At 39.1% G+C, this 72089-nt stretch overlaps 2 protein-coding genes, 1 long non-coding RNA gene and 2 pseudogenes across 4 annotated transcripts; 2 read left to right on the top strand and 3 right to left on the bottom strand.

Moving 5' to 3' along the window:
• Positions 1-8110: 8110 nt before the first annotated feature.
• LOC113330611 (26S proteasome non-ATPase regulatory subunit 12 homolog A-like) lies at positions 8111-12724 on the top strand. Of its 2 annotated transcripts, none has more exons than XM_026577425.1 (12): positions 8111-8244; positions 8320-8514; positions 9669-9776; positions 9896-10000; positions 10113-10169; positions 10285-10481; positions 10804-10903; positions 10976-11088; positions 11238-11391; positions 11485-11562; positions 12049-12287; positions 12408-12724. In XM_026577425.1, exons 1-11 carry the CDS (start codon positions 8242-8244, stop codon positions 12265-12267), a joined length of 1329 nt encoding a protein of 442 aa, XP_026433210.1. In that variant the 5' UTR covers positions 8111-8241; the 3' UTR covers positions 12268-12287; positions 12408-12724. The 2 variants fall into 2 exon arrangements, with proteins under 2 accessions (XP_026433210.1, XP_026433211.1); XM_026577426.1 differs by having other exon boundaries at positions 12049-12298.
• A 3871-nt stretch (positions 12725-16595) lies between these two features.
• LOC113330503 (ethylene-responsive transcription factor ABR1-like) lies at positions 16596-18467 on the top strand. The gene is made up of 2 exons (XM_026577306.1): positions 16596-17295; positions 17659-18467. Exons 1-2 carry the CDS (start codon positions 16728-16730, stop codon positions 18465-18467), a joined length of 1377 nt encoding a protein of 458 aa, XP_026433091.1. The 5' UTR covers positions 16596-16727.
• A 190-nt stretch (positions 18468-18657) lies between these two features.
• Positions 18658-25461, bottom strand: LOC113330361 (annotated as a pseudogene).
• LOC113330362 lies at positions 22916-23308 on the bottom strand. The gene is made up of 3 exons (XR_003350200.1): positions 23265-23308; positions 23080-23172; positions 22916-22997 (listed from the first exon to the last, which is right to left on the bottom strand). It is a non-coding gene; the product is annotated as an uncharacterized LOC113330362 (long non-coding RNA).
• A 20079-nt stretch (positions 25462-45540) lies between the features above and the next one.
• On the bottom strand, positions 45541-45640 carry LOC113330754 (annotated as a pseudogene).
• Between the last annotated feature and the right edge of the window lie 26449 nt (positions 45641-72089).

The raw sequence follows: 72089 nt of genomic DNA, 5'->3' as shown, positions 1-72089 counted from the left end.
AATACTCCCCCTAAGGAAGATAGGTAGATATTCAATCTGCACGTCTTTGTTATAGCAATTCATATGACATGTTATTCCCTCTTAGTCTGTGCTTTCATTCTTTCGTTTAGATAAAACGTTTAAGCACCAATGTTCTTTTCCTTAGCGATACCAATCAATATAAAATAAATGTCAGTATCACTTGTTTACTCCATATATTTCTCCCTCTTTTTGTCACAAATTGACAAAGAAACGAAAAAAATAAAGGACAACACGAAAAGAATCTTACAAATCTCAAAATAGACTTGCAATCTGTAGAGTTAGGCGCGAGAGTTCCACACATCATGTTCTGATAACCAATATCAAAACCGAAACTACAAGTAGTTTTATTTTGATATGTTACCAAGGAAACAATTGTACGAAACAATTTTTCCAATTTAGTTTAGAAAAACAAAAGTCAACTAAGCACCTTAGTCCCTTCGCTAAACCGATTGTTCAAAAACAACTGCTTAATTCGATAAGACTGAAATAAAGATAACTCTATTTTTCTCATCAAGTTCTAATTATCCACAAACTTAGACCTTTCAATTTTAAACAAGACAAGTACTAGGTTAGTTAACTAGTATTTCTTGTTAAGGCATTCGATTAGACTTGAATAACCGAAACCTCACTTCGATAAGTCTAACTAAGATCGGAATTAACTTAGTTTCTCTTATCCGGAATCGAATTGGACTAAACAACTCATCTCGTACACTTTTATTTCGTTAAGCCATAAATAATTCATACAAACCAACATAAATCAACTTGCATAATAATTCACCTCAACCGGAAGCAACTGAAACAACATAGACATTAAAAGCACCGCAATTGCACCGAAGTTTTGTAATCCTAAACAATTGATACCACACAATAAAGCAAGATAACAATAGTTTTTCTTAACCGGAACCGATTGAATCACACACATCCACACACACATCATGGAATAAACATCAAATGAACTGAAATTTTGTTAAGCAAAAGCAATAAATATATATGAAATAAACTCGTGCTTTTATTAAACAGGAAAACAATTAACTAACAAGATTGTTACCTCAAATTTCGCATCCACTTCTCCAATATGATTGCATCTTCGTCCAGGGAGAATTGATATCGAAATATCATCATGTTGTCATCCTTATGTAAAAATAAAAGAATACAACAACCAACCTTTACCAGAGAAAGTTTGAAAATCGGTTTTAACATTTGCAAGCAAAAGTTGAAAACCGTCGAAATACATATGCTTTTATGCTAAACCAAAACCGTTTCAACATATTTTTCACATATTGTTTCTACCAGAATCCCTAATGATTCTTTGATAAATCCTATCAACATGGGCTAGAACTTAATCTTGCTATACCAAAAAGTCACCCAAACCACAAGGGTTCACGATACTATGAGATCGAATATCAAGGTCATGAAACTGAAATCAAACATCTCATAAATTTGCAATACACCATAAATATTCAACATAAAATCAAGTATTGCAATTACCTCAATCTTGTAGAAAATTAAATTATGAAAACAACGCAAAAAGAATGAGGTTATTCCGAGTTCGGACGAAGAAGTTATGGACAAAACAGTTTTACACTTCTTCGTAAGGGGACCTCTCACTAGGATCGGTTCCCTCACCATGACATGGTACTAGGATCGGTTCCCTCACCATGACAGGGTACTAGGATCGGTTCCCAAGACTTACTTGTGACAGATCACAACACTAAACTGTTTTCGACATAACTTTTGCATACGATGTCCGAATTCAGTGATTTTTGGCTCGTTTTAACCGTAAAAACAAGAGATACACAAATATGATCAGTAGATATCAAAATAATAACTCAAAATTACCGTTTCTATAAAAATCTCAAATATATATAGATAAGGTATGAGTATATAAGAAAAGAAATCTCCCTAAAGATATTAATTAGTCATATAATAATCGAGAGATCATGTGCTCAGTTTTCTCGTGTGCTTCCTCACATTTCAAAAGATTGAGCACCAAGGTGAGCATGCACATATCAACACAACTAGGTTGTGTTGAGTTGATCCTTGTCTTGTTTGTCACGAGTGACTAACACAAAATCATCATTCTTGACCTCTTGTTTGGTTTGTTTTCTATTGTTCCATCTCTTGTTTTTCAACTTTGACTTTGTGATGAAGAGTGTCATTATCACAACGTCCACTAGTACAAGAGATTTCAGACATAAAGTCTTTCTTTAGCCTTTCAAGAAGACTTTTGTAATTATTGTTACCAACAATTAACAACTGAGAGTCATTCTTGTGACTAACTTTTGGTCCCTTATTAGCTATGGAGGACTTCGGGACCCATTTAGAGTTGGGTTTCGCAGGAGCAGCTTTCTCCTTCATACCATTAGGATCATTGTCCTTTTGAATATTTTTTGAAACACCCTTTATCCAATTTGGAACATCAGATCTTGTTTTTGCATTTAAAACGTCATTTCTCTTTCTATAATTGGGTATTTTATGAGATGACCTTGTCGAGTGATATGCAAAATTTGAACTATTATTATAATAATTTTTTTGCCTAAGCTTAGGACAATATCGATCTCAGTTCTTATGAGGAGAAAACTTAGCCAATTCGTTTGATACAAAAGAAAGTTCATCTTGCATCTTACGAACTTTGCATCCCCATTGCAAGTGCACTTTATTACCACAATAATAACAATGATTAGTATAAATATACGAAGTATGAGTTTTAATGTTACCTTTTGTGGATCCTCTTTCATTGGAGCTCGACGAGTTTTCTTCTTCTTCTTCTTCTTCTTCTTATCTTTGTTCAACGTTGTTGCTTTCTTCGCATTAGTAGAAATGCTTTATTTGATTAATGCTGGTTGAACTCTATTCTTAGGCTTGACAGACTTTTCTTTTTTACGAGAAATATGAGCATCTTTGTCATCAGTGGAAGCCTCTGGTTGAGAAGAATTTGTAGCTTTAACAAATTTTACCTCTTTGCTAATATTTGAAGCATCTATTCCCTTATAGCCCAATCCTCGTGTATCATAATGAATTCTACTTGCTTTTAACATTGAGGTTCACTTGTTTGAGATTTCATTGGATTTTTTCAGTTCCAAATTTTCTTCTTCCAACATCTTGATTTTATCAAGAGCACTGGCTAGATCAGCCTCAATGCGTTTTTCCCGTGAGAGATATACACCTTCTTTCTCTTCAAAACTCTTTTGTTGAGAGTTAATCCTTGCATCAGATTCAACAAGTTTCTCTTCCAACAACTGAATTTTTTTCAAGAGCAGCGTCACGCTCCTTTTTTAATAGTTCTGCTTGAGAGAGACTAGCGTTTGCTTTTTCTTCAAGACCCTGAATTTGTTGAGAAGTATCTTCCCTCAATTTTTCGTAGTCTAGACGATGCCTTTCACATTCGGTAGTCTTTCATTGTAAAGTAACCAGAAGTTACTTTATTATCTCATTAGACTCAATTAAGAGAATTTCGTTAGACAAGAAGTGTTCACGAACCTCTTCCAACTTAGAGTTTGTAACCTCTGATTCTGAAGGTGGTTTAACTACCTTTTGCGATATGTTAACTGAGTCTTTCAATAATTTTCGCTTTCGCTTAATCTTACTTTGACTCATTTCTTATTGGTTGGATCGCACCAAACAAAGATTGTTAGATATTTTCGTGTTTGCCTGCTCTGATACCAATTGAAAAGGCGAGGGTACCCAAATATACCTCAAGCTAAAACTTTTCCTACTTATAAGTCTTTTCTCCAAAAGTGATTTTCTATGGGCCGAGTCGAGACAATACAACTAATCGGTTCACACTTTGTGTGATCGTCTATGGATACGAGATCGAGACAATACAACAACGAAGTATGTTACTTGATAAAAAGGTTCGGACTTAACCAAACACAGTAGCATTCACTTATCAAGTAAATATGAATTCACGTTCGTGTAATTTACTTTAGTTATAATAAAACAATTATAATGCGGAAATATAAAGTAAATGACACAGCAAGATTTTGTTAACGAGGAAACCGCAAATGCAGAAAAACCCCGGGACCTTGTACAGAATTGAATACTCTCAGGATTAAGCCGCTACACAAAATTACACCAACTTCGTATAGTTGAGACCAAACAACTAAACCTATAGTTCACCTAGTTCCGTCTGTATTCCCACGCCTCCAACTTATAAATAAGTCACGTACTTGGATCAATTCCTTTGGTTCGCATTCCAAACAGTAAAGGAACAACAAATCTGTTTGGTATCAACTCTATTCAACCAAGTGATATGAGTTAGACAAAGGCTCTTCTGTTTATCTTAACATAAACTCCTTCGTCGGGTCCTTAGATCTATCTTATGTTCAATTACTGAAGTAATCGTTTAAGATTAAGCCAACAACACCCTTAATCCAAAGAATTGTGTTGATGCCGATCTACTCAATTAATCAATCCAATCTATCACAAGGATAAACCGATTATTAATTGGATCCTCTTTTACCGAAACAAGTATTGTGCACACCAAAGATTATGAACCCACAAATCAGAAATCTTCAATATCTTCTTCGTCTTCAAATCTTCTTAGATCTTCAATATAAACCTGCACACAATCACTTGAATCTTTTGTGATCAATCATGCACAGAACGGAGTCTATTAACAATGGATTATCACAAGATCGTCTTTAGCACTAACAACAGTCTAAATATCCCTGTCGAAACTCTAAACTAGTTTGAGTGAATCTTATATCAGAAGAGAAGATTCTCAAGCATAAACAAACTAGGTGCAATCAGATTTCAACCACCGTTAGTCATTCAAATCAATGAAAACAAAAGATAAACCACAATATCTGGTTTCCCACTAACGGTACACGCTAGAGCTTCTCAACCCAAAGAATACTTTAAACTGCGCGGTCGTAAGAGATTTCACCTAATTAGGTTACTATCCTCTCCGAATAGGCGACTACACCAGTAACAACAATGAAGAGGAAGTCTGTTGTTACGAAGGATTAGTTTGATAGAAATGAAAACTTCAAGTATTTATAGACAAGGAAGTTTGGACACCAAGGAATTTCCAAAACCGAAAATATTCTCAAGATATTCATTAAAGCACAAATTCGGTTTCCATAATTCCTGGAAATGCTCTGTCCAAAAATAATGATCGAAATCTCTCGGAAAATATAATTAGTAAATGCACATTACCAATTCTTATATTTCCCTACAAAATGAAATTAATAACCTTAATTTAAAGATTCTTAACTTACTTATGTTTCGATCCCGGGATTTTCTTCCTTTAGCTATTAAGGAATAACTTTGAACAATTAAAGAAATAAACATTCACATCACGTGTTCAAAGTATGTCGACATCCTTACTTTGTAAGTTCTCTTTCACACTTACGACCTTTAAACCGATTTGCCACACTTCCAAACAAGTTTATAATTGGTCCATCCGACTTTCAAGAATTATGTGATTGATCCAACAAACATTGAATCACAATCATGGGTTTAATGGTTCTACCAAAACAAGTTTCGGTTCTACCTTCCATGTGAGTACTGTGCATAGTCACAATAGATTTCCAAAATTCGGTTGACTAGGTACTAGGATCGGTTACCCACATATATATGGTATCTAACTTATATGTGTTGCACATGTCCATAGGATCGGTTCCCATTTTCCTAAAAACGTGTTGCACATGTTCATAGGATCGGTTCCCCTTTATGTTATAAACCTTGTTGCACCCCATACAATGATCGGTTCCCCTTTTGTGATGTACCGCACCTCTTACAATGATCGATTCCCCTTTCCTTAATACCATGTCTATCTAGAGTTCAAATATGCTTCGCAGTTTTGTTTTCAATATGCACGACTTGAAAGATACGTCAAGGAATGAAACAGTTCAAGTCAAATATCACTAACCTCAAGTGGAAGGATGATTGTTGTCGTTGTAGCTCCCTGCTTCTTCACATCTTCAAGTCTTCGCAATACTTGTAATGTCTCGTATCCTAATACTTTCAAGCTAACCTATACGAAGTTGACTCTAGTACATAATCAAGCGACTCTTAACATGAGTTTTGATTCACTAAAAATATGACAACCAAACTTGACATACCAACGCTTGGTGGGTTCAACCGAGCTATGCTCTAACACATATCTCCTCGTTTGAATAGTAAGAGATTATAACGCCCGTGGGCATTGGTACCAGTAAATTTTTTCAAAGTATGCATACATTTGAGAACTATCTGGGATCGTAGTAAGCTATAAAATTTTGAATATTCATTAGATTTTGAAATAATAAATGATGGTGGTTGTGAACCCCGACCTTTGCAGAGAAATATCAACGTATATACGTGATTGGTTGACACACGATCCAAATTAGATTGGATTATTATAATTTCTCGATTATCACAATTTTGGATCCAAGGCTTAAAACCTTAAAATTTCCAAGCCTATTACTTATAGGTTTGTGTAGTCATAATGCGTTGTAGGAGAAATAAGTTCGTTGTATAAATGATTTGAAGGTTTGATTTTTTGCTCAGACCCTAGGATTGACCCAATAATTGTTCTCCTTATATGATACATTTGACGTGGTAGTCCTTGAAGGAATTGTATGTGATCGGCGAACGTATTGGAATTTGTAATCCTTAAAGGATTCAAATTATATTCAGATAGACACTTGACTCGACTATATATGTCAAGTTTAACAATTCTTCGCGTGTTTTTAAAAATTTGGTGCAAAACCAAGAACCCAGATTAGTTATTTGATGATATCAACTTTATAGGTCTCTTGAGGAGTCTTTAAAAACACAAGAATCCACGCTTTAGCAGCATAAATATTCATTTTGTTAAATCCGCAGTTTAAATATTATGCTTGCGTTTGTCTATGATATAGACTAGATTTATGATTTTGGTACTTGTTTTTTGTAATACTCATATGTTGAGTTAGCATACATAAATCGGCAATAGTTGTACCATTTTTCCTTTGTTTTAGGTTTTGTCCCATGTGGTTTCCCTGACAAGGTTTTAACGAGGAAACATCTTGTTCACATTTAATTTCTTTCAAAATGTTGATATTTGTGCTCATTTCCCTTCGTCCATATATTTTTTTCTCCTTGGGTTTTTACTGTGAAGGTTTTAGTAAGGCAATTAAATTCAACATGGTGGTCATTCAAGAGGGAGTTGTATCAATTTCAGTTATTTGGTGGATTCCCACCATTAACTAGGTCATTTTGTTAAACCACATCAACATAACCATCTCCTATGAATTTGGATATTATTCTAATCCATATAAGGTATGATCACAACTTTTTTTCACTTATGCAACTGTAACAACATATTGGCAATTTGTTACAAGAAATTATATCAACTACTTTTGCAAATCATCTTCGAGAAGCTAGCAATCCAAGAAGCAAGTCCTTAATGTATTTAAAGAAGCATGAAGACTCGAGAACACTACCATTAAAAGACTAACACAAAAGAAGACTTCATCAACTGGAAAATTTCCCATTAAAGCATTCTTATCTCCAGCATTCAATAAATTTGTTCATCGTAATTGTAAAATTATCGACTCGAAGATTTGCAAGCCAAGATTTAACTGAAGTAATTATCGGGGGGAGTATCAAATTAGAATGTATTTTACTAGAATATCACATTGTACTCTTGTTCCTTCGTCAAGGTTTTGTCCCACTGGGTTTTCCTTGCCAAGGTTTTAACGACACAACATATACATGTCCAGCTATGTTCTAAGTTTATTCATAATTGTACTTTTTTTCCTTCGATCATGTTTTGTCTATTTCGGGATTTCCTGACAAGATTTTAACGAGGCAGTTAGCTTAGACACAGTGTCATCAGGGGGAGTGTTATAAACTATTTTTTTTTACTAAGATGCCCTCGTGTCTAAGATTATGGTTTACGTATCTGAGAACCAAGTCTTCTATCTATATAAATAAAGGCTTAAGCCATTGTAATTTTAGCCACAGTAACATAATTTCTCCCTTCTTCTTCCCCTCTACTTTATATCTCTTGTTCTACGTCTTCTATTTCATAACAATCCTTTTTTTTGGTATGCTCAACTTGCCGAAGAAACAATGATAACACGACTGGTCAATACACGTTGACTATTTGACTCTTGTTTATAGCTGTGTTATTCCCTTTTCTTCTTAGCTTTCGAGACCACCTTGGATCTCTCTCACTCACACTTAGGGTTTTCGTATCTTCAATCTACAACTTCAAACAAGTTCAAGTTCAAGTTTCTTAATACTAAGATGGTAAGTTCACTGCAACTCCCTCAGATCCTTCGTTTCTACTCGATTTTGATTTCTAATTAGGGTTTTTATTTGCAGGAAGGAGGAAGTAATCTTGATTCTCAGATAGAATCACTATTGAATGTTGAGAAGCAAGCGAGACTTGAGGGAGATGTATCTTCTACCAAGAAAGCAGCTATGGATATTATACAACTCTGTTATCAAGCTAAAGCTTGGAAAACCCTAAACGATCAGATCCTTGTTTTGTCGAAGAGAAGAGGTCAATTGAAACAGGTAACTAAATATCCCTATCTCTTAACCCTAATTTTATACTTTCATGATTACGTAGCAATGAATTTTAGTTCTCTGAATGCGAAAATCATTGTTTGCATCAAACTAGGGTTTATATCATTGATCTTACTGTTGTTAGATGAGGTGTAAGATGTGGGTTATAACCCTATAGTGTTATAGAAACAGCGGAATAGAGAAATTGCTAATAGAGACTAAAGGTTAGACAATAAAATGCTTTTCTCACCTCTTAACAAGTACACTCCACTTCTGGATGTTGCTGTCTGACACAGTCTCCTTCCAACACTCGTGTACACTGCAATCGATACTTACACATAATAATGTTAAATATTGTAAGTTTATCTTGTGTGTACATAGATGTGTTTGAATGTAAGATATCGTTATCCTTATAATTTGACGATACCTTGTAAGATATCGTTATCCTTTTAATTTGACGATACCTGAATGCATATGCAACAGTTTTAGATTTATCAAAGAGATTATAAGTATCTAAATGAATAACATAGTTATGGACTTGAGTAAATTTGTATCTTCTAGCTCAGTGTGTCAAACGTCTAGTAACTGTGTTCGTCACTGACACACATACCTTATCATTGTTAGGTTGTATTTTTTAGAGCTTAAACTACTTGGTTATTAATCATATATATGGTAACTGTGCAACGACACCTTTGTCTTTTGGCCTCTATTGTCACATCTGCTTGTAGTCAAGTAAGTAGAAGGTAACACAATGTCATGTTCTCTCTTTGATTGCATTCTTCAGAAACTACGCCTTAAACTGGGTGGGAGTCTTATTGAGTACCACGGTTCTACTTTGACATACATTTCCTTGTCATTGCTAAATAGTATTTTCCAGTGCGGCACTTAGTAATCTTATTTTTGGCAACTGGGCGAATGTATCTTTATTTTCTTGTCCCTCAATTGGCGTATCTGCTTGCTATTCAGTCACATACATCTCTCTTTCATTGCATTGTATGGGTATGTCAGTTGTTGCATCACATTACGGTTTTGAATAGTGTGAACATCGCCTATTACATCACTTTATATATTCTTGTAATCTTGTTTATGTTGATGAGAGATATGCCAAACTTATGCAAGATATAATGTTATGAATTTGCTGCTCAATATTTGTTGTCACACAGGCAGTAACTGCTATTGTCCAACAAGCAATGCAATATATTGATGAGACACCAGATGTTGAAACTCGAATTGATCTAATCAAAACGCTAAACACTGTATCTGCTGGAAAGGTAATTCCTACTTGCATAAATCAGTACATGCTCTACCCTAATTGTTTTTTTCTTCTGTTAGTACTGTTTTAATTCAAATCATTTTGTGTTTTTGGTTAAATTACTGTGTCTGTTTGTAGATATATGTGGAAATAGAGAGGGCGAGACTTGTCAAAAAACTTGCAAAGATTAAGGAGGAGCAGGGTGAGATTGCTGAAGCGGCTGATTTGATGCAAGAAATTGCTGTAAGTGTTCTCAGAAAAGTAATATTGTGTAGTTAATCCCATTCTCAAGATATAATTAATGTGTTTGACTATGGTATGGGTAATATGTCTTCTTTTATTATGTGAATTACAGGTGGAAACTTTTGGAGCAATGGCAAAAACAGAAAAAATAGTGTTCATTCTCGAACAGGTATTTTTATAGCCTCATCATGATTGTGGCAGTTGGCAATTGCTAACGGGGGTTTTGGTATGGCTCGGTTGCTAAGTCAAATGTGATGTTTCCCTGTTAAATTCTATTTTTCTAGGTTCGTCTGTGTTTGGACCGTCAAGATTATGTGCGAGCTCAGATCCTATCAAGGAAGATTAGTCCACGAGTTTTTGACATTGATGCTTCAAAAGAAAAGAAAAAGCCTAAGGAGGGTGATAATGTTGTTGAAGAGGCTCCCGCTGATATACCTTCTCTCTTAGAGTTGAAGCGGATCTATTATGAACTAATGATACGGTATGTAGGAAACTTATGTGCCATGAAAGTTTTCGTTTGGATTGTGTTGCTACCTTTCTTTTTTCTTTTGTTCTTTGTGGGGAAGAGACTGTGACCAGGAGTGATGTATAATCTTCGGATGGGTTTTTACTGTCAAAATGTAGTCTTGTTCTCGTTATCCAGGACAATTACAATCAAATCCACGCAAGTGTACATCCCGTAATGGAGGCTGTGTGTGTGCCTTTTGATCTTTGGATTATTACCGGATAGACTGCAACTTCTAGGATCATAATTTTATAAAAAAATGTACAACCACCAATTTATTATCTGTCTTCTGTCATAGGTACTACTCCCACAATGATGATTACCTTGAAAAATGCCGTTGCTACAAATCAATATATGATATTCCATCTGTTAAAGAAGATCCGGCCCAAATGGTGCAGGTAATGTCTGTTCTTTAGGTCATTATTTCTCAGTTTCTTTTGAAACTTTGTTGACATTAATTTTCCGTGTAGGTATTAAGAAAGATCTGCTGGTTCATAATCTTGGCGAAACACGATCCAATGCAGTCAAGCCTCCTTAACTCCACTTTGGAAGATAAGAATCTCTCTGAGGTCCAGAATTTTCGGTAAGTATTTTTCTTTCTTGTTAATTATATACAGGAGCCTAAACCCGTGAATTGGTTATTGTCCCTTTCCTTTCATTTGGTTTAGACATTTAGTTGTTGTTGGTTTTTGTTTAATTGATTATCATGTGTTCCTTTCATACCATTTTCAGGGTCCTACTGAAGCAGATCGCCACAATGGAGGTCATCCAGTGGACATCTCTTTGGGAAGCATACAAAGCTGAGTTTGAGAACGAGAAGAATATGCTTGGAGGATCGTTGGGGGACAAAGCTGCAGAAGATCTGAAGCAGAGAATCATTGAACACGTAATTTCTTTATCCATAAAAAGTGATTTGCTCCTGGTCATGCTTGATCCTCCAATTGCTCAGCTGATATGAGTTTGTTTTATCCCTTTTCAGAATATCCTGGTTGTATCTAAATATTACTCAAGGATTACCATGAAGAGAGTCGCACAGCTGCTATGCCTTAGTCTCGAGGTTAGCCTTCATCTCTGACCATTCAGTGATATTATCGTCTTTCGCCCTTCTTATATCTACTTGGCTTGGTGAATATGTGTTTATTTCATGTGCCCCCTGTTATGTTCACTTTGAGATTCAACTTAGTTCTTCTTGTATAGGCAGGTCAGCTTCGCGAATTCTTCGATAATTTCTTGTTTATTCTCGAAAAACAGAAAATCTTAAAGAACCTCCTCAACTCCAAATGTTCTTCTACCCATCTATATGTTCTGCAAACCAGTTACATATTGAAGAGTTTCTAGTTATTTCCCGACGGCCTTCCCATACTCTGAAACCTGTTAGAGATTTGTAGTGGGCAAACATCTGCCCGGTTTAGTCTGACCTAGTTAACCAAACCAACTCTGCTTCATCCCCTTGAATACGACACATTTTCCTTCTGTGTTTCGTTTTTAATATTCTTCACCATTGATAACTCTGAAAAATACCATTCCTGTTTTGTTATTTCAGGAGGCCGAGAAACATCTGTCGGACATGGTTGTTTCTAAGGCCCTAGTGGCGAAGATTGACAGGCCAATGGGAATAGTATGCTTCCAAACAGCAAAGGACAGCAACGAGGTTCTCAATTCATGGGCAGTGAACTTGGAGAAGGTGCTTGATCTTGTTGAAAAGAGTTGCCACCAAATCCATAAGGAAACTATGGTCCACAAAGCTGCTCTTAAAGTCTAGTGTACCTTGTTTCACCAATGGTTAGTGCAATGTATGTTGTAACGTTTTTGCTATTTGGTCGTAAATATATATTCTGGGTATTTTAATCTTTTGGGTAACTTGAGAGATTGTAAAGCTTCTGTTCATCTTTATTTGTACAGGACGCAACTTCCTATTTTTTGGACAAACTGGGTCTAATCATCTACCAGCAAATCCTTGATATATTTCTGAACTGTGACCTGGTCGTGGAAGGTGTTTAGTCGGTAACATTCTTTCTTTTTTAGTATATGTGGACCACAAGATGCTTTTAGTTATGTTTGGAAGAGTTGTTAAGTACTTTCTTGAGATCGTTTAAGTTTGGAAGAGTTGTATACTATGGTTATAGAGTGCGAGTTCACAGAAACATCGTCTCCCACTAACAACCAACTGAACACATTTGTATTAGTAGTTGAAAGAAAATTAAGTTATTTGTTTTAAATGTTCTGGATTATGGAGGAGACTGGTGGTGGGAGGAAGCTGGAGCATCCCCCCCCCCCCCCCCCCCCCCCCCCCCCCCCCCCTAAGGCCTACATGTTTTTCTTTGGTATCATAAGGTTGTTGTGGCCTGTGCAATCTGGGTTTCTTAGAGGGTTTAAAAAATTTATGTTAACCTCGTAGACAAGAAATTTGGGTTCATAAATGGGATTGGGGTTCACTCTATCCCCATGAATTGAAAATGGATGAATAATCTTGAAAGAAGAACTCTTCTTTTCCAGTTGGAATGAGTCTTCTGCCACCGGCTGGCTAGTCAATATCGTCAATGTGGGAATAATTTGCCTGAATTTTGACTGGTGTCCTTGATGAATTGTTTCAGAAATGACAGCCAACTGTTGTTCATTTTGTTGATTGTTAATTATTATCATGGGAGACCTTTTCTTTTCTAAACAGTGGTACCTCATCCTTCTTCAATAAAGATGCAAGCAAATGTGAAAAACGAGTTCTTTTCCTCTTGAAGTACTATTGTTTAAGTTTTTGAGGATGGTATTAGGTGTAGTGTAGGTGTTAAGGGGTGGTTATTTACAAATAACAAATAAAATGACTTCTAATAAAGAAGTAGAAAATGCCTTATTTAATTTTTGTAAGGACGTCATCTGCACCACTGTCATCATGTATTCGTCACAAAATCTGTCAACAACTCCTTCCCCAGCTGCTTATAAGATACTCCTTCGAGAGATGCTCCTTTGAGACAGGAAAATGCTGTGAACGGGACGAGAGGTTTTTTGATAAATGTATGCATAAGACCTTGCCTGGCCCATACATGATACATAAGCCAAATAGTCCATGGAGAGCAAGTACCGCTTTGTGAAGCCACTAGGCCGAACCAGAGAGAGTTCCTGAGAACCCAAACAGAGCGGAGAAGCCATTAGCTTCAGCCTTGTTTAGGAGTGAGCAGGTCCATAAAACTTATGTCGTCCTTATTGTCGCCATCACTATTGCATCATGTACACGCACACCCTTGAGTGAACTTTGTTGATGGTTAGAAGGTAGAATCAGAATCCATTATTGATCTTTAAATAACAGGTCAGATCAGGACTCAGATGTCGGTTGAAGATCCAAGTTAAACATTGTCGACTAAGTCGCACGGGTTGTGGGCTACATTCATGATATTAAAGTATACTTTTAAAAGATAGTTGACCCAATGTAGTTAATATCGGATACCGGTTTGTCTCGGCCGAGGACCGGTACACTGGGACAACATTGTATCGGGCAGATTTCGGTTTCAAATATCGGTGTAATATCGGTTTTAAATTTATATATATAATTTATATTGTTTCACACAAAATTAGACAAAATAAAAATATATCAATTTTAGAAAAACAAAATTCATTCAAAACATAAGAGCCGATATGTGAAGTTCAAATTGGAAAAAGGGGAGAAACTTCACAACTTTAAAGTTCACCATCTAGAATGATAATTAAACAGTACATTACATTTTTAATCAAATTCCCCAACAGGAACTTGCTAAACCACCTCCAAGTGGGAACCCACCCCCACTGATTACAGTTCCCAATTACCTTCTCTCTCTTCGACTTACAAAAAAAAAAGAAAAAAAAATCTCTCTCTTCGAGTCTTTCCTCCTTGTTTATGTCGAAATTTTAAACCCTAGCCCCAATTTTTCACTCACTATATCCTTCTCCGTTTCCATCACTGTAATCTCCATGGATTTCAGATTTTGACCTGCAAATAGAAATGCTCTGTCTCCTCCGTATTACTTCCCTCCCAATTCCCGTAACAACAATTATTTCACAGAACAAGCAATGCGAGGTATGATTCACTAACTCAAAACAAAACCTTGATCTGATTTTCTTGATACTAATTTTTTTGCTTGTTTGTTTTTCAGATGGTTATTTCAGCAATGGAATCAAAAGAAGAGATTTCTTTAGTGATTCAGATCCTGTTAGAGAAGAAGCAATTCAAAGGGAAATTCAAAAAAGAAGAATTCGTGAAGAGATATTGCAGCTGAACTTATCCGTAGACGTGAATTAGAAGCTGAAGTTAAAAGAGAAATGGATATGGAGAGACAATTAGGGTTTCCATTACTTCCTAATTCGTTGCATAATAATCTTAATAATTAAGTGATTGAGGCTTCTTCTTCTAGGTTACAGGACAGATTTCCAATCTCATTACAACCTGAAGTTGAGAGCTTTGGAAGGCTACCATTTCAGCGGCATCCTGATGCGGTTAAAATCACTGAGGTTGGTAAGAGGAATTCGTTTTACAATTTACATTTAAAGTAAGATTTGATTGAATTTTTTTTCCCCTTCATTGTTTTGATTTTGATCTGATTAACTCTGATGTGTGTTAATGATTATGATGAATTGAATAGTAGGATTTTCCCAACTTGGGAATTGTAGAAAGCTAGAGCCAAACAAAAATTCTGAAACTGTCGCATATCGGAAAAACCGGACTATATCGTTTCGTGCATATCGGCCGATATTATCGACTAAATATCGGACCACGATATTTGTGTTTTCGTTTCGCTCTAACAACGGTACACGAAATTCCGCCGATATTTCGGCCGGTACGAGCGAAATTGACTACATTGAGTTGACCCCGTTTTGGTATATGACTTTATAGGGATGACTGTTCCTTTTAAATTTAATTACTTTAGTTCCTTCGATTCCCCATCATGACTCCATGCCCCGTCTCTTTAAATAAGCCCCAAAACGAGTAGGTAATCACCCCCTTTACCATGCCCAGGGTCGATAAGGACTTGGGGATGGGGCCATGTCACCTCTATGCGAAGTAGCTAGCAGCTTGTGTTTTGGCTAGCTCGGTTGCTATAATATCAACAAAATAAGAATTTAGAAAGACATCCAATAGATTACCACGGATAGGCGGATAGCTTGGCCTAACTCGCACACTCGGATAAGATTTTCTACTGTACCCTCCAAATTTTGTCAATTTCTTAACACCTCCACTCATGTTTCCATGAGAAAAACATTTCCTTTAAACTTACCGGGGAGTCCTCAGACAACAACAATAAGTCGCCAGTCCTAGGTTGAAAAACCCCTTGTTCAATTAGTCGGGCAGTTAATTGAGAGTCAATCCAAATCCAAATTCTCTTCCCTTTCCCTCTGTACATCCCTTATATCTCTGTGGATAGATGGCTAAATTATATTGTGACATCTTAGATACGTGCATGCTCACTCAGCATTATCATTCCGGCATGCATTTAACCTTTTCCGTCCAGAAAACTCAAAAAAATAAACAAAAAATAATAAATTATTTTGCTTTTATAATTAAATATATAAAAATGTAAATTAGGAAACCTCCACGCAAAAAAGCAATCTTCTTCTTCTCCAAATTCAATATTCCAATCAAATCTTCAACAACACCTACATGTTAACAATGTTATAATGAAAAAAAAAAAAAACTGATTCTTTGTAACCCTCTATCTATAATCATGTATAAGTTCCTTTTAGTAGTAATAACTAATAATAATGCACCGTACATGTTAGTAATAAATATATATTGCGGTGTGAACTTCAGCTTAATGTAGCCAAAGTCGGTTCATGTTCTTCGCATATATATCGATTAGTCTTACAAAACGTACTGCCAAAATATAAATAGTATAAGGATTAAGATTTAGAACAAGGCTTACACGATGAAATATATCTTTAAGCCTCTCATATAAAATAGTAAACCACCAACATATCACCACATGTAAAAATGCAATATATTATATGGAGTCATGACATACGCTCACACGCAAAAGAGCTACAGGTGGTGTCTTAGTTTTAAAGACTACTACAACTCATTTCAATCCTCATCATCTCTAATGGCGGCCATCTACCTCGCACCCGTCTAGAGGTTTCCTATATCCCCTTGCTATTCTATCTCTTTATCTGAAATTAATTTTGGTCACCATCATCACACAAAATATATATAGAGAGAAACAAATCCGTTCAACAAATCATTCCCCGGTTGTTGTCAAATCAATGAGGATTACTAATAAAACTGCTGCTCCAACTTATCAAGAAAACGAGGATACAAACAGTACAACTACAACTAATTATGGTGATGAACAAGCAGCGATTAATGTTAGAAATACTAATCAACCCGCGTCACCAACATCATCAGCTGCACAATCCTCCTCATCACAATCTCATATTCCAAGACAGCAGCAGCAGCAAGGACAAGGGTTTGTAACTTTGGATCATCGAAGTAGTAACGATATGTGGCAGAATAAAGAGATGTCGACGATGATTTCAGCTCTCATCCAGGTTGGATCTACTAGTCATCAGCAGGCTCATAATCAGCCTAACTTGTTGCCACCGCCACCTACTAATTATTACAACTATGGGTCATCATCATCCACCAGTGGTTATGTTAACCCAGCATCAACATCATCACCATGGCCTGTACAGATGATGGCTAGTGGGCAGAAGAGAGGACGTGATCAGGAAGAAGACAATCATCATGATTATCATCCTTCTCATATTAGGGCTTACAGATCAGGGTTTAATAATATCTCTACAACAGCATCTTCTTCTTCAAATATGGCAGGTATGTAAATGTGTGGAACCAAAAAGTACTTGCATTTGCTATACCTAGATTTTTTTACATGTGTTTATACTTGGATTTTGTAGTGGATTTTTTTTTTGTCCAAATGATAAAGCTTCTAATTGATAAGGATTCTTCTTCATTCTTTTTTTTTTTTTTGGTAATTTGATAACATACGTATCTATCTCAACTGCCCACATGTCGAGAACGCAACAAGTGTTTACATATATTAACTAGTCATGCATATGGAAGCTCATCTCTCTCTGGGAGTGGACTCATACCCTAAGAAAGGAATGTAACAAGTGTCAAAATGATAGCTCCATTGTGTTGCCAAGTTTCTTCTAATCAAGGGTTGCATGTGTGCAGTGACTGGTGGTGCAAACGTTACAACCACAACAACATTGACTACTACTCCATCCGTTGATGATAATCCCTATAAGATAACAACTGCAAGAAGATATAGAGGAGTAAGGCAGAGACCATGGGGGAAATGGGCAGCAGAGATAAGAGACCCTCAAAAAGCTGCTAGGGTTTGGTTAGGTACATTTGACACTGCAGAGGCAGCTGCAAGAGCTTATGATGAAGCTGCTCTCAAATTCAGAGGAAGCAAAGCTAAACTTAACTTTCCTGAAGATGTCACTAGTCTTCCCAGACCATCATCTACTACAGCTACGCAACCATCAATTTCTCCTGCAGCAGCAGCCACAACATCCCATCTTTTTCGTCCAGCGGTAGTAGTTCCTAATTCTTCATCATCACAGCCAAATACTCATTTTTTCTCTACACTACTCTCAGATCAAATTAACCACCAGCAGGAAGTCAATAGAAGAGTTTACAATATTCAACAGGATCAGTACTTATCTCGATTAGTAAATCATAACATGTTTAATCCTTCTTCAGCTCCGCCTTTTGCTACTTCTTATTCTTCGACAACTATGTCTTCCTCTGCCCCTGCTTCAGATCCTACCACATCTTCACTATTTATCCAAAATCAGCAGCAGCACCAACAAATGAGGGGTGGTTATGGCATGGTGAGACCATCCACATCGACGTCTTATAGTAAAATTGATGATGATGACAAGAGCGGAATAATTAGTGTTACCAATTCTTCAGCGGTGCCATTTTGGTCACATGCATCAGCTGCAGATGATCCATCATCTTCTTCTGGTTCTTGACAATGCTTACGTTTAAATGTTTCCTTTTCTTCTTCCCGTTTTTGTAAATTTACATACTTGCATACTGTATGTTATACGACCTTGTTTCAATTTATCATGTCAATGATTCTTGTTCTTTTTGATTTTTATGAGGTGTAAATGTATTAGCTCGTCAGAATAGAGATTCCAGAAGGTACAATAAGGACGCCAGTAAGAGTTTGAAACTCGTTAAACACATTATGATAGAGGATCATAGCTCTGAGAACAAAGAGCTCATACACATTCATAGCTGCCACCAGTACTCCTAGGGCTATGCTTGATTTTGGGAGGGATTCTGTTACTGGCTCTCAAAATAACATTACATTGCCCTATTGATTTTGGGAGGGATTCTGCTACTGGCTCTTAAAATAACATTACATTACCCTATACATCTCGCCAGAACAAGTTTCTCACTCAGATCACATATCTACAAATAAGGTATACTTGTCAGCTTCCACAAGCCAAGCACTCATCTCGGTTCTCTAAAGAGCATATCACTTGTGCGGCAGCAGCCATCTTAACATCATCCTCTTCCCTCTTCGCTGCCTTTGATTTCCCCTCCTGCATGAATTCCATTGCCACTCAATATCTTATCACCGATTAAGTGGATAAAGAACTCAATAAACTCAAATCATGTGTTATTGTCCTGGGAAGGTCTTGGACTCGCCACGGAGAGAGAGAGAGAAAACCATCACATGCAGTCCATCAGATGAACACATCCATTAATATATACTAGTGCCACTTACCTTGTTGAGGATAAATGCTGCTGCTGATGTTGTATCCACAGTAAACTTAATTGCCTCAGTCGCAGCACGAGTGCGCCAATAATACATTCCAGTTTTCAGCCCCTATTACACCATCATGTGGTTTCAATCATTGTTAACGGCTGAATATTCAAAAAGAAATATAACTCAAATGTACCCAATAAAATCGCATTACAACCATAAAAATACCTTTGACCAAGTATGGAAGTGCAACGATGTGAGTTTCTCAAAATTAGGTTTGTCCATGTGGATATTCAAGCTCTGACTCTGATCAATGTAACACCCACGATCAACAGCCATGTTAACCAAAGACTTCTGTTTTATCTCCCACACAGTCCTGGATCATACATATTCTCACATTGTTCTGTAAGTCAATTAGTGGTGTAAACACCAGAATAATCATTTACAACAATCACAGAATTGAGACCACTGAATAGAAGCTGAACCTGAGCACCAGCATTGTTATCATAGTTATCCATATATACCTGTAAATTGCCTTCAGATCATCGGGAATCTCTGGAATGTTGATAATTGATCCATCATCACTTATTATCTTGTTTTTAAGAGCAGGGGACCAGAGACCCATCTCAGTCAAGTCATGAAGGAGATGTTTGTTCACAACAACAAACTCACCACTGCATGCATCACATACGAAAGAATATAGCTAGGTTTAAGATTAACTAGAGAAGGAAGTGATGTGTTCTAGCCTGGCAGAAAACAAATCGAATTGGGGCAGCAAGAAAGAAAGCGCTAACCTTAGCACTCTACGACTATAGATGTTAGACTATATGGTTCAAAATACTCATTATTGCCAAGAATTTGGCTGGTGGAAGTAGTTGGCATGGGTGCTACGAGAAGAGAATTCCTCACTCCGTTCTTGGCGACCATTTCTCTGAGGTCACTCCAATCCCAACGATCTGTTGGTGTTACACCCCACATGTCTGGTTGAAAAACTCCCTGCACGCAGATCAGCTACAGTTTATGTTATTAGGTAATATATATTCACAAGGTCAAGGATGTGCTGAAACCCCATGCAACTGTCTGGCTAGTGCCAACAGTTAGATAAGGATTATTGCCATAGGTTTTGGATATTGATAAACATACCAACTACTTGCTAGCTCAAATCGATTAGAGAAATTACAGAAGAACAACTTAATTTATGCTTTCTTCTTTAATAATAATAAAAAAAAAATACTTAAGAAAGTAAAACACTACTTCAGGCTCAATTAATATAGAATTATGTATTAACATACCCCAAAAGATAGATCAATTATAAAGGCAGAGCCAGCTCTACCAAATTACTAACCTTGCTAACAGGACTCCCGTGATATGTCTCATAAGGACCTTCCTTTGCTGCCAGCTCAGAAGAAGCTTTCAAAGCATGGTAGTAGATGCACTCAAATACATCTCTGTTAAGTTGTTGAGCCTGTAGACAACCATGAAATCTCAATTTACAAAAAGCCCAATTTGAAAACAATTCATTGTAGGTGTTGCAAGAATCAACAGCACCTCTGGAGAATCAAATGGCATTCCTAGCAAGATGAAAGTATCAGCAAGACCCTGGATTCCTATTCCAATTGGCCTGTGCCTCATATTTGATCTTTTTGCAGTATCCACAGGGTAGTAGCTTATGTCAATAACCTTGTTGAGATTGGTGGTAACAACCGTTGTAACCTGAGCAACAAAAAAAAAAGAGATTATTGAGTAAGTTTCTAAACAGGAAATAAAACTGTAGTAATGCATATGTAAGAACGACACGGGATATCGTAAACAAACCTCTGCCAGTTTTTTAAAATCAAAACATCTGTCTTTAGAATCCCTACTCCCAACCAGCTTAGATTCAATAGGGACATTCTATAACCAAGAAAAACATCATGAATGAACGAGAGTATCAAAGGGTTATCAAGAGCCATGAAGTATATTTCATAAACTTGACGGTCCAGACCCACCTTCTCCCTGACAAATCGTGGCAGGGCAATGGATGCCAAATTACAAACTGCAGTTTCTGTGGGACTTGTATATTCAATTATCTCTGTGCACAAATTTGAAGATTTAATAGTTCCCAGGTTCTGCTGGTTACTTTTTCTGTTGCAAGTATCCTGGAAAAACAAAGAAAAAAAATAAAACAGTGAACAGGAGATATAGAAGTGATTTTGTGCACACTGACCAAACAACTATGCAAAGCACCTTGACGAGCATATACGGGTTTCCAGTTTCTATCTGGGATTTCAGAATCTCAAACCACAGATTTTGTGCAGGAATCACCTTCTTTGCTTTACCCTGTCATAAATCATCCAGAACAGTGAGTGAACTACCAAACTATGAGTTTTAACTCAAACACAAAGAGCGAAGGTTGCCAATGTTGCCTGTGTACCTCCACCTCGTACTTGGTATACAGCTTCTCAAACTCATCACCCCAACAATCAGCCAAGCCTGGAGCCTCATTTGGGCAAAACAACGACCATTGCCCATTAGTCTGGACCCGTTTCATGAAAAGATCAGGAACCCAAAGACCATAAAATAGATCACGAGCTCGGTGTTCTTCCTATAAGAGTACATATTTACAACCGTAATTACTTGAACTTGTTGGAGAGAAGCACTCTAGTACAATAAAAAGAAATGGACGAAACTAACATATCCTACACTAGTCACAAGAAATGAACAAAGTAAAATTGAGTTGAATTTTAGACATACCGCTCCATGATTTTTTCTGAGATCTAAAAACTCGAAAATATCTGCATGCCAAGGCTCCAAATACACAGCAAAGGCACCTATATGTGCAAGTGCAACACAATTACATCAAACTAGTGTAACTAAAATGGAACAGTGAAATTTATGAAATAGTTCCACTTATATAGACACAAAATGTGGTTAATACACATAGACATGCTAGAGCAAATGATCATAACTTGAGAAAGTAAAAGTAATAAGAGGTGGAGGACAGTTACCTTCTTAGAAAAAAAACACAAAAAAAACAAAAAAAAAAACAAAAAAAAACAAAAAAAAAACCCCCCCCCCAACAAAAAGCTTTCAAAGCATGGTAGTAGATGCACTCAAATACATCTCTGTTAAGTGTTGAGCCTGTAGACAACCATGAAATCTCAATTTACAAAAAGCCCAATTTGAAAACAATTCATTGTAGGTGTTGCAAGAATCAACAGCACCTCTGGAGAATCAAATGGCATTCCTAGCAAGATGAAAGTATCAGCAAGACCCTGGATTCCTATTCCAATTGGCCTGTGCCTCATATTTGATCTTTTTGCAGTATCCACAGGGTAGTAGCTTATGTCATAACCTTGTTGAGATTGGTGGTAACAACCGTTTAACCTGAGCAACAAAAAAAAAGAGATTATTGAGTAAGTTTCTAAACAGGAATAAAACTGTAGTAATGCATATGTAAGAACGACACGGGATATCGTAAACAAACCTCTGCCAGTTTTTTAAATCAAAACATCTGTCTTTAGAATCCCTACTCCCAACCAGCTTAGATTCAATAGGGACATTCTATAACCAAGAAAAACATCATGAATGAACGAGAGTATCAAAGGGTTATCAAGAGCCATGAAGTATATTTCATAAACTTGACGGTCCAGACCCACCTTCTCCCTGACAAATCGTGGCAGGGCAATGGATGCCAAATTACAAACTGCAGTTTCTGTGGGCTTGTATATTCAATTATCTCTGTGCACAAATTTGAAGATTTAATAGTTCCCAGGTTCTGCTGGTTACTTTTTCTGTTGCAAGTATCCTGGAAAAACAAAGAAAAAAAATAAAACAGTGAAAGGAGATAGAAGTGATTTTGTGCACACTGACCAAACTATGCAAAGCACCTTGACGAGCATATACGGGTTTCCAGTTTCTATCTGGGATTTCAGAATCTCAAACCACAGATTTTGTGCAGGAATCACCTTCTTTGCTTTACCCTGTCATAAATCATCCAGAACAGTGAGTGAACTACCAAACTATGATTTTAACTCAAACACAAAGAGCGAAGGTGCCAATGTTGCCTGTGTACCTCCACCTCGTACTTGGTATACAGCTTCTCAAACTCATCACCCCACAATCAGCCAAGCCTGGAGCCTCATTTGGGCAAAACAACGACCATTGCCCATTAGTCTGGACCCGTTTCATGAAAGATCAGGAACCCAAAGACCATAAATAGATCACGAGCTCGTGTTCTTCCTATAAGAGTACATATTTAACCGTAATTACTTGAACTTGTTGGAGAGAAGCACTCTGTACAATCAAAAGAAATGGACGAAACTAACATATCCTACACTAGTCACAAGAAATGAACAAAGTAAAATTGAGTGAATTTTAGACATACCGCTCCATGATTTTTTCTGAGATCTAAAAACTCGAAAATATCTGCATGCCAAGGCTCCAAATACACAGCAAAGGCACCTATATGTGCAAGTGCAACACAATTACATCAAACTAGTGTAACTAAAATGGAACAGTGAAATTTATGAAATAGTTCCACTTATATAGACACAAAATGTGGTTAATACACATAGACATGCTAGAGCAAATGATCATAACTTGAGAAAGTAAAAGTAATAAGAGGTGGTATGGATAAGCTTACCCTTCTCCCCCCCCCCCCCCCCCCCCCCCCCCCCCCCCCTTGATCAACATAACGAGCAGTATCATTAAACACGCGTAGCATTGGAACAATGCCATTAGAGGTCCCATTCGTACCACGAATATAACTCCCTGTGGCACGAATATTATGGATAGAAACACCAATTCCTCAGAGCAGATTCAATGTCATCCTTGTGAATTCCAACAGCAACCCTCATCAGCATGTGTTGTGGCCTCTCCACAATCTTCCCCTGAACCTTTAGGAGGTATGATCTCTCAAGGGTTTTAAAACCAAAGTAATCATAGTCAAAGTCTCTGTCATAATTGATCTGACTATCCAGCAGCTCGGCATTCTGAAACAAATAACAAAGTCCCTTTTATCTATCAATGTAGCTAACCTAACTTTAATATCATCGCGTAAAATCAAACTACAAAAGAATATTTTGCTCAAGAACATCCAACAAGCAGCACCAGATAAAACAGTAAAACTGAACACAACTTTCAAACAATTGTTCCACTACAACTCGTACTAGTGTTTGACACTTTCTCACCTTCATGACTATCTCGTATACATCATCAGCAACAAGAGACGCCATCAATCCTGATCCCTTGTCAATATGATTGTACATATCCTTTATCCTGTATAAACCACTCTTATCAAGACCATGTCTTATCACTTGTAATTTACAGAAAATAATGTTATTATTCATTAGATAAATTTAACTTTTAAATTTTTTTGTAAGCAAGAAGGGCAAAATTTCAAAATATTTCTATTAACTATTTAGCTGAGGAAAAATAGTGATCTGCAACTTACGTCTCTGCGAATGATGTCTTTGTGTTCTTATGCAGACTTGAGACGGCAATTCTAGTGGCCAACTACATCGGAAAATAAAAATAAATAAAAATGAATTACTAAACATTCACAAAAGAAAACAGTATACAAATGAGAATTATAACAAAGGGAAAAGAGTTAGTACCTCAGCGTAATGAGGATGGTTAGCAGTCATCCCAGCGGCTGTCTCAGAAGCAAGTTGATCAATCTGCATAGTTGTAATCCCTTTGTAGACCCCAGCGCAAACCTTTTGAGAGACGAGAACAGGGTCACAATGATCTTTGTTAAGACCATAACTCAACTTTTTTAGACGAGATGTGATCTTATCGAATTGTACCACCTCTTCCCTACCATCTCTCTTAACAACAAACATTTTCTGTTTCAATATTTAGATGAGGAATTCTGTCGAACGGGTGTTAGATATCTACTAAGTATACATATATGCTTAGTAGAAGAGAAGACTTTGATTGAATAAAGAAGGGGGGGAGTCGGAAGTGTATGGAAGAAGATTGGTTTCTTACTAGGGTTTCGTGTTATTAATTAAATAGGTGGTGTTGGTAGTTATTGAATGTTTCAGTTTTCAATTTTTCATTTTCGAATTTTCCCTCCATGATTGCCTTTCAAGTTTCAAGTTTCCCGCCGAGGTTTTTCACTCATCGATAATTTTCAGGAGTTCCTTTCGGAACATTGACTGTGAGGAAAATCTAGACAAATTTGCCGTACTTCTTCGAGTCCCGAAACGATTTTTTTATTCAATACCACGATTTTTGGATAACTTTTATGTTTCGGAGGACGTATCATTTCTGTTTCTCAAAAATGTTGTTACATCTCAAAATGGGAAGACTTGCTCGGCTATTTATAGCCATGAGTTTTAAGGCGGTAATTTAAACAAAGTCGACACGTGTTCCCAGTTTAACATCAACTTATGCTTATCTAATATAAGCGGTTAACCTAGAAGTAAATCCAGTGTTCACTTACTGGATTGTTCCAGAAAATGGTGGGCCATCAATAGGTGACGTGGTCACATAACACTCCTCCTTGGAACCACCATCATAAAACATTTGCCCGTCAAATCCTTGTCAGAAAATCTAGTAGGACAAAAATTGGTCGTATGAATGAAAGTATAACACTTGGAGCCTTTATCGTGGTGTTGGATGTCACGAACTTTTTCCCTTTGTCAAAAATTGCGTCAGGAAAATTACTTGGGACAAAATCTGAGCGCCTACAATGCATATTAATGCCGACATCAATGGGCATGTTTCCTTGATAAATACGACTACCCAATACCGCATTTCAAGAAATTCTATGGATGTATATCTCTTTAGATGGTAACCACCCTTCTAATATTGTTATCTCATTAAAAACCTCGTCAGGAAAATCCATTGGGACAAAAACTTGAACGTAGGAAAACATTAGTCCTCAGAACAGTGTTGAACCCGCAGATGTTGCCTCGTTAAAACCTTGTCCGGAAAACCCAGAGAGACAAAAACCAAGACGAAGGAAAAAGAGTAAAACATGTCGAATTGCGGATATCATTTGACTCGCATGCCTAGTTAAAACCTTGACAAGGAAAACCCGGTGGGACAAAACCTTAACTAAGGAGAAATAGCACACGACGTAATGTCCAACACTTCCTATATCCATAGTCTTTTATAGCTTTACTCCCCCTGACGAGTAGCCTACTTAGTTGATCATTGCGCCCGATAATACTGCATAGAGACCACAAACCATCTTTTAATGTCTTCAGCGGTTTCCTTTGCTTGAGAAACTTGGTCCGATTTTACTCTATGCAATATCTTAATGATCATCTGGTTGTTCCAGCCTCTATTCTCTACTAGCTTTGTCTGAACAATCATAACAGATTGGAGGAAAACAAGTATCGTCTATTACCAGACTAGTAGCTAGGAAAATGTTTAGCTGCTTTAACAAATCTTCCAAAAAAAAATCAAAACTCAAACAGTCCGATTAGCTTTTCTCTGTGGGAGACATCCAGCGATATTTTATGCAAAAGATCAAGCTTAATGATACCACGAAGATGAAAGAGTTTTCTTCGGACCAATGTCTCGATATTGGTGTTAGGTAGAACCAGGCTTACAAACCCAATATCAGGTATCTATAGCATATTTCATCTAGTAAACCATTTACACATCTTTTCTGTAATGCGAACCACACAGTGATACATCTCCTTTGTTGAGATGTAAACCGATCAATCTTAAAAGTAAGAGATCGAATAGTTGTAATCATATTAGCCTGTCCATTTAAACATGTTTAAACCTTAAATGTTGACAAAATTAAAGGACTTGAAACTATAATGCTCAACCAACATATTGAGACCTTGTTTTACCGAGAATCTCACCTCGAACTCCTGCTTTAAGCATTCTCGTGCTTTGGAGAACTCTTCAGGAGTTCCAGTCAAATAGATGTTGCATAAATCAAATCTAGTAAATGCATAATTTAAGATGGTTCACATATCCCTGGATAACATAAGCATTCACTTAGATGATTGATTACCTTCGTCCTTGTTGGGCGAATGCATTGGACATGGTAATTCTACTGATAGGTCAAAATCTTCAGGAATTGTCTGAGGTTACTCGTATCATGTTTTCACACAGATTTGCATTAACCATATCTACTAGACGCACGTCTAGTCCTTAAAGACTGCCAGACAAATACCCAAGAGGTAGTTGCATCCATAATAGAGAATGTTTCTTTGTAATCCATTTCAGATTTATGTAAAAAAGACTTTGTGCCATTAGTTGACTTTGCTTTTCTCATTATGCGTAAGCATCCACCTGTAGCCACTAGGGTCACATCATCGGATGTCGGTACTACAAGACACCCACCTGTGGCTAAGAGTAGCTCACATTATCGAGCGTTCTGGTTGCAGTACCAAAACTATGCATTTTATGAAAAACTGATATTCTTCCTGACTCTGTCCTTTTCATTTTAACCAATAATTCCTTTGATGACATTTCCCAATAGAGAACGGATTAATGCCAGCATCATCTATGGCAATATCATTATCAGTGGATACCTTGAAATATATCACCAACAATCATTGTATTAGGATTCATGATTTCTCTATTGCAAGCATGCCACATGGAAATCCCTTCATTTTGAAGTTCCACAGCCTTTGCAGAGACGTTCCCTTGTTAAGAGAACTATACTCAGAGAAATCAGATCCACCTTTTTTAGTCGTTTTTAGAGCGTTATCTTTAAATGATTGTGACTGGTTCTTCCTTTTAGGAGGCGCAGAATATTTTAAGTCAACCAGTCATCCACGCTGAAGGTGTGTTTTATGTGACACACTTGCTACTACAGTCACAACTTCTCAAGGAAGCAAATTGATTTGCAATTTATGAAGATATAAAATCTTCTGCATGTCTTTCATTGCTGAAAACATCAAGATGAGATACATCCTGGTTTATCTTGTGCAAACCAGAATACTTCACGCCGTTTTTTAGGCGACATCCTTTCCTCCCCCAAATGATGGGAAGACTTTCTCATCAAACTTTGCAAATCTTGTAGTAGAGTAGTAACAACAGTGGAATGTAGCACGTCTCAAACAGAAAACATGACAATGGTTCATGAGAAATAAGTTCAGAGTGCGTTAAGAATAAAGAAAACTACTTAATAAATGCAAACAAACAATAGAATACTCACCATCAATGCCTAGAACATCACTAGAATGATACAGCATCAACGACTGGCAAACAAGAGCTTCATTTGAAATCTATATGAGTATAGATACACAGTCACCATCAAGGTGATATGTCGAGTCATGCATGACTACCATACCATACTCCTATGAACCTGGTTAATGTCTGTGGAAACTCCTTTTCAAGGTTGGTGCTATACAACAAGCGACCTTAATTCTCTCATTATTGTGGGACTAAGGTCCTGAAAGCGTATATAAATAAGAGAATACTTTAATACGGACTAAGATCCATATCTGCCAATCATTTAAACTTTGTCGATAATTCCTTTGCAAAGGGGGATATCCATTCACATCGATTTCAGTAGTTACTCTGATTATTATCGACAACTAGTTAACAACCAGTTAATAACAATCTTACATCATTCTGTAGAGTATGAGGATATTCTGATCCATTGGTACCAAACTTCAATATGCGGATATTCCTCTTTGTGAGATATCAACACAAATTTTATGGACATGCTCATCGTCAGGAGATATTAACTCATAACTCAAAGAGAATATGGACGTTATCTAATTAGATTGGCGTACCTCGAACTAGAGGTTTTCGTATATGCTTCTAAGCATATTTTTAGACGAAAAATCGCTGCAATTTCATGGCATGCCTTGCAAGAACTTTAATTTATGTCGAATCAACAAGCGTACTCCTGCTAAATTTAGCAGCAGATTAATCTCCAACACCTCAGGCACTTCTTGGTGTGAGAATTTAGATGGGACACAATTGGAATTAACCAACATCGTCGACGATTCTCCCCCTGATCCTCAGGCGGGAATGTCTCATCAACAGAATATTCAGTTCTGCATGATTCTACCTATCAAGTGAGCAACTGGGTGTAGAAAACAATAATAACACGCAACCCAGGGAAGGTAACTGATCAGGTTTCCTCTCTCGTATACTGTCCAGCTGGAATAATTTAAATAATTTACATTTCCATGTAAAATAAACAGTAAATTGTAAATAAATTTTTTGAACATAAACACTATCTCAATATCGGTACCAGTCCTGCCAAGACGACCGACAGAGACTATCAACAATGGACAGCATTTCAAATGCACGTACCATTTCTTTTATGTCACAATGATAGCAGAGCTATACCAGGCTCTAAGATGGCTTATTCAAACCATTCAGTATGCTACCATCCCGTATTTTTCCACTCCTGGTGATACGGTGTTCATGTAGTATACTAGGTATAACTGCAAAGAAATGAAATGGATAAATAGCAGCAAGCTGCCTTCTCTCTGAATAATCAGAGCCTAACTTTCAATTTGAAAGCAAAAATGGTTTTTTCATTTCATAAAGAAGAGAATACAGGGATTGGTATTACCCAATACAATTCAACTACTAGCCAACGGCTCTTACAACATCAATGACTTAACACGGAACTCGAGAAAATATCTAATCCTACTTTCAGACAGAATTAATGCTAACTCAGCTACCAACACGGAAGACTGACTCGAATTAGAAGGGCTGACTCATCCCCAGAAGCGAGTCAGATGTGTGTATATGACAATGCCTCCCTCTTTAAACATCCTTGTCCTCAAGGATAAAATTTGGAAATTGGGCTCGAATATGAGATAAGTCCTCCCAGGTAGCATCCTCTGCAACTGAATTTGACCAATGTACCAAAATTTGAGAGACAGATTGGTTACCTCTAAGTGTCAGTCTATTGGCTAGAACAGCAGCTGGCTCAACTACAAACTGTCCCTTGTCATCCACCACTGGCAATTGGGGAGTAGGAGGAGCTTTCAGTCCTATATGAAATTTAAGCTGGGAAGCATGGAAGACAAGGTGAATTCTGGAACCTGTAAGCAACACTGCCGATTCTCTGCAAAACTTCAAACGGTCCAAAGTACTTGGATGACAGCTTAAAATTTCTTCTGATAGCTACTGACGTCTTCCTGTAAGACTGCAATTTCAGATAGACCATATCCCCCATTGCAAATTCCCTGTCAGTTCTTTTTTGATCTGCAAAATACTTCATTCTATTCTGGGCTTTAGTCAGATCATCTTTCAGAAGTTGGAGCATCACATCCTTGTCTTTGAGATAAGTTTCTACAGCAGCTACTGAAGTTGTGGTTGTAACTGTAAAGATCAAGTGAGGAGGTTGATAACCATACAATGCTTGAAAAGGAGAAATCTTCAATCTGGTATGATAGTTGGTGTTGAACCACCATTCTGCTAATGCTAACCATTGAGTCCAGTGTTTTGGGTTAGAACTGGTCATGCATCTGAGGTACTGCTCCACACAAGCATTAGTTCTTTCTGTCTGGCCATCTGTTTGAGGATGGTAGACAGTGTTGAGTTTGAGAATTGTTCCCAATGACTTGAAAAGAGCTTGCTAGAATTGGCTGATAAATATTTTGTCTCTGTCACTGACAATGGACTTAGGGATGCCATGCAATTTGAATATGTGGTTGAGGAATTCATGTGCTACCGTAGTAGCTGTGAATGGGTGACTCAAAGGAATGAAGTAACTGGATTTTGTGAGTCTATGAACGACCACTAAAATGACATTCTTTATGTTAGATAAAGGTAAGCCTTATATAAAACCCAGAGAAATATCTTGCCAAGAAGCCTCAGTAATTGGTAAGGGTTGAAGTAAGCCACTAGGAAAAGTAGAGTTACCTTTGTTGCATTGACAAACCTCACAGGAAGCTACAAACTGAATTATATCATCCTTCATATGGGGCCAAAAGAAATAGGATTTTTCTCTTCGATAGGTTCATAGCATGCCAGAATGTCCTCCAACAGCAAAAGAATGCAATGACTAGATTATAGAGTGTTTAACATTATTACTTGACCCAATGTAAAGTCTTCCTTTAAATCTCAAGATGCCCTTTTTGTAAGTGAAGTTAGGATGTGAGGGAGAGATGATGAGTTGAGAAATGTGTTGATGTGCTATGACATCATCTTCATAACTAGATAGAATATCTTGCTGCCGCTGAGGAGCACTGATGGAGAGGGCATTACAATTTACAGATTGCTCTAGCAGTCAGGATAAGGCATCTGCAACTTTGTTGTCCTCAACCTTTTTGTATTTGATAATGTAGTAAAAACCCATCAATTTGCTGAGCCATTTTTGTTGAAGAGCAATGAACAATCTTTGATCCATAAGGTACTTGAGACTCTGGTGATCAGAGTGAATAATGAATTGTCTATGTGAAAGATAATACTTCCATTTCTGCACAACCATGACAACATCCAAGATTTCCTTTTCATAAGTTGAAAGTGCTGAAGCTTTTGGTCCCAAGGCCTTGATGATATCCTGGTTTGCCTTCTTGCATGAGAACAGCTCTTACACCTCTTCCACAAGCATCAGTTTCCAAAACAAATGGTTTGGAGAAGTCAGGTAATGCTAAAACTGGGGATTTAGTCATTGCTTCTTTAAGATCAAGAAAAGCTTGTTCATCATATGGGTTCCATAGGAAGGCATATTTCTTGAGTAAGTCAGTGAGAGGTTTAGCAATGGTTCCATAACCTTTTATGAACCTTCTGTAATAACCAGTCAAACCAAGGAACCCTCTCAAATGTTTCAATGATATAGGTAGAGGCCAAGTTTGCATTGCAGCAATCTTGTCAGGATCAGCAGCTACACCCTGAGCAGAGATTAAGTGACCCAAGTACTCCAGTTTTGGTTGAGCAAATACACACTTTGATAATTTGGCATATAAGGAGTGTTGTCTGAGGATGGAGAATACTTGCTGCAAATGAAGAATGTGTTCTACCATTGAAGAACTATAAACAAGAATGTCATCAAAGAATACCAACACAAATTTCCTCAAATATGGTTGGAAAATTTCATTCATCAAGGACTGGAATGTAGCAGGTGATTGGTCAGGCCAAAGGGAATGACCCTAAACTCATAATGACCATGATGGGTCCTGATGGTTGTCTTATGAATGTTTGGCACATAAACCATGATTTGGTGATACCCTGATCTCAAGTCAATCTTAGAAAAAATAATAGCTCTCTTTAACTCATCTAGCAATTCATCAATTAATGGAATGGGGAATTTGTCTTTAATAGTGGCTTCATTGAGTTTTATATAGTCCACACAAAATCTTTATGTACAATCTTTCTTCTTAACAAGGAGCATGGGAGATGCAAATGGACTATGACTGGTTTGAATTAAGCGTGCAGATAACATATCTTGAGCCATTTTTTCCACCACAGCTTTATGAATGTATGGACACTTATAAGGCCTTTGTGAATGTGGTGTGGTGTTAGGTTTAAGTGGAATTTTATGATCTAAAGTTCTGGGAGGAGGTAAGGTAGTTGGTTCAGCAAAGACATCAGAAAAGGAATCCAAAACTTCAGAAATTTGAGGAGGAATAGGGGGTGTAGGTGTTGAGGACTTGGTAAAGAACTGGCCAATCAAGGTAGGGGTATTACTTTTAAGGAATTTTCTAAAAGAAGAACCAGTAATAAGATTGATGGAAGGTTTAGAAGGATTCCCATGTAATGTAATGTGGCTGCCCTGATGGAGAAATGAAATATTGAGTTGAGAAAATTTGAATGTAACATCACCCAATTGTTGTAATCAGTCAGCTCCTAAGACCATATCATATCCTCCTAGTGGTAATACTCTTAAGTTAGAGGAAAATTGGTAGACTTGCATTTCCCAATGAAGATTATGACAGAGCCCTTTACTTGTAATGCTCTCCCCATTAGATACTGTGAACAACATGTGACCTGAAGGAGAAACATGTAATTACAGTTTGTCCACCAATGTTGAGTTAATGAAACTATGGGTACTACCATTATCCACCAAAACAGTAATAGGTTGCTTATTCAAATGACCAGAAATTATTATTGTGTCATGAACAACATGACCAATTAAAGCATGTAAAGATATCTCGATGGGAGAATCTTCAGAGGTGGGAGAATCAACACTAGGGTCTTCAGTGTGCAAGTGATCTTGTTCTTCAATTTCCTCATCAGAAATTAGCATGAAAAGTTGCTGAGTTTTGCACTTGTGGCCCTGTCTATAGAATTCATCACAATTATAACACAATCCCTTGTCCTTCCTTACTTGCATTTGAGCATGAGTAAGTCTTTTAATGGGTGGAATTGAATTATCTGTGGATGTTTTAGTAGGTGTGGTTGGGTGGGTCACAATAGGAGTAGTGATTGAATTGTTCTGCTTGTTGTAATTAGGTGAGGAAGTAAAGAATGGTTTAATAGATGAAGCAGGGTGAGCCACTGATAATTGTGTTGGGACAAAAGGTCTGGAAAATGTTTTTTGTGGTTTTGTTTGGTTACACAGTGAGGCTTGTTGCATTCTGGCTAAATAGAAGGCCTCAAAATTAGTTGCAGGTTTAAATATCTTCATAGTGTTACGTATATCATCTTTCAACCCACTAATAACGCTGAGGGTATAAAAACTCTCTGGTAAGGATGGATTGTTAGCAACCATAAAACCCTTGTAATGATCCCACTGATCAAAATAGTCCTCTACTGTTGTAGTTTGAGACAATATGTTGAAACTACCCGCATAATTATCCTGAGAAATATCCTCAAATCGAATGCATAAATCTCGAACAAAATCAGTCCATTGGATAGATGTTTTACCTTGTTGGAAGTTTAACCACCAAGAATCGAACTGTGGATCAAAGTGAATGGCAGCCATGTCAACTCGATCTTCGGCAGGAAATTTGTGAAACACAAAGTATCATTCACATTTCAGAGCCCAACTGCGAGGATGAGTACCATTAAATCTGGGAAAATCGACCTTCGATGTTCGAGAGAATCGAGTAGGTGGAGAGGATAAGTTGTCTAACTTCGTTCATAGATAGATTTGAAGATTCCGCATCATTTTCATTCTATGGATCTGGTGGTGGGGGTGAGCTTTTAAGGGATTGAGTATGACAGTGAGTTGGGATTCAACATTAGCTCCGGATGTTTTCAACGCAACAATGTCAGATTCAATATTGGAGATGGATTGGGTATGTTGATTCACTACAAGAGTGAGATATGCAATTTATTGCTTGGTATCCATGAATACATGTTCCAGGAAGGAAGTCTGATACCAATTGTAGCATACTAGGTATAACTACAAAGAAAAGGAATGGATAAATAGCAGCAAGCTGCCTTCTCTATGAAGAATCAGAGACTAACTTTCAATTTGAAAGCAAAAATGGTTTTTCAATACCCAATACAATTCAACTACTAGCCAACGGATCTTACAAAATCAATGACTTAACACGGAACTCGAGGAAATATCTAATCCTACTTTAAGACAGAATTAATGCTAACTCAGCTACCAACACGGAAGACTGACTCGGATTAGAAGGGATGAATCGGCCCCAGCAGCGAGTCAGATGTGTGTATATGACAGTTCATCGGATTCTTAAACCCGAGAACTATTGTGGTTCCCATATTCAAGAATAAGCCTACCACAATTTCATCTTATTTGTGATTTTGGGTAATAGCTCAGGCGACGAGAAGACATGATATTAACTCTAAGTATCATTTAAAGAATGTCGCACTCATTATCGCTCGACGTTTGTATATCTACAAGTGCAGTTAACATATGCAGCACTCGTTGTTGTTGACACAACATATACAAAGTGCAAATTGTGCACTAGTTTTTAAAGCTTCGCCGATGCATATAACAGGTGCATATCATGCATGCTGTAAATCTCGCGTAAGCACATAAGGGCGCAAAATATGCGGCTCTCCTTATTGCTTTCCACAACATTTTATACGGTGCATATATCTTCTCTAAAATCAGGCCAAACTATTTGTCACAAAAATCAATGGTGAAACAAGGAAGAAAAAATTCAAAATGTTATATATACGGTTCTAACATAACACCGAGAAATCTCCAACTTCATCAGTTAGGGTCGACGAAATATCAATTTATCAAAGTTGAAATATGAACACATTCTATATATCACAAAAGAAGCTGTCTCGATATCAATTTTGGTCACTTTAAGGACCGTTAATAGAGACTGGGTAACCGTGTTAACTCGGTGTCCGTTTTTCATTGCATTCCAACCTTAGGTGGAACGACTTTGAATTATGGAGATTACTATAGCAAAGGAATATTAAAGTTTTGCTATCCATCAGGATGCAACAATTCCTCGCTCTGCCGATATTAAAACCGTTAACACCACAAAAATCATTGGTGTACCAACAAAGGAAAATTTATTTTCTACTCTATCCAAAAAGGACGCGGAAAAACCTTCCGTTGGTTGGATAAAGAGGAAAAATAGCAAAATGCTGCAAAACTCAAATTTTTGGCTAAATTCGAAAATCAAATAACATCATACATATGAGTCGTTGCTAATACATACCTATTTTGTATATCTCTTCATATACCGATAATTTCCTGTGCTCCAAATAGCACATACAAGAAACGGTAAAATGTCTAACTTTCTCTTTAACAAGTCCTAATTAAAACAAGAAACGAAGTTAGACACTACAAAATCTTTATGCATAAAACTACTCAACAGTAGTTAGATAAAATATGCAAGGGTTGAAGAGAATTATCCTTTTCCGTATCGCCCGTCTCCACGTCGATTTCCACAGAGCAATTCGTGCTGATAACGTTTTATGTATCGAAGGACGTATCATTTCCGTTTCTCAAAAATGTTGTTACATATCAAAATGGGAAGACTGCTCGGCTATTTATAGCCATGAGTTTTAAGGATGTGATTTAAACAAAGCCAACACGTGTTCATAATTTAACATCAACTTAAGCTGATAGTGCTTATCTAGTTGTATATGGGGTAAAACGAGTTGCTGGTTTTTAAGGAATTGAGAAGACGACCGGGCGGAGAAAACTCCTTGAACCGAGCGAACTGTCTAACCTCACACAGATGCACTGCAAAAAGTGAGTGCTTTGAATTCGAGAGATCAATCTGTATGACTCCGTCCTGAACCAAGATAATGGCCGTTTCAGAGTCAATTCGGTCACAAGAGAGGATGGGTCGATCTGTAGGAGGGAAGCTGAGAAATGTGTGAGATCAATGGTGATCGAAATTGTAGGTGTGTTGTGTATTCTGCGTGAAGAAATAAGATAAGTTCTGATTGATTGAATTTGCTCTGTTGAGAGTAATTGCTCAGATGCTGAGTTCTTGTTCTCCTGTTTGTTCGACGAAAGAGTGTCTTGTCCTTTCAATCATGGTTCAACGACTTATTTATATTGCAAGAATTGTAGACACCTTGATCCCATGAAGTGTGAAAGTTGCTGGAGTCAAAGAGTGGCGAAGTGGAAATCGTGTTAAAACCAGTTGCTCATCGTGCGGAGACTTGGTTGATTTCATACCCACTACTTTGCTAACTCCTCTAAATGCTTGCACGACTTGCTCACATTCTCATCGTGTATGAACACGTGTTGTATACCGCCAGACCAAAACCCTAGTTGATATCCCTCATGTGACACGATTATTGTCTCGTGATTTTAGTTAGTCGGTTGCTGACTTGATGAGACGATGAGTCTTTGTATTGCTGAGTCGAACAAATGTTCTGGGACTCATGACTTAAACGTGTTTGTGGAGGCAGAGGTATCATTGTTGAATTGTTTATATTTAAGGTGAGCAAATGTTGCTCATTTGATGAATTGTTGAATATTGATAGTTGAAGCAACATTCCTTAGTCTGAGCAAATACTGCTCATCTCATCTGAGCAAATGTTGCTCATTTGATGAATTATTAGTAGCGGGACCAAAAGAAATATTAATTCAAGATACTGACGACTGGGCCGAGTATAATAATTAAAATATTGATCACGGGATCAACGTAAAATTATTAGTGTTTGAATATGCTCATAATTATGTTTTTGCGGGGCTTTGGATTCGAAACCCTAATTTTTATCAATTGTTGATTAATTGATAATTTATTGAAAATCAAGCACGGAGTGAAGGAGGGACCGGATACATGGGATGATGGACCGTCCATGTAGTGCCCAGATGCTCGAGTGAGTAAATACCAAAGTCTCTTGAAGACCAGTTGGTGAAAGGATGATTAAATGCTGGTTTAATCATTGATTTAAAATAATGTTCGTCTGAACCTTAGGTGATAAAACCTAATAAATTATAAAGAGATGAAGGACCGACCAAGGGGTCGTGAAACCGTCCCCGGTTGGTCATGGGCCCGACTGACGATCGTTTTATGAAATTCCAAGTTGTTTGGAAGAGTTTTAACCTAATGTGAACAAATTAGGTCAAATGATGAAAATGTGCGGGACCAGCCTCTTGCAAGCCAAAGAGCCAACCTTGGTCGGTCAAGGTAATATGCTCATGTCACCAAAGTGTTCATGTCTCAGTCCTGAGAATTTTCATATTTTCTGATGCGCGTTTGAGCAACATTTTGAGAAAATATGAAGAAATCAAGATTTTTGCTCAAACTGAGGAAACTTCATAAGATGAAGGAAATAATAATAATAATAAAATAAGGAATCATGAAGTGTGGGATCGGCTATGGCCAAGGCATGGCCGGTCGGCCAATAAACACGGTCCCATGGCACTTTTCCTAATTTTGTATTATTTTTATGATTTTTGGGAAATACCATGAAATCAAGGAGTTTGTTGAAATAAAGGAGTTTTCCTTAAAGTGAAGGAGTTTCCATGAGATGAAGGAAACAATGATAATTAATAATAGTAAAATAAGGGGAATGTGGGACCGGCCACGACTAGGGCATGGTCGGCGGGCCTTCCCTAATTTTATATCTTTTCCTTGATGTGAAGGAAATATCATGAAACCAAGGAATTTCATGGGATGAAGGAAGTAATAATAATAAAATAATAAGGAATGCAAGGTGTGGGACCGGCCACAACTAGGGCATGACCGGCCGGCTAGTGAGCTTGGTCCCGCAACACCTTTCCTAATTTTTATTATTTCTTTGATACGGAGGAAACACCATGAAACCGAGGAGTTTCCTTAAAATGAAGGATATTTGTTCAAATGAAGGAATTTTCATGAGATTAAGGATAAAGAATAAAAAATAATAAAATAAGGAATTAGGCGGGGGACTGGCCACGACATGATTGTCCGGCCGGTGGGCCCAGTCCCCTAGCGCCTTGCTTAATATTTTATTCCTTCCTATTTTGCATAGGTTCATCGTTCCTTCGTATTTTTGAATGCACGTTCGTGCATTCAGGTGCTCGTTAGTGCATTATTGCTGAATACACTTGCACCATTTTGGTCGGGGCTTGCTCGATAACGTCTCAGATGCCCGTACGTTAGATATTTATCACTAACCCATGGAATACTACTAAGAAGAACCATGAATTGAAGTAATGAAATATTATGAAGAACGTAGAATGTTTTCTAAGGATTCAGTTAATGAATCTAATGATTTATAAATAATTAATTGATAACTCTATACTAGCACGATCATCTAGGAGCATTAATTATTCAAGAATTGAGCGATATGAGCTTGTTGAAGCGTCATATTTCTTTTATATAGTCAGGGAAACACTGTTACATCCTGTAGATGGTGGATTTTCGACAAGGGCTAAAATCGTAAGCCCATAATGATACGTGCTTCTGATCCAGCAATTAGATGAGTATTGAGGCTCATGTCTCTCATCAAAGCATGAAAGCTCATTCCACAAGAATCTTCGACCGAGAATACTGTCTCTCAGAGTATATGCAGATATGTAGTCTCTCAGCTGAGCCAACGACATATCTCATGAATACTGAGCAATTTCAGTAATTACTTTCATATAGAATCGCAAGATTAGACGGATCCTAGACAACTTGCCTGCTAGTATAGAGCAATAACGTCTTCAGGATGTAACAATGTTTTCCCTAACTATATATAAAAAATATGACGCTTCAACAAGCTCATATCACTCAATTTCTCCTGAATAATTAATGCTCCTAGACGATCGTACTAGTATAGGGCCATCAATTAATTATTCCTAAATCATTAGATTCATTCGCCGAATCCTTGGAACATTTTCTACGTTATTCATAATATTTCGTTACTACAATTCATGGTTTTCCCAGCAGAACTCCATGGATTAGTAATAAGTATTCAACGTTCGGGCATCTGAGCTATCTTCGAGTAATCCCCGACCAAAATGATGCAAGTGTACTTAACAATAATGCACTGACGAGCACATGAACGCACGAACGGGCATTTCAAAATACGACGGGATGATGAACCTATGCAAAAATAGGAAAGAAAATAATAAATAATAAAATATAAATCAAGGCGTTGGGGGATTGGTCCCACCGTCCGGCCGGTCGTGCCGTGGCCAATCCCATGCCTAATTGTATATTTTATCATATTATTTTACTATTCTCCTGGATCTCATGAAAATCCCTTCATTTGAACAAATATCCTTCGTTTTACCGAAACTCCTCAGTTCCATGGTGTTTCCTTCGCATCAAGGAAATAATATAAAATTGGGAAAGGTGTCGTGGGACCGTGTCTACTAGCCGGCCGGCTATGCCTTAGTCACGGCCGGTCCCACACCTCATGATTCCTCATTATTTTATTATTATTTCCCTAATCTCATGAAAACTCCTTAATCTCATGGTATTTTCTTCAAACCATGAAAAAATAAGATAAAATTAGGGAAACTCGTGGAACGGTCCCTAGCCGGCCGGTCATGCCCTAGCCGGCCTCACACACTCTTTATTTTTTTTATTATTATTTTTATGTTTCCTTGATCCCATGAAATTCCTTGATTTCATGGTATTTCCTTCAAATTATGAAAATTCTTTCAAATCATGGAAATAATACATAAAATTCGGGAAAACTCACGGGACCGGGACCTAGCCGGCCGACCATGCCCAAGCCGCTCCCACACGCCCTTATTTTATTATTATTATATTGTTTGTTTTTTTAATCTCATGGAAACTCTTTCACTTCAAGGAAAATTCCTTTATTTCAACAAACTATTTTGTTTCATGATATTTTCATAGAATCATGAAAAATATAATAAAATTAGGAAAAATGCTGCGGGACCGGGCTTATTGGCCGGCCGGCCATGCCTTGGCCATAGCTGGTCCCACACTTCATGATTACTTCATTTTATTATTATTTTCCTTCATCTCATGAAGTTTTTCTCAATTCCAGCAAAAATCCCCGACTTCTTCATATTTTCCAAAATGATTGCTCAAACGCACATAAGAAAATATCAAAATTCTCAGGACTGAGACACGAATACTTTGGTGACGTGAGCATATTACCTTGACCGACCAAGGTTGGCTCCTTGGCTTGCAAGAGACCGATCCCACATATTTTCATCATTTGACCTAATTTGTTCATATTAGGTTCAAACTCTTCCAAATAATTTTGGAACTTCATAAAATGATCGACATTCGATCCTGTGACCACCCAGGGCCGGTTTCATGACCTCTTGGTCGGTCCCTCATCCCATCATAATTAATTAGGTTTTATCACCTAAGGCTCGGACGAGTATTATTTTAATAAATGATTAAACCGGCATTTAATCATCGTTTCTTCAATGTCTTCAAGGGACTTTGATATTTTGCTCACTGGAGCATCTGAGCGCTACATGGTTGATTCATCATCCCATGTATCCGGTCCCTCCTTCATTCCATGGTTAATTTTCAATAAACCATCAATTGATCGAATTAGGGTTTTGAGTCCAAGGTTCATAATCCCAGATTCAAACGCTAATAATTTTACGTTGATCTCATGATCAACATTTTATTTTTATACTCGATCCAGTCGCTAGTATCTAAATTTAATATTTTATCTGGTCACGCTACCAATTATTCATCAAACGAGCAACATTTGCTCAGATGAGCAATATTTGCTCAAACCAAGGAATATTGGTTCAACTCTCAATATTCAACAATTCATCGAATGAGCAATATTTGCTCACCTTAACTATCGGCGTTTACTTGAGAATTATACCCCTGTCTCAACAGACATGTTCAATTTATGAAATTCAGAACATTTGCAAATCACGTTCAACTCAGCAATATATGGACTCATCATCCCATGAAGTCAGCAACTGACTAACTAAATACACGTCTGCCTTGCAGACTCTACAATCACGAGACATCAACGTGTCACATTGGGGGACATTAACTAGGGTTTTGGTCTGGCGGTCTACGGCACGTGTGTTCATACACACGATGAGAATTTGAGCAAGTCGTGCAATCAGTTGAAGGAGTTTACAAAGTAGTGGATAGAAAATCGACCAAGTCTTCGCACGTTGAGCAACTGGTTTTAACACACGATTTCTATTTCTCCATTTTTTGATTCCATCAACTGTCACACTTCATGGGATCATGGTGTTTACAATTTTAGCAATATAAATAAGTCTCTAAATCATGATTGAAGGACAAGACAATCTGACGTCAAACAGACAGCACGAGATTAACAACTCAACGTCTGAGAAAATTTAATCATTCAGAACTTATCTTATTTTCAGAATACACAACACACCTACAATCTTCGATCATCATTAATCTCACACATTTCTCAGCTTCTCTCCTACAGATCGACCCATCCTCCCTTGTGACTGAATTTACTCTGGAACGACCATTGTCTTGGTTTAGGCCGGAGTACTACAGATTGATCTCTCGGTTCAAGGAGTTTCCTCTGTATGGTCGTCCCCACAATTCCGTAAAAAACAGCAACTCGTTTTTCCCCATCTACAGATTTGCGACCACAGTGGGAGATCATTCTCTCGGTTGTAATCTCACTTCTCACAAAGATGGTTGGTCTTAGGTCTGGTTCAGTTACCAACCCGGATTCAACACCCGGCTCTAATATTGCAAGCTCTAGTGGTACTGCCAACACCACTCCCCCGACGCAACATGCTACCACCACTCCTCAGGCGTAACCTGCTACCACCACTCCTCCGGCGCAACCTGCTACCACCACTCCTCCAGTGCAACCTGCTGATAGACACATTTTTGTGTCCGATTTGTCTCGATTCTATATATTGTTAGGGCTCATTTTTGTACTTATTATGGTGTTTTATTTATTTGTAGGTATTTTTGGCCAATAAACATTTTTGGAAAAAATTGGCTCGAAAAGTTGATAAAAGCACCCGGAGGAACCTGTTATACGGACCCTCGAGTTTGGATAAGGGGCACCCAGTTACTAAGGGGAACCCTATGGCTATCTACACCCCAATTGCTTAAGGGAGACCAGTCACAGATAAGGGGAGGTCATCTTCAACTATTCAAATCTCAAATTTGGCGGGAAAGTTTGTCCAGCAAAGTTCAGACTTAGGGTTGGATTTTTCGGCAAGATTTAAAGAGACTCAATCGTTAATATTGGTTGGGACAGACTTCTTAAGGTTAAACGGGGTGGATAGGTCCATCAGATTTGATTAAGTAGGGCCGGATCACCGAGTTTGATTGAAACAGTGGAGGATGGGTTTCTCGGGTTTTCAGGGAAGGATTCGAGAGAGGTATAGCCGGAGTTTTTCATGGGAATAAATTCAGACCAACACTTTGCGACAAGATAGGAACGATAAGCAGTTTGGTTTCGAAGAAATAGGAGAGTAACGTGAGTTACGTAAAAACAGAGAAGGAGAAATTTTCCGAGATTTGTTTCTCTGTTTATTGAAGTTACGTGGCCAGATGAGTAACTAAGATGCTCTATTCGATATCACTACATCCTTTGAAGAGCTTGGAAAGTGTAAAATACGCCAGAAGACGCGTAAAGAAATATTTGGAGAGAATTATTCCTGAAACTTGTGGTGGAGGAAAAAAAGATAATATTGGAATGATTAATCGAGATATTTTTGCCCGGAGATGTATATATAGCCTGTGGTGAGGTCAAGGAAACGAATTCTGGAGTTTGGCAACCTTAGGAGAAGTTTAGAACTCAACAGAGAAGAATCAGTCGAGTTGCAGAGCGAGTTACACCAACAGGAGAAGAAGAAGAAGCTGAAGAACAAACACCATTCAAAACAGTCGTTTTCTCAGTCTTAATATCTCAACACTTAGGCGTCTCAATTTGTAACACTGCTACAGTAACCAACAGGTCTCTGTAACAGTTCGTCGTTTGTAACAGCTTCTTTGTAGCGCCAATACAGCCTTGCAAACTGTCTGTTTTATTGTCTTCATTCCTTTTAATCAACTTTTGTACCATAAACCAATATTTTAAGCAAGTGATTAATATGAGGAGCTAAACCCCGTTGCTGAGGCGATAGGGGAAGCTATTTTTCCAACAAAAAGTGGTATATTCTATTTTATCTTTTTATTTGCAATAATTATATGATTATTTGCCTTGAACTATTATTGAATATGATTTTTATTTGAGTGATTGTGATCTATTTTGATGGAGTATGCTTAGTTTTAAGACTTTTGATGCTTCATACTTGGTATTTACAATTATTACTTTTGAAAATCTACTTGTTGCAATATTTTAGAATCAAATTAAACAAGAAAATTGCATAAATATAAGTATTGGTTTAATCACTTTGAACTTGGAAAATAGTGGAATCTTAGCCTCAGTGTTTCTTTTAGTATTGACATCATCTTTGATTGAGTTTGCTATAATTTTTAGTGAGTTTTCTATTTTAATATTAGAATTTAAGTCTAATTAATATCCTTCACAAGTCTGAGAATCGAACCACTTTTACCACTATCTACAAATCACATCAAATTTTGGCGCCTCCGACGCGGACTTGTTTTTAGGGTTTTAGATTTATTTTATTTTATTATTTTTGTCCTTTTTATTTTTTTGGGTATTTATCTTGTGTCTACAGGTTCTGGATCATAAAGAAAATTGAGCCAAGGAGTTTGGTGATTTCATAAAGACTTGGAGCTAAAGATTAAAGCAAAAAGAACAGAAAAGAAGACAATTTTATTTTAGACAATTTTAGTTTAGGGTTTGTTTATTTTATTTAAAAAAAAAAGTATTAGGGTTTATTATTTTTGTAATTTTTCTTTATTTTTTGGACTTTTGGACTTTGGACTTTGGACATTTTTTATTACCCTACGGAAGGGTACTTTAAATATAAACTGTTTGCAGAGAAGGAGGACAATTACGATATTGTCTCTGCACCTTGGGTTCGTACACTAGACATCGGAGTCAGTGGCCCGAGTCGACTACAACACGATTCATCCCCCCTGGAACGGGAGGTAAGATTCTAAACACTCGCGAATCCCCTGTCAGCGAGTTACTGGACTCCTTCGTATGCATATATGTTGAGGACTGAATACGGACATTTATTTTTCTAGTAAAGGGCAAGGCCTGGCCATACAAGATAAGGGTTCGGATTTCATCACCGTTCTCTTCTTGCCCGCTTTAGGAACACGTAACCTACGCGAACCTAAGCCTAAAATTTTGACTAGAACGAGACCGATAGGGTAACGAGCTTAACAGGAAAGTCATTCGAAAAATATTGGTTACTCTTTTAAGCATACTTCGAAGTTCTTGACGGTTTCTGTAAGTTGAATGCGTGACTGCGCCGCCTTGTAATACCGGTGAGGCCTTGGGTATCAAAGCTCCACCGAGCTTCCCTCCTCGCCTATTCAACTTACGTTAACTCGGATTGATTCCAGAGGGGTTTGCTTAAATTGTAACGAATTCCCGTTCGAAGGATTAGAAGCTGGTCTAGAAACAATCTAAGTGGAGCCATCATGCTTTTTGTTTGCTAGAAATCAATAGGTTTGATTTGGTTGAGTCGGCCTTGATCTGTGTTTGCTTACCCTTCCAATTTAGAAAATTCTATTGTATGCCTGAACGTAAAAGAGACGCACTAGGTAGATTTGTTAAAGAGAAACCTAGTAGTTCGAAGCGTCTCGATTACCTTAATCTAGAAAGTCCGGCTTTTGAAGAGTCTGTTTTTGAACGTTTTTTGACTGAGGAGAGAATCCATGTTGCTCCGATAGCGCCAGAAATGGCAACTTTGAAAGCTTTGTTGAATCCAACTAGGACTACCCGTCCTTCGTGTATTAAGTTAGCTGAAACGGAGGCACCCTATGAACTGAAACCTGGGACCTTACAGATGCTCCCAATCTTTTTAGGGAAAGAAAATGAAAACCCTTATTACCATGTTAGGGATTTTGAGGAAATTTGTAGTACTCTAAGAATTAGAGGCTTAGATGATGATGCTTTGAAACTTAGGTTATTCCCATTTTCCCTGAAAGATAAGGCCAAGTCGTGGCTGTATAGTTTGGACTCCGAGTCAATTGAGACATATGAACAACTTACATCTGCCTTTTTCAATAAGTTTTTCCCTAGGCACAAAACATCGTCTATTAGGACGCAAATATGCACATTTTCACAACAAGAGGGAGAATCTTTATATAGGTATTTGGAAAGGTTCAATGATTTATTATCCCAGTGTCCTCATCATGGTTTAGAAAAGGTTAGGCTAGTTCAGATCCTTTATGAGGGTTTAGATTATTCCACAACGACCATGGTTGAGTCTCTATGCACTGGTGGATTTGAAAACCAAACTGTTGATGCGGCGATGGAATTTTTTAATGAAATCGCCGAAAAAACCCAGCAATGGGAAAATAGTAGGGCACCCCAGAAAACAATTCTTTTAAGTAGAGGAAACGTTAATAGGGTAGAAGGAGGCTATGAATCAGATGCCAAAATTGCTGCTATAGCAAAAAGGTTAGAAGCCTTAGAAGTGGGCCAGACTAGTGGTAGAGTGGAGCCTTTTTGGGAAGGCCAGAATATTGAAGAGCAGGCCAATGCTCTTTATAATAACACTAGATTTGATAACCGTCAAAAGATTGACCCATATTCAGAAACCTATAATCCTGGTTGGAGAAACCATCCGAACCTTTCGTGGTCTAAGGGCCAAAGTCAAGGTCAGTTTAGTAATTCTAATGCTCCCCCAGGTTTTGGCTATACTAAGAATCCTTCAGGACTAGCTCAGTTTCAGAATCAGTCAGATAAGAAAATCCTAAGTTTAGAGGAATCTCTCGCCTTGTTAACTCAGCAAACTGCAAAATTCCAGTTATCCGTAGAACAGAGTCTACAAGCTAGTAACAGGATAGGACAAGAAAATAGTCAGGCTATTTCCGAGTTAAAAACCCAGGTTGGTCTGATAAGTGATTCTTTGAGAGAAAAAGGTAAGTTTCCTAGTCAAACACAACCCAACCCTAGAGGAGTTCATGAATTAGGTGCAAAACCATCGAATCAATTGAATGCTGTTAGAACCCTTAGAAGTGGTAGAGTTGTAGACAATAAGGTAACCATGCCCGATAGTGAACATACTGTAGTTCACCCCTCAGGATCTCACCTCTCAGACCAGTAGCTGAAGAGACTGATAAAGTTTCTATGATGTGAATTCGGTTCCTGAAAGGTCTGATTTTAGGCCTAGAGCCCCATTTCCTCAGCTATTAGTACCAACAAAGAAGGAATCGAACTTTAATGACATAGTGGAGGTTTTTAAGCAAGTTACCATAAACCTTCCCTTATTAGATGCAATTAGGCAAATTCCTGCTTATGCCAAGTTCCTTAAGGATATGTGTACGCGAAAGCGAAAACTTAGCGTCCATAAGAAAGCCTTTTTAGCTAGTCACGTAAGTTCAATCATTCAGAACACCACAACTCCAAAGTACAAAGACCCAGGTTCTCCTACCATTGCTTGCACAATAGGTAACTTCCGGGTAGAAAAAGCTTTACTTGACTTAGGAGCCAGTGTGAACTTACTGCCATTCCATGTATACTTACAGCTAGGACTTGGTGAAATGAAACCTACTCAGATGACACTGCAGTTAGCTGATAGGTCTGTTAAAATCCCTCGAGGTGTTATCGAGGATGTTCTTATTGAGGTCGACAAGTTTATTTATCCAGTGGATTTCGTGGTCCTAGATACCCAACCTGTCCCTGACCCAGAGAACCAGATACCTGTGATTTTAGGTCGCCCATTTTTAGCTACGTCTAATGCGATCATTAACTGTCGAAATGGTGTGATGAGTTTATCTTTTGGTAATATGACTATGGAGATGAACATTTTTAATGTCAGTAAGCAACCTCATGAGCTAGATGACACATGTGTTGAGAGGTGAACATGATAGAAGCCTTAGTTCAGGAGTCATTACCAAACATCTTGTCTGAAGACCCATTAGAAAGTTGTCTATCCCATTTTGGTTTAGATTTTGACGACGATAGCACTATTGAACAGGTGAATGCTCTATTAGATTCTACCCCTGTGTTAGACACTGATAGATGGAAAGCTAGGTTCGAACCGTTACCAGTTTCTGAGACTACCCTAATTCCTTCTTTAGAAGAGCCCCCAAAGTTGGACCTTAAACCACTACCCGATACTCTAAAGTATGTGTTTTTAGGCCCATCTGAGACTTTACCTGTGATTGTAGCTTCCAATTTGGATAGTGATCAGGAAAGTAGGCTAGTAAATGTACTTCAAACAATAAGGAAGCTTTAGGGTGGACTATAGCAGACATTAAGGGTATAAGTCCTACTGTGTGTATGCATCAGATTCATTTAGAGGAAGACTCCAAACCTTCTAGGGAGATGCAACGTCGACTGAACCCTAACATGAAAGAGGTAGTTCGAAAAGAGGTGCTTAAGTTGTTAGATGCGGGTATTATTTACCCAATTTCAGACAGTAAGTGGGTCAGCCCTGTTCAGGTTGTCCCCAAGAAATCAGGTATCACTGTAGTCCAGAATGATAATAATGAATTAATCCCAACCCGAGTGACCACGGGATGGCGTGTGTGTATTGACTATAGGAAATTGAACAAGGTCACAAGGAAGGATCACTTTCCCCTTCCTTTTATCGACCAAATGCTAGAGCGATTAGCTGGACATAGTCACTATTGCTTCTTAGATGGCTACTCCGGTTATAATCAGATCGTTATTGCCCCAGAAGACCAAGAGAAAACCACTTTTACCTGTCCCTTTGGTACCTTTGCGTATAGACGCATGCCTTTCGGGCTATGTAATGCCCCTGCAACTTTTCAGCGTTGTATGATGAGCATATTTTCTGATATGGTAGAACGGTTCTTAGAGGTCTTTATGGATGATTTTTCAGTGTTTGGTTCATCTTTCGATGAGTGCTTGCATCATTTGACATTAGTGTTGACTAGGTGTAAGGAAAAAAATTTAGTGCTTAATTGGGAAAAATGCCATTTCATGGTTAAATCAGGAATTGTATTAGGGCACATCGTCTCTTCAAAGGGTATAGAGGTAGACAAAGCCAAAGTTGACCTTATTAAGACTTTACAGGTCCCAAAAACCGTAAAAGATATTAGGTCATTCCTAGGGCATGCAGGTTTTTACCGTCGATTCATTAAGGATTTTAGCTTGATTTCTAGACCTCTTTGCAATTTGCTTGCAAAAGATGTTAAGTTTGTCTTTGATGATGCTTGTTTAGAGGCTTTTGAGAAGCTTAAAACTTTACTCACTACTGCCCCGATAGTCCAGGCACCTAACTGGAACCTACCCTTTGAGATTATGTGTGATTCTTCAGATTATGCTATAGGCGTCGTTTTAGGACAACGAGAAAACAAATTACTTCATGTGATTTATTATGCTAGCAAAACTCTGAATGATGCCCAAATGAACTACACAACTACCGAGAAGGAACTTTTAGCCATCGTGTTTGCCTTGGATAAGTTTAGGTCCTACCTATTAGGTTCTAAGATCATAATCTATACAGATCATGCTGCTTTGAAATACCTTTTATCTAAGAAGGATACCAAACCTAGATTGATTAGATGGATCCTATTGTTACAGGAATTTTCCCCAGACATTAGAGACAAAAAGGGTGCAGAAAATGTAGTAGCAGACCACTTGTCTAGGCTAGTTGTTAGTTCCCCTAGTGATTCCCTTCCTATAAGGGATAGCTTTCCTGATGAACAATTGTTCTCTGTTTCCCAATCACCTTGGTATGCAAATATAGTGAATTATCTTGTTACTGGTCGAACCCCTCAACATTGGGGTAAGCAAGATCGTTCTAGGTTTTTAGCCGAGGTTAAGCATTTCTTTTGGGACGATCCTTATCTGTTTAAGTATTGTCCGGACCAGATTATTAGGAGATGTGTATCTGAGAGTGACCAGTCTAGTATTATCTCCTTTTGTCATGAACATGCATGTGGGGGTCATTTTAGTGCTAAGAAGACTGCTGCTAAGATTTTGCAGTGTGGATTTTACTGGCCTTCGTTGTTTAAAGATTCCCATAGTCATTGTGTTTCTTGTGAGCGTTGCCAGAAGTTAGGAACCATTTCCCGTAGAAATATGATGCCTTTGAACCCTATTTTAGTGATTGAGGTCTTTGATGTGTGGGGCATTGATTTTATGGGTCCATTTCCTATTTCGTTTGGTTATCTTTACATACTTGTCGTGTAGACTATGTGTCTAAGTGGGTTGAGGCGGTTCCGTGTAAAACGAATGACCACAGGGTCGTAGTCCAGTTTTTGAAAGAGAATATACTTACACGTTTTGGTACGCCGCGAGCTATAATTAGTGATGGAGGTTCACACTTTTGTAATAGACCGTTTGCTCTTTAATGAAACAATACGGTATTACCCATAAAGTAGCAACCCCATATCACCCTCAGACTAGTGGTCAGGTAGAGGTTTCCAATAGGGAAATTAAACGTATTAGAGAAAACAGTTAATCCAAATAGGAAAGACTGGTCGTCGAGGCTTACTGATGCCTTATGGGCTTACCGTACTGCGTTTAAGACACCCATTGGAATGTCACCTTATCGTTTAGTGTTTGGCAAGGCATGTCACCTGCCTGTTGAGTTAGAGCATCGAGCCTATTGGGCTATTAAGAACTTAAATTTTTCACTTGACAAGGCAGGAGCTCAAAGAAAGCTCCATCTCAATGAGTTGGACGAGATTCGTAGAGATGCATACGATAGTGCTAAGGAGTATAAGAACAAAATGAAACTTGTGCATGATAGGAATATTTTACGAAAGTCATTTTCTTCAGGTCAAAAAGTTCTTCTGTATGACACTCGTTTTCATCTATTCCCCGGGAAGTTGCGTCTCGGTGGACCGGTCCTTTTGTGGTCCGTACTGTTTTTCCTCATGGCGCTGTTGAGATTGAGACACCAGATGGTAGTAGTTCTTCAAAGGTTAACGGTCAGCGATTGAATCCCTTTTGGAGCCTTTTCCTACAGGTGATGTTGAGGAGGTCCCTCTGGAGGACCCTGTTTACCTTGATTGACCATCGAGGCGATTTTGTATGTTGTATAATATTTTTGTAGGTTTTTGGTTACTCTTCACCCAGGTACTATCTTTCCGACTTCTCTTTTTACTATTTACTCATGTTACTTATATTTTTGGTACTGTTCTTTGATTAGAAACATTGAGGACAATGTTAGATTTAAGTTTGGGGGTGGGGTAGAACTTTTTGTTGCCTTTTCGTTGCAATAAATAAACTCCATAGCCTAGAAATTTATCCCTATTAAGGATGGCACTAACCAATCTAAGTGGATGGAAGCATTTTGGTTGTAGGAGTTGAGGAACCAATCTGACTAGATGGCAACATCTAAAGAGTCTATTCATAAAAGCACAGAGCTCAGGTGTTAGAAATAACATGATAGTTTCACCATATCTCGTTGAGTCCTTTTCACTTCTGTTTTTATTTTGTTTTGTTTTTAAACTATGTTTCTCTAAGTGATTAGGTGGGGCTCACGATTCAAGTTGTTACCAATGCTAGGGTGAATTAGAGTGATTGAGATACAAAAAAAAAAAAAGAGAAATTGAGACCAGACCATCAGACCAACTGGAATAAGTTCAATAAAGTCGACCACTGGAACCCTTGTATATGCCAGTGTGTTGACCTAGAGTTAGGATTATCAATCACTGGTTCCCTTGTATATGCCAGTGTGTTGATATTAGTCAGACTAGTATCTCAGTCCATTAGGATAGGTTCATTTTGGCGGAGGCCTTCAGACAGATATGAGAAACACCGTTCACCTAGTAAACATCAAAACCATCTATGTTTTTTTATATCTATCTTCTTGATCTATCCATGTGATTAGTTTTGACTCCGGATATTGATGTCCATAGTGCGACTATCTGAGTAGAGCTCTGTCACTTCATATGAATTTTAGTATGCTTGAGTGCAAACACGTGTACAACAATTGGAATTTCGCATCAGGGTACTTCCTCCTGTAGTCAATAAGTATGCCAACCAAGGAGATTCTTTAGTGCCTTCCAAGGTTCCGTGTAGATAGCTAGGGTCTGGAGTATAAAGGTTTTGTGGGTATACCTCTGGTAAGCCCTCCGGAGACAACACTCCGCCACTAGGGACACCTAGGGGTTTAAAGGCTTATTGCATACGCTAAATGCAATCGACGATGCCTGCGACGGTGAGTTAGGATTTTATTTCAATTTTATTTTTGCTCGAGGACTAGCAAATAATAGGTTTGGGGGTATTTGATAGACACATTTTTGTTTCCGATTTGTCTCGATTCTATATATTGTTAGGGCTCGTTTTTGTACTTATTATGGTGTTTTATTATTTGTAGGTATTTTTGGCCAATAAACATTTTTGGAAAAAATTGGCTCGAAAAGTTGATAAAAACACCCGGAGGAACCTGCTATACGGACCCTCGAGTTTGGATAAGGGGCACCCTATGGCTATCTACACCCCAATTGCTTAAGGGAGACCAGTCACAGATAAGGGGAGGTTATCTTCAACTATTCAAATCTCAAATTTGGCGGGAAAGTTTGTCCAACAAAGTTCAGACTTAGGGTTGGATTTTTCGGCAAGATTTAAAGAGACTCAATCGTTAATATTGGTTGGGACAGACTTCTTAAGGTTAAACAGGGTGGATAGATCCATCAGATTTGATTAAGTAGGGCCGGATCACCGATTTTGATTGAAACAGTGGAGGATGGGTTTCTCGGGTTTTCAGGGAAGGATTCGAGGGAGGTATAGCCGGAGTTTTTCATGGGAATAAATTCAGACCAACACTTTGCGACAAGATAGGAACGGTAAGCAGTTTGGTTTCGAAGAAATAGGAGAGTAACGTGAGTTACGTAAAAACAGAGAAGGAGAAAGTTTCCGAGATTTGTTTCTCTGTTTATGGAAGTTACGTGGCCAGATGAGTAACTAAGATGCTCTATTCGATATCAATACATCCTTTGAAGAGTTTGGAAAGTGTAAAATACGCAAGAAGACGCGTAAAGAAAGATTTGGAGAGAATTATTCCCGAAACTTGTGGTGGAGGAAAAGAGATAATATTGGAATGATTAATCGAGATATTTTTGCCCGGAGATGTATATATAGCCTGTGGTGAGGTCAAGGAAAAGAAGTCTGGAGTTTAGCAACCTTAGGAGAAGTTTAGAACCTAACAGAGAAGAATCAGTCGAGTTGCAGAGCGAGTTACACCAGCAGGAGAAGAAGAAGAAGCTGAAGAACAAACACCATTCAAAACAGTCGTTTGTCAGTCTTAATATCTCAACACTTAGGCGTCTCAATTTGTAACACTGCTACAGTAACCAACAGGTCTCTGTAACAGTTCGTCGTTTGTAACAGCTTCTTTGTAGCGCCAATACAGCGTTGCAAACTGTCTGTTTTATTGTCTTCATTCCTTTTAATCAACTTTTGAACCATAAACCAATATTTTTAAGCAAGTGATTAATATGAGGAGCTAAACCCCATTGCTGAGGCGATAGAGGAAGCTATTTTTTCCAACAAAAAGTGGTATATTCTATTTTATCTTTTTATTTGCAATAATTATATGATTATTTGCCTTGAACTATTATTGAATATGATTTTTATTTGAGTGATTGTGATCTATTTTGATGGAGTATGCTTAGTTTTAAGACTTTTGATGCTTCATACTTGGTATTTACAGTTATTACTTTTGAAAATCTACTTGTTGCAATATTTTAGAATCAAATTAAACAAGAAAATTGCATAAATATAAGTATTGGTTTAATCACTTTGAACTTGGAAAATAGCGGAATCTTAGCCTCAGTGTTTCTTTTGGTATTGATATCATCTTTGATTGAGTTTGCTATAATTTTTAGTGAGTTTTCTATTTTAATATTAGAATTTAAGTATAATTAATATCCTTCACAAGTCTGAGAATCGAACCACTTTTACCACTATCTACAAATCACATCACCTGCCCCTCCGAGCAGTGGTTCTCCAGCGATCACCCCTGCAAGTGATGGCACCGTAGCCATCAACAATCCACTATTCGGCCGGTCTCCTGAAGAAATCAGGGAAAACCCGCCTACCGTAGGTGATCTCATGAAGGTGCAAGAAACTCTTGCCAAAAATCAGACTAACATGGCTGCTACTCAGAAGGAACTATTCAACTATCTCAAGACTCTTACCGACAAGATGTTAGAGAAAACTCATGAGAAAGGAAAAGCTAAAGAAACGTCTTCAGACGCTGATCCTGAGGTCACTCCGATTCATGTAGTAGACGATGAGGAATTTCCCAATGCTGCAGACAATGCACCAGCGGAAGATCCATCCAGCTTCATCACTCGTGAAGACCTGGAACGCCTTTTAGAGGATCGTGGAAAAGACAAAACGCCTTCTGTCCACCGTCACCAACCTCCATATCCTGCTGCTACACAAAGGATTCCTCTGCCAAAAGGTTACACCTCTCCAACCTTCACACTTTATGATGGAACAGGAAATGCTCAATAACATGTTTCTCGATTTCTAGAGGCATTGAGAGAACATGGGCATAATCATACTGTCCGTATGAAGGAATTTTCAAAGTCTCTGAAAGGCAGGGCATACACCTGGTACAAAAACATCGCACCAGGAAGTATCAAAAATTGGGGAGAAATGGTTAATGCTTTCTACAGAAAGTATTTCTTCGTCTCATAACAAATTACCCTCTCTGATCTAGGAAGGATGTTTCAAAGGAGTAACGAACATCCTAACGATTATGTGAAAAGGTTCAGAGTTCAAGCTTTGGATTGCCACGATCCAAACGTCATAGAGCAGCAACTCATGGACTTGTGCATCAATGGAATGGTTCCAGTCTACAAAGCTTTATTGGAAAATCTCAGGTTCCAGACTTTCTCAAAACATCATGAAGCGGCTAAGAGATCAAAAACTACTGCACCTGCTTTATTGAAGAGAGCCAAGACTGCCAAAGCTGAAGAGCCACGAGAGACTCGAGGTAGCAGACGTTTAATCAACAAACAGTACAACCTCCAATCTTCCACAAATGTTGTTACATAAGGGATCAAACGAAAGGCTGAGACGCAGCGCAAACATACTTCCTCAACTCCTTCGAAGGCGCATAATAAGGGTAATACGCAAGTTCCTGCTCAACATACAGAAGCTGATCTAGAGGCACCCGATTTTCCCTGCTCCATTGAAGAGGTTATTGAACTTCTAGATGCATGGGTTCAAGACGGCGCAATCAAACTTCCATATTTCAAGAAAGAACCAATTGAAGAGGCCATGGAAAATCCTCGTTACTGTCGCTTTCATAGGTTCGTCAACCATCCCACAAGTGATTGCAGATCTTTGAAGCGCATATTTAAGGAAAAGATCAAATCAGTAGAACTCAACTTGTGGACTTAAGGAGTACACAAGGATCCTGTCCCAGTCAGAACCTTCACCTTGTCTGAACCTCATGTCAAGGAAGCATTTCAGTCCTTAATCGAGCATGTCTGCGAATTTCTATACCTATCAAAGGCTCAAAGAGGAGAAATGTTTGCTGCAATGAATCACATCGTATTAGGGAAACTTTTGTTGATTCAAGAGACATTTCCTGAACCGCCTTCAACAACAACAGATGAAGAAATGTACGACTGGGGACTTCTCACCACATTCCATCTCAAGGGAAACGAGTTTAAACGAGCATTCATTGATGTTGGCACTGCTGTCAATATTATCCCTCTGAAAACTCTCAGAGCTGCTGGTATCAAACGACAAGAAGCCATTCATGCTCCAGTGGCAATCACAGATCATGAAGGAACACCCGGAGATGCTTATGGCCACATTACTCCCAAGGCGAAATTTTACATAATCCGAGAGGATCCGGGATATGATATGATTCTTGGACGTACATGGATTCATGCTGGAAAGGTAACCTCAACACCTTCAATTGCACATTTCTCTGTTGAAGAAACCTCTAATTCTGAAGAAGAAAAAGAAGATATTTCACCATTCGAATATCTGAAAGAGGTCAAAGCCCTGACGGAGCTAACACAAAAGCCTGAGGAAAATTCAAATGCTTTCATCAAAAGATTCCGTACTCAGGAAAGTCTTATTCCTCCTCATGTGTTGATGTCATCAGTTTTCAAATATGCTTATTTGGTCCGAGGGCTTTACTCCACCAATAACTTAGCCATTGCGAAATTCTGTGAGTGGATAACCTCGCCTCAGCAATATTTCACCAAATGGTTAAATTCAGAGCTTCTTCAAATTGAGCTTACCATCAAAAAGTTTATTGCTGAAGACATGGCCAAGCATGACAAACAGTATCTCAAATACTCTCCTCTGCATGAGTGTCCATACATACCACAACCATGGAACTCCACTACACGAGGAATTCCGAATCAGAAGAAGATATTCAGAGCACGGACGGTCAAGCCTAACAAATTCCAGGAAGGAGATTTAGTTTTCAAGGCAGCTAAGCGTAATTCCCATTCTGCAAAGAATTCCAACTGGGAAGGACCCTTCATGATCTCTAAGTCTGTTGCTGGTGGATACTACAGATTGATCAATATGGACAACAAGGAAAGTGTGGCCGTGATACACGAGAATTGGCTCAAGGCCTTTGATGTCTAAGGTTTTGGATATTCGAGGTATTGGATGTTCGAGGCACGAACGTCCAAAATATTTGGCATTTAGAGTTTTCTTTCATTGTATTTCAATTCCTCCAAAATGTCTGCAATACTTGCATTCAGTAATTTAAATTCAGCAATTTATCAAAATTCAGTTTACTTAAAGAAAATCTCTATCAAACCCAAAGAAAAACCCTCAATCATCTACTTATCCAAAACCAATCAAAACCAAAAATAAAACCTCACATCTCTCAGAAGTTCAGAAGTTCAAGAGATTATGAAAAGAAATCAAAGAAAATCAGCAAAGAAAGACTTTTGCTCCTCTGCATCCTTCAAGACTTGTAAAGTTGCCTTCTCTATGTTCAGCTCTTCAGTTAGCCTGGCAATCTTGTCTTCCTTCTCCATCACAGCGTTATTGGGAAAGGGTATGTTATTCTCACACGAGTGCTTAATAGCATTTATCTTCTTACGAAGCCACTTCACGTTGAAGCCAAGTCTCTTAGAATTCTCCAAGTTGAACTCCCAATCAAAGAGTACATCTGGAGTCACAATATTTCTGGCCCTAGCGCATATATCACTTACAACATGCAAGATAACACTTACTTGCATTGTTAAAGAATAAGCACGCTTTGGGTCTCTAGCAACGATGATGTGACCAAATTTCTTCCGTATTTTCTCGTACAAGTCGGCATACCCAATGGGAACACTAAATCCACCAACTAGTTCGTGATATGGGAGTGCTGCATCAAATGGAGGATCAAAAGCAATCCCTGCACTTGGGTATTCATGCACCTCTATACGATTCTCGATCACTGGAGTAACTTCGACGGTCATGGCAATAATTTCTTCAGTTCCTTCTATGCGTGGTTCGACTTCTTTAACCACTGAAGCAAAAATAATTGAAGTCTCGGTCTCCTCGAAAATAACACGCTCATGGCCTTGAAATGCAGAGATGGTTACTTGTTTATCAATAACCCCAGGGTTGCTCGTTTCATCATTATTGGCTCCTTCATTCTCAACTTCAGTATTTTGCACCTAAAACGAAGATTACATGAGATTAGAGTCATCCAAATATGAAACCAAAGGAAATCGTTAAATCCAGCATAAAAATGGTCTAACATCATCAAGGGTATTCGTTTTACATGCTAGACATCAGCAAATAACGTGGAAATCATAAATACACGTTTTACGACAAGCTCGCCTGAGATGATTTTACACTGCCCTGTACAAAACGGCGATCTGGGAGCAATTGGTAAAGAATCAAGGGTTGCGTTATATATCATTCTCTTCGCATGGATGTTATCTACAACATATCAAAATTTTTATAGCAATCGTATGAATGAGCAAAAAGATGTGGTTGAAACATGAGACTACATGATAGCTGAAAATTTCCTGAAAGTCTCCTGGATGTTTACTGTTTCGTCGATTTCGACCCCTAAATATGCTCAAAACTTAAAAATCTTCTCCTCTAAAGCTTGGAAATTTCCTGGGCATAAGGATACATATGTGGATCGCGAAAATCTGACACCAGACGAAGATTTTAGGGAAAAATATCGTTTGGTCCTTTTTTAGGTGGCCTCATGTCAGTTTAGTCCTTTGGGAAAACGCCTTTACTTTTTGGTCCATAATTATTTAAAAATATTAAATGGACAAAAATACCCTTCGGTGTTAATTGTTACTTATTTTTTGTAGCAGTTCATTCGTCAAAATGAACTCCTGTTAATTTCTACTTACTTTTTCAGAAATCACTTATATAAACCAGAGTTCATTCCAGAAATGAACTCCATATAAAAACCTAAAAAAACAGAGTTCATTCCAGAAATGAACTCCATATAAAAACCTAAAAAAATCAGAGTTCATTCCAGAAATGAACTCCATATAAAACCTAAAAGAACCAGAGTTCATTCCAGAAATGAACTCCATATAAAAACTTTAAAAAACCAGAGTTCATTCCAGAAATGAACTCCATATAAAACCTAAAAGAACAAGAGTTCATTCCAGAAATGAACTCCATATAAAAACCTAAAAAATCAGAGTTCTATAAAAACCTAAACAACCAGAATTCATTCCAGAAATGATCTCCATATAAAACCTAAAAAAAACAGAGTTCATTCCAGAAATGAATTCCATATAAAACCCTAAAAAAACAGAGTTCATTCCAGAAATGAACTCCATATAAAAACCTAAAAAAACAGAGTTCATTCCAGAAATGAACTCCATATAAAAACCTAAAAAAAACAGAGTTCATTTATGGAATGAACTGCATCATCATCATCTTCATCATCTTCAACAGCAGCATCAAACATCATCGTCTTCAAAACAGCACTAGCAACATCATATTCATCATGTTTATCGTCTTCAACACGAGCAACAAACATAAAAAAATCAAGATCGTCATCAAAATCTAGATCTTCAACATAAAAAGTCAAGATCTTCGTCTTCAACATCTTCATAATCAAAATCAAGATCTTCGTCTTCAACATCTTCATAAAAAATCAAGATCTTCAACATCTTCATCGTCGTCTTCAACATCTTCATCGTCGTCTTCAACATCTTCAACAGATGTAGGTGAATTTTCAACATCAGCGGCGGATTTCGTCGTAAATCGTCTTCATCATCTATAACCACAGCAACAACAAATAACATGATTTCATCTTCATCAGCGTAAACCCTAAGTTCATCTTCAACATCACCAACATGAGCAACAACAACGCATTCAACAGTAGCATGAAGAAAAGGAAGAAAATATAATGGAGACGCCATTATTATCAAGAAGAAAAGAAGAAGAAGAAAAAAAGAAAGAGATTAGATCTGAAAATAAATATGAGAGAGAAAGTAAATCTGAAAAAGATTTTTTCTTTACTGATTTTTGTATATATGTGCCCCCAAAAGGGTATTTATGCCACTACCTAGTGACAATTACATCATCCATGACATCACCCTAGGACCAAACTATAATTTATATTTCCAAAATATGACCAAACAGACATTTGACTAGGTCAAATGGACAAGACTCTCTCTAATATATTATTTCTAGGACCATATGGTATTTCCTACAAGATTTTATGGCGTTTATGCTAAAAGGCTGAGTTCTGAATTTTCTGGTGACGTATTTTCGACAAAGTTTTTCATATATTCACATGCGTTCTCATTCATTCACTCATAAATCAACAAGTTTATGCTTCTATGGGTAAAATACAAGGGAAATACTTACTTGAGTGACCTCTGAAGCATTCAAAGAATTAGAATTGCTCGTATCAGCATCAACAACACCATTATTTTCATTCGGTTTTGAGCTTTGGGAGTTTCCTTTATCGTCATTCCCCGAACGAACATCATTAGTGTTCTCCACCTCCATGTCGACATCCTCCTGGATATATTCTTAAATAATTAGAATTTTTTCTACAAAACATCATGATTGAATATACGAAGAAATACTTACGGCCTTTTCTTCATCAATCAAGTCAGAAACCGTCTGCCCAGCAGAGAACTGAAGACCGTCAATACTCGATGGAGTAAAATTCTGCAACGGAATAGCAAACATTGGTTTTACGATCCTAATTACACGGATAGGAAGAACTCATAGCAAAGAATGTGTCGATAACTCACCAAAGAAATCACTGGGGACTTTATGGTGTTAGGTAATATCTTATAGTTCTTATTCCTGCCTTATCCACTATGAATAGTTGCTTCAGTTTCTGAGAGGTCTACATCGATTCGAGGTCTTACATTACGACCTTCCCGTGGAAAATTTTGATGCAATAATCAAAATGCAATTATCATAATTTTATGAAGACTTTGTAAAGAATACTTACCTGTGAACATCCTGGAGATGTTTTCCGCTTAACATCACCAAGGAAATACTTCAATCTTGGTCGAGTAGCAATCATCTCAACAGAAGGAGGCTCCTTCACTAAAGGTTAATCAACTCCCGCGAAATCAAGTAAACACCTGAGTTGTTGATCCCAAAAGTCTATGTAACCTGGAGTTACATACGCGATTCTCTCGCAGCTGAGGAACCAGAATTCACTTCCTTCCACATGTGTGCGGTCCAGTCGGGTCATGAGCTGTTCAACTGAGGGTTTCCTTCTTCGAAAAATTGGGACACACTGATCCATACCCATTTGCCGAGCCGCCCTATCAATATTATATTTTCGCAATGTGTTATCGATATCAGATGACCAGGGGTACAACTCAACATAAAAAACCTCTTTTTATCATCCAAATCAACACCAGACTTCAAAGTCATGCTCTCTTCAGTACTAAAAGTTGTCAACTGAGAAATATAAGGTGGAAATGACACCCATGGGCGGAAATTGAATTCAGATTCACGGTCTAAGACGTCAACGAAGCGGGTTTTGAGTCGAGGTTGCTTCGTGGACCAGCGCATAATCCTAGCATTGGATTTTTCATAGAAAACATGGCGAGCATCAGCATTCAATCCTTGCAAGATGGTACGTGGAATGGTTACATAATTCTTGAAATGCTCCCACATCAAAGCTTGAAGAAACATTGTGTTGGCATAACATTCAATCTTCATAAAACCATTCGTGATACTGGAGTCTATAACCAAGGAGTCCAAGTTAGAGTACAAAAAACCCAAGAACAAACTACCTATTGGGAGTTGCTCACCCTGAGCCATCTTAATTGCAAAGGTAATCACGAACGGCTTCAACAAATTTCCAGCATCTTCAAATACATCTCTGGACAGCCACAAAAACAAGAAAGCAGCAATGGATAACGTACCGTCGACGGGCCAGTCGAGAGAAGTATCTCTTGGACACCAGTGTATTAACAAATAAGCATAGCAACCTTTACTTCCGGATACCTTATTAATTTCCTTCATTGCGGCTGTCAAGATGTTAGAGATTGCAATTTCCTCTGACGAAGAAAGACCTTCAGGAAGATTACCCGTGATGGGAAGATGCAGCAAAACAACTACGTCCTCTAAAGTAATGGTAAACTCTCCCCATATGCATATGAAAGAGTGAGTTGGAATACACCAGCGAGCAAGAAGAGCTACCATACCTCACGCATCATGAAAAATGAAAAAATGTACAAAAGCTTGAATAGCCCGTATTACTTGTGCATCATGCAACTTGGCTCGAACACGAGGAAAGCCTAGCATGTACCTCGCCCATCCATAAAACTTTTCTAAGGGACGTCGAGAAAGCTTGAATTCAATGATTGATGCATAAAAATATCCTCGTTCAAGACAGAGGAATAGTTGCCTGAGGAGTCACCAATTTTTTCTGAGTAATCTCTCTAGGATTTATCAGAAGACGAAATGCTGGAGTTTTGAGACGCTTTTCAGGCCCTTGATCCATAAAGAATGCATCCTCTATGTTTGGAACGTTCTTAATTCCAGGTGTTTCATCTTCGCCAATGGAAGTCTCATCCATGCATGAATCATCCTTAGAGGTATCATTACCTATGTATGAATATTCCATGGAGGCATCATTATCCACACATGTATTATCTTTGGGGGAATCATTGGCTTGGGAATCAGACATCCTTGCAAAGTAGCCGTAACATGCACATAATGCTCCGCTTCAGTATGTCATTCATACAAGATGCAAAAATCAATGGAAGTAATTGGAAAAAATGCTCATGCAAGCATCTACAAAATGGTAATTCTCAACTCTTACCTTTTTACGATTTTACTAACAATAGTGATTGTAATGCAAGAGTTAACACTTCAAAACTTGCTCGTTTCTTCGAACCTACAAAAGACAAGCAAAAAAACTCAGATTTTCATAAAATCATGAATATTTTTACTGTGTGAACACTCACCATGAAATTATGAAAAATAAAACATTATTTCATCATAAATAATTGTTTACTTCTAAGGATTGCACAAAACTCTAGTTTTGATTTTTAAGAAAATAATACATATATTCATATATATAAACAAAACGCGATTTACTCACGTAAATTAATAAAAAAAACATTTTTTTTGAAGTGAGCAAGGATAACGTGAATAAAGTTTGTGCATATTCCACGGTCTCGTCAAAAAAATAAATATCCATGAACATGCCATGGTTTTATTAAAAAAAAAAAAACTTTTTCCTTCGTACGATCGTTTTCTTTGAAACGAGGGTTTATTTCGGTTTTGTGAAACGTTCATATATTCTTATGATAAAGTTTTGGTCTTCATGAAAGCTCATAAACAAAGTTTTATCACTGGACATAGGTCTATATATAAAAAAAAATCTCTCCTAATTCAGGGATTATTACTAGTTTCTTAAACTAACGATCAAACGAATATACGTTTTCAAAAAACAAGGGTTTTCTACAAAACTCACACTCATATATGCACATGTATATTATCTCAACATGATCAAAGCATGATCAATTCATGAACTCAGCAAAAAAAAATATACTTACCTGGTCGGTGGCCGGAATATGGCCGGACGGCTACGATCAACGGCGACGGTCGGCGGAAAGCTCCGACGGATTTTTTTGTTTTTCCTCCTGTTGCTGACGTGAGGGAGGTGAAGAGGTGATGAAGGTGGTGGCCGGTTGTTGTAGGTGAAATAAAAAAAAAAAAGATTAATTCCTTTTATATCAAATTTTATTTCCAAAACCTAATTCCACATGGATTTCCTTATTGGGCCCGACCCGTGAATCCTAAAATGACCAAGGTCCCGTCATCAAAATCAGCGGTTTAACACCAATTTACGCTCATTCGACAATGCTCTATCATGCCACTGGGATCTTCATTCAAGTTGTGGTTTGCTTGTACTATCGAAAATCCTTTAACGTCTTATCTTACGACTAAGTTCAATTGCTTATATTGTTTGTAACCGAAAAATCACCATTTAATGCTGACTGAGGAACATGACTGTCCCTCACTAAGCAGGGGACTCAATGTAGATGGTGGATTTTCGACAAGGGCCGAAATCGTAAACCCATATTATAAGTACTTCTGATCCAGCAATCAGATGAGTATTGAGGCTCATGTCTCTCATCAAAGCATGAAAGATCATGCCACAAGAATCTCTGACCGAGAATACTGTCTCTCAGAGTATACGCAGATATGTAGTCTCTCAGCTGAGGCAACGACATATCTCATGAATACTGAGCAATTTCAGTAATTACTTTCATATAGAATCGCAAGATTAGACGGCTCCTAGACAACTTGCCTGCTAGTTGTTTGAGGGTGAAAACGATTTCTGCTGATTTTGGTAATTTCGGGTGTGTGGGTGAGAAACGAGTTTAAACCCTAAAAAATGTACTGCAAGGGAGTACTTTAGATTCGAGAGATCAATCTGTACAAATCCGGCCTAAACCAAGAAATGGTCGTTCCAGACTTGCTTCGGTCACAAAGTGAAGGAGAAGGGTTGGTTTTCGGGAGAGAAGCGAAGAGAGTGTTGAGACCAAAATAGTTGATTCCGGAAGAGTAGCTGTTTCACGACTTGTATCATAAAGTGGGAAGCTAACAGATGGAAAGCTAGCAAATATTTTCTGAGTGTTGTATCCTCCTGACATGAACTTGTTGTTCGGTGGAAATAGCTAAGACCTATTTATACAAGTCGAAGTGAAACGTACTCTGGTTTTGTAATAAATGGAAAACGGATGAGTAAATGGGAGGAGGTGGTAACCGGTAACGCCTGGAATTGATGTTCCATAAAAGAAAGTGTTTCACCATTACTCCCTGTATTTACTAACCTCCTCATCCTAATGACACTATCTTATAACGGGAGTACTGTAAGCCGCACGCTGTAAACCGCCAAACCAATACCCAATGAGCATCCCCCAGTTTGTGACATGTGTTGATCTCTCGAGTGTTTTCGTGGAAAACGTGTAGCATGTTGTTGTTCGGCAAGTTGAACTTGGGAGACTTGCCGGTTCGGTGGTGACCTTCGACGGTCGAGATTTTGCATCTTGAAAGGAAGGGTAGTCGTTGATTATTGCAACCCTTCGTTTGGTAGACAGTGGCATGAAAGCATGTCCGGTACGGCTTTAATATGGCCTAGTTTAGGCGCAGCCAAAAGTTAGGGTTTTGGCTTTGTTTGGGCGCGACCAAACTAGGGCTTGGCGTCGGGCCAAAGGTTGCCATGCGTTAGCTGGTAACCTTGGACGGCTAAGATCTGCATCTTAGATGGAAAAGTGGTCGTTGATCTTCGCAAGCCTTTGTTTTGGTAGCCGCATAGGGAAGGCCGGCATGGTATCGTGCGACAAGGTGGTTGGCATGCCATTGGCACATGTGGCATGGCTGGCATGCCTTGGCGCGGTTTGGGCGTGGCCAAAATAAAGGTTTTGGCGTCGGTCCAAAGGTTACCATGCGTTGGTTGGCGACCTTGGACAGCTAAGATTTGCATCTTAGATGGAAGGATGGCCGTTGATCGTCGCCAGCCTTTGTTTTGGTAACCGCATAGGGAAGGCAGGCATGGTATGGCGCGACAAGGTGGCTGGAATGCCATTAGCACATGTGGCATGGCCGGCATGCCTTGGCGCGGTTTGGGCATGACCAAAACTAGGGTTTTGGGCAAAAGGTTACCATGCGTTGGTTGGCGACCTTGGACGGCTAAGATTTGCATCTTAGATGGAAGGATGGACGTTGATCGTCGCAAGCCTTTGTTTTGGTAACCGCATAGGGAAGGCCGACATGGTATGGTGCGGCAAGGTGGTTGGCATGCCATTGGCACATGTGGCATGGCCGGCATACCTTGGCATGTTTTAGGCGCGGCTAAACTAGGGTTTTGGCGTTGGTCCAAAGGTTACCATGCGTTGGTTGGTGACCTTGGAAGGATGATATTTTCATCTAAGATGGAAGGGTGGTCGTTGATTGTCGTACACCTTCGTTTTGGCAGCCGTGAAGGGAAGGCCGGCAGGAAATGGCTTAGGCGCTGCAAGGTGGCTGACGCGGCATGCCATTGGCACATGTGGCATGGTCGGCATGCCTTGGCATGTTTTAGGCGCGGCCAAACTAGGGTTTTGGCGTTGGGCCAAAGGTTACCATGCGTTGGTTGGTGACCTTGGACGACTGAGATTTGCATCTAAGATGGAAGGGTGGTCGTTGATTGTCGCACACCTTTGTTTTGGCATCCGTGAAGGGAAGGCCGGCATGGCATGGCTTAGGCATGGCAAGGTGGCTGGCGCGGCATGCCATTAGCACATGTGGCATGGTCGGCATGCCTTGACATGTTTTAGGCGCGACCAAACTAGGGTTTTGGCGTTGGGCCAAAGGTTACCCTGCGTTGGTTGGTGACCTTGGACGGCTGAGATTTTCATCTAAGGTGGAAGGGTGGCCGTTGATTGTCGCACGCCTTCGTTTGGCAGCTGTGAAGTGAAGGCCGGCATGGCATGGCTTTGGCACGACAAGGTGGCTGACGCGGCATGCCATTGGCACATGTGGTGCGGCTGGCATGGTTGGCATGCCTTGGCGCGGAGACGTGGATGGAATTTCTTGCCATTGGCACGGTAGTGCGGCTGGCATGGTTGGCATGCATTGGCGCGGAGACGTGGCTGACAAGGTTTGCCATTGGCACGGTGGTGCGGCTGGCATGGTTGGCATGCCTTGGCGCGGAGACGTGGCTGGAAAGGTTTTCCATTGGCACGGTGATGCGACTGGCATGGTTGGCATGCCTTGGCGCGAAGACGTGGCTGGCCTGGTTTGCCATTGGCACGGTAGCATGAGAATTAGGGTTTGGCATAGATGATGTCGGTCAATGTTAAGGGTTCTTCCGTGGAACATGACACATAAAAAAAGGTACCCTAATAATTCTTACGTAGGCATGCCGATTGGTCTAATAAATGCGCTAATGGTCATAGTGACATCATGTCAGATGTGCGGTTTTACGATTTTAACCCTAAGCTAAAAACCACCATCAACGTTAAGTCCCCTGCTTAGCTCGGAATGGGAGAATTGTTGTGAGGTAAGCATAAGATGGTGACAGGCGAGGACAAAAATCGAAGCGACAAGTCGTGAAAAGATGGTCAAGAAGGCCCGACTAACCTTTTTCGAGAGGTAAGGAGAGTTCATGATCCTCATGTTTGGCGGCCTTGCGTAGATTCTATTTGTGGTGTAGACCGTGAAGTGGTGAGATGAAGATCGTCGGCTTAGTCTGGCCATGTATCACCTTGGCTGGGTTAGGGAACATCATGACGCTGGCTTGGCGAGTTGTTGGTGTTGGCGCGGCAAGTCATGGCACGGACGGCTTGGCATGGTGGGGCCAAGGTAATGGCGCGGACGGCTTGGCATGGTGGGGCCAAGGAAATGAAGCGGACGGCTTGGCATGGTGGGGCCAAGGCAAGGCGCGGTTTGGTGAGGCAAAGCATGTGGACGGCTTGGCGTGGTGGGGCCAAGGCATGGTGCGGATGGATTGGCATGGTGGGGCCAAGGAAATAGCACGGTTTGGTGAGGCAAAACATGCGCGGACGTCTTGGCATGGTGATTTGTCTTCGCGGACCCGGTTGCCTCTTTTCCTTACTTGACTCAAATAGGAAGTCCTTTCCTTATTCAAACTCCCAAGTACCACGCCTATAAAAGGGGGCGGCCTCTCCTTTTATTTCACACCTTTATAAAAAAAATTTCTGGCCGTGTGGTAACAGTAAAGCGGACGAGAGAATCCCAGGTATATCTTCCAGCACTTCCTCTTTAACTTGTTTTTCTTGTTTTCTTGTGTTAGTGCAAACCCTAGCTATAGGCGTACCTTTTCATGAACTTGTAAAATATTGTTCTTTTGTGTTGGTATGAATCCTAGCCGTAAATATGCTTTGCGTGAACTTGTAGTAACATTTAGGCGTGAATACCGTAGTAATGTTGGCCGCCTCAATTACTGTGCAAAGTAGGCATGAATGAGCTAGTAACTGTCATTCCCTTCTCGTGAAAACATAGTTCCTAGGGTTTCCTCCCTTTTCCTGGTGTGGCCGTGTGTATTGTTCCCATGGTGGGGCGTGCCTCCTTGTCCGGGCGCAAATTTCCTGCTGCAGGGTACGACCTTGGCATGAGGTGGTGATGCAGGGTCTGTCAGTCCCCATTTCTTTGCTCATGCGCATTATGACTTTGCAACAAATTGGTTTGCTTCCAGGATGGATCTCCGGTGTCTGATAAAATAATTTCCATGCACTTTCCATTATAATTTCTCTTCGTATTGTTCCATTGTAGTTATTTCGAAGGTGAAAGTAGCATGAGAGAATTTCGTTAGGATGTCATTTGAGAAAATTTATGCCGTACCGAAAGATGTTGGCAATTCCAATCCAAACATAGACGATGAGTTCTTTACAACATCCGCCACAATTAGGAAAAATCATCCCAAGTATGTGTCGATTCTTCTGACTGGTCCGGAAAGTGAATGAGAGGCCCGGTCAGTTCGGCCTGGAGGTGTAATAAGGTTTTGTCTTCATAGGAAAGAGTATTATGATTCTCCCATTGACTTTAAAATTTGTGTGAGTCTGTTGCATATATTTGAGAAATGGATGCGATTCATGATGAGCCAGGAATGTGTAAAAGCCAGTTTGACCAAGGCGCAGATCATTGATGCTGTCGCGACTTCTGCAGTGCTTCAAATTAGGAAAGATATTCCAGGCTTGGTTGCTTTTATTTCCAGATAGTGTCCGGACACTCACACGGCCATATGCAGGTGGGGTGAAATGACTATCTCTTTAGAGAGCGTGGCCGTCTTGCTGAACCTTCCCGTAATAGGAAACCTCGATGTCAAGTTGTCTGCAGATGAAGAAGAAATGCGCGCCGTTCTGGTTGCGAAATCAAAAGGATTCGTTCGGAAAGAAAACGAGACGAGGTGCTTCTATGACTGGTGGGTGTCTCAATGGTTTCCTGATGAGTTGGAGCCAAATCAGAAAATAATACACTTCATGTCGCAGCGTTCTTGGCTCTTTGGTTATCCAGAGATATTTTCGATGATGGCTCTGGTAAGAAGTAGATAAGACAGGAACTTATCAAGTTTTCCATAAAATTGGAAAAAGGTGTCGTTCTCCCTATTTACGGCTTGTTTCTTGGTTCTCTGTACACACACTTGGATCATCTGGTCGCGGACATGTGCGCTTCAAATGGCTACATGAAAGTGGATTCGTATATTCATGACGTCTTTATCCAAGCGTGGATGTGGGAGCACTTCGAAAGGTATGCTCCAAAACCGTTGGCCATACTTCCCGAGTCTTGGGATGGTTCTAGAATACTGCGCTGGTCGAATAGACGCCCAAAGATTGGTTCGAACCTGGTTGGATTCCTTGATAACTCACATACGATCAATTTTCATCCATGGGCTCCGGTGCATACGTCCATAACTCATATCAATACCTTTGCTCCTGCTACGAGCATGTCTTTGTCTTCTGATAAAGAGTATATGAGTGTTGGAGAGATGGTGTTCATGTGAAGCTGCACGCTCGGTCATGTGCCGTCTTTCTTTCGAGGATCTTGCAAAGCAGTTTCCTACAATATCGATAGGGAGGCTCGGTATATGGGTTTTGACCAAGAGGTCCCACTCGTTCGTCAACCGGTTGTTCAAGAAGACTCGTTGCCAACTGTTCTCGATGCTAGTGTTCTTGTGTCGGGTAAAAGTCTCCCTTTTCCGCTCGCGGAACGAAATCCATCAACAACCTCCAAATATAACATATTTTGGCAGGATGAGTTTCTCGCTATCCATGGATTCGTGAATGATGTGGTAGAAAACCGTCGCAGTAAGCCTTCTCCTGCGGTTTTAGCGGAGCACCCACTGCTGAGGGATCCTTCTTCGACCAAGCGAAAATACGTTAGCCCGAATGCAGATAGTCCCCAAGTGAAGGAGTGAAGGTCTAAAAGCCGTGCGGACGGTTCCCAGTCAGATTCGACAGCCCTACCGACTTTCAGTTCGTCTGATATGCGGGTACGTATGCTTTTCCTCTTGATTTTAGTTATATCGCGTATATCCTTGTTTCTTTTTCTGAGTATCCGTCTTTGTATCTTGCCCAGGGTCTCAGCAGCGTGAAAACCTTTACCAAACTTGCAAGTAGTCAGAAAACATCGTTTCTCGAGACGGAGGGTGGCGGTGCTGAGCCTATCCATGGTGATGAGGAACCCGGGAAGGATGAAAGTTCAGAGTCCAGTGATGGCGAGAGTAGTTCTTCCGACAGTAGTGATGAATCTTCCTCTAGTCGGTCTGAAAGCGAATCAGTGAGTCTCCCGCATGTTTTTTCTTCTTTCCTCTCTTCCTTTCTATTTGGAAAATATCTAATCCGTGATATCATAGGGGGAAGCCGTTTATGAAGATGGCCTTGAGACGGAGACTGGCGGAGATACAGCTTTGTCTCCAACTGGGACATCCGCATCGGGCGACCTTGAAATGGATGTTGATCGAGAAGAAAACGTCGTTGTGACTCAGACAATGGAGAGTACTCCAGTGGCCGCAGGTGAAATTGTCATTAGGAATCCCTTGCCGGTTGCTGATGCAGTCGCGGGCGCCACTTTCAACCCTCCATATCTGGTTCCTCATCCGGATCATGTGTTGATCGGGGGATTTAGCGTGCCAGCCAAACACGCGGCACTATACACCAGGATATGGGAAAGCTACGGACATATCGCCACGAACAAGAAAATTACTATTCGATTTGCGTTGGTTAAGCGTGTGGAGGAATCTTTGTCTTTGATTGACGACATATGCAATGTGACTGGTAATACTGTTTCTGAGGATGTAGTCTCGAGCTGGAGGTTCCATCGTGACACGTGTGTAAACTTCGAGTTTAATGTTCCTTGGTTCGTTGAAGGTTTCTCTGAGGTTGAAAAGTTGCTGGCCGAAACAGTCGAAGGTCCTTTTGCGGATATGGTGAAGAAGAAGGAAGCGAAAGTCGAAAAGTGTCCAGGAAGCTTAAGTTGAAGAGGGCGGCTCTCCAAAGAACGAAAGAGGATTTTTCCAAGAAGAGCAAGCCATTGTTGAAAAACTTTCCTTGAACGCATTTCTGTCTTCTGAACTTCTTATTTTAGGTTGTTGTTTTTTGAAAGGCAAATGAAATGCCTAGTTTACAGTTTTGATTTCCTGGATTTTTGGTTTGATAGAAAAATGTTACCTTGAGGGTTTTGGATTATTATTTGGAACAGACTGTTTTTAGAATAACGATGCTTTTTGGTTACGATTGCGAATGGTACAAACATCCCAGGAAATCCACTGAATCGTGAGCATTGCTTGTCGACAGAGAGCATGAGATGAAACAAAACATGGCTATTGGTTTCATCATTCCCGTGAAAACCTGAAGTAGTAAACCACGTATTTTGTCTAGGCAATACTTATTCGGTTTTTGGATCTTCTAGTGAAAAAGGAATCTCCCAGATGTAAGACCGAGTTTTGTGGAAACATCGTCGTGACTGTGGAAAGTCCCCAGTCATTCCTTGTCGTGTTGTCGATCCCTGGGTGGATCATTTGCTTCTAACCCCTCGAAAGTCCCCAGTCGTCCCTTGCTGTGTCACGGCTGGTAATCGAGCCGCCTAGTAGCTGAGTCGTCGACTCCTGAACGTATCGTTTGATTTTACTGTCCTGATGTCTGGGTCGAGGTATGAGATCGAGGATTGAAAATTGGCATCGTGACCGAAAGATCAACCTCCCACTGTGTTCGCCAATTGTTTGAGGGTGAAAACGATTTCTGCTGATTTTGGTAATTTCGTGTGTGTGGGTGAGAAGCGAATTTAAACCCTAAACAATGTACTGCAAGGGAGTACTTTAGATTCGAGAGATCAATCTGTACAAATACGTCCTAAACCAAGAAATGGCCGTTCCAGACTTGCTTCGGTCACAAAGTGAATGAGAAGGGTTGGTTTTGGGGAGGGAAGCGAAGAGAGTGTTGAGACTAGAATAGTTGATTATGGAAGAGTAGTTGTTTCACGACTTGTATCGGAAAGTGGGAAGCTAACAGATGGAAAGATAGCAAATATTTTCTGAGTGTTGTATCCTCTTGACATGAACTTGTTGTTCAATGGAAATAGGTAAGACCTATTTATACAAGTCGAAGTGAAACGTACTCTGGTCTCGTAAGAAATGGAAAACAGACGAGTAAATGGGAGGAGGTGGTAACCAGTAACACCTGGAATTGATGTTCCATAAAATAAAGCGTTTCACCATTACTCCCTGTATTTACTAACCGCCTCATCCTTATGACACTGTCTTATAACGGGCGCAGTGTACGCCGCATGCTGTAAACCGTCAAACCAATATCCAATGAGCATCCCCCAGTTTGTGACATGTGTTGATGTCTCGAGTGTTTTTGTGGAAAACATGTAGCATGTTGTTGTTCGACAAGTTGAGCTTTGGAGACTTGCCGGCTCGGTGGTGACCTTCGACGGTCGAGATTTTGCATCTTGAAAGGAAGGGTAGCCGTTGATTATTGCAACCCTTCATTTGGTAGCCAGTGGCATGAAAGCATGGCCGGTACGACTTTAATATGGCCTAGCTTAGGTGCGGCCAAAAGTTAGGGTTTTGGTTTTGTTTGGGCGCGACCAAACTAGGGCTTGGCGTCGGTCCAAAAGTTGCCATGCGTTAGCTGGTAACCTTGGACGGCTAAGATCTGCATCTTAGATGGAAAAGTGGCCGTTGATCTTCGCAAGCCTTTGTTTTAGTAGCCGCATAGGGAAGGCCGGCACGATATGGCGCGGCAAGGTGGTTGGCATGCCATTGGCACATGTGGCATGGCTGGGATGCCTTGGCGGGGTTAGGGCGTGGCCAAAACAAAGGTTTTGGCATTGGGCCAAAGGTTACCATGCGTTGGTTGGCAACCTTGTAAGGCTAAGATTTGCATCTTAGATGGAAGGATGGCCGTTGATCGTCTCCAACCTTTAATTTGGTAACCGCTTAGGGAAGGCCGACATGGTATGGCGCGAAAAGGTGGCTGGCATGCCATTGGCACATGTGGCATGGCCGACATGCCTTGGCGCGGTTTGGGCGTGACCAAAACTAGGGTTTTGGGCCAAAGGTTACCATGCATTGGTTGGCGACCTTGGACGGCTAAGATTTGCATCTTAGATGGAAGGATGGCCGTTGATCGTCGCAAGCCTTTGGTTTGGTAACCGCATAGGGAGGCCGGCATGGTATGGCGCGGCAAGGTTGCTGGCATGCCATTGGCACATGTGGCATGCTTTAGGCGCGGCCAAACTAGGGTTTTGGCGTTGG

The sequence above is a fragment of the Papaver somniferum genome, unplaced genomic scaffold (genome assembly GCF_003573695.1).
Source record: "Papaver somniferum cultivar HN1 unplaced genomic scaffold, ASM357369v1 unplaced-scaffold_118, whole genome shotgun sequence".
In the NCBI taxonomy this organism is placed as follows: domain Eukaryota; kingdom Viridiplantae; phylum Streptophyta; class Magnoliopsida; order Ranunculales; family Papaveraceae; genus Papaver; species Papaver somniferum.
The sequence above is the reverse complement of the archived record's forward strand: the minus strand, read 5'-3'. Positions and strand labels throughout refer to the sequence as shown.

What these genes read in the sequence shown, in the direction of transcription:
- LOC113330611 (XM_026577425.1), top strand. An exon ending in ATCCGGCCCAAATGGTGCAG is followed by an intron (nt 10,904 to 10,975) that starts GTAATGTCTGTT and finishes TTTTCCGTGTAG; the next exon opens with GTATTAAGAAAGATCTGCTG. An exon ending in TGCTATGCCTTAGTCTCGAG is followed by an intron (nt 11,563 to 12,048) that starts GTTAGCCTTCAT and finishes TTGTTATTTCAG; the next exon opens with GAGGCCGAGAAACATCTGTC.
- LOC113330503 (XM_026577306.1), top strand. Translation starts at nt 16,728, where the DNA reads ATGAGGATTACTAATAAAACTGCTGCTCCAACTTATCAAGAAAACGAG. An exon ending in TTCTTCTTCAAATATGGCAG is followed by an intron (nt 17,296 to 17,658) that starts GTATGTAAATGT and finishes GCATGTGTGCAG; the next exon opens with TGACTGGTGGTGCAAACGTT.